Source organism: Juglans microcarpa x Juglans regia, chromosome 6D (assembly GCF_004785595.1).
Source record: "Juglans microcarpa x Juglans regia isolate MS1-56 chromosome 6D, Jm3101_v1.0, whole genome shotgun sequence".
Lineage (NCBI taxonomy): Eukaryota > Viridiplantae > Streptophyta > Magnoliopsida > Fagales > Juglandaceae > Juglans > Juglans microcarpa x Juglans regia.
In genome coordinates this window covers 717,295-789,383 of record NC_054604.1, presented here as the reverse complement: position 1 = coordinate 789,383, position 72,089 = coordinate 717,295, and the positions used below count along the sequence as shown (strand labels likewise).

At 33.3% G+C, this 72,089-nt stretch overlaps 5 protein-coding genes across 8 annotated transcripts; 2 read left to right on the top strand and 3 right to left on the bottom strand.

The window, feature by feature from the left end:
- Positions 1 to 6,724: 6,724 nt before the first annotated feature.
- Positions 6,725 to 11,518, bottom strand: LOC121235257 (F-box/LRR-repeat protein At5g63520-like). Its single transcript, XM_041131585.1, has 10 exons — positions 11,217 to 11,518; positions 10,723 to 10,830; positions 10,523 to 10,615; positions 10,301 to 10,444; positions 8,739 to 8,840; positions 8,598 to 8,637; positions 8,236 to 8,391; positions 7,919 to 8,103; positions 7,623 to 7,741; positions 6,725 to 7,476 (listed from the first exon to the last, which is right to left on the bottom strand). Exons 1-10 carry the CDS (start codon positions 11,448 to 11,450, stop codon positions 7,020 to 7,022), a joined length of 1,638 nt encoding a protein of 545 aa, XP_040987519.1. The 5' UTR covers positions 11,451 to 11,518; the 3' UTR covers positions 6,725 to 7,019.
- Positions 11,519 to 14,056: 2,538 nt separating this feature from the next.
- LOC121236014 (squamosa promoter-binding-like protein 13A) lies at positions 14,057 to 18,118 on the bottom strand. 3 transcript variants are annotated; one of them, XM_041132502.1, is made up of 4 exons: positions 17,575 to 18,118; positions 16,563 to 17,060; positions 15,568 to 15,701; positions 14,057 to 14,961 (listed from the first exon to the last, which is right to left on the bottom strand). In XM_041132502.1, the coding sequence occupies exons 2-4, from the start codon at positions 16,979 to 16,981 to the stop codon at positions 14,339 to 14,341; spliced, it is 1,176 nt and encodes a 391-aa protein (XP_040988436.1). In that variant the 5' UTR covers positions 16,982 to 17,060; positions 17,575 to 18,118; the 3' UTR covers positions 14,057 to 14,338. The 3 variants fall into 3 exon arrangements, with proteins under 3 accessions (XP_040988436.1, XP_040988435.1, XP_040988437.1); XM_041132501.1 differs by having other exon boundaries at positions 16,563 to 17,087; positions 17,575 to 18,117; XM_041132503.1 differs by lacking the exon at positions 17,575 to 18,118 and having other exon boundaries at positions 16,563 to 17,542.
- Positions 18,119 to 28,095: 9,977 nt separating this feature from the next.
- LOC121234521 (14.7 kDa ribonuclease H-like protein) lies at positions 28,096 to 30,672 on the top strand. The gene is made up of 3 exons (XM_041130477.1): positions 28,096 to 28,178; positions 28,677 to 28,946; positions 30,570 to 30,672. Exons 1-3 carry the CDS (start codon positions 28,096 to 28,098, stop codon positions 30,670 to 30,672), a joined length of 456 nt encoding a protein of 151 aa, XP_040986411.1.
- A 3,341-nt stretch (positions 30,673 to 34,013) lies between these two features.
- LOC121268814 (probable WRKY transcription factor 43) lies at positions 34,014 to 35,964 on the bottom strand. Its single transcript, XM_041173080.1, has 2 exons — positions 35,522 to 35,964; positions 34,014 to 34,389 (listed from the first exon to the last, which is right to left on the bottom strand). The coding sequence occupies exons 1-2, from the start codon at positions 35,797 to 35,799 to the stop codon at positions 34,209 to 34,211; spliced, it is 459 nt and encodes a 152-aa protein (XP_041029014.1). The 5' UTR covers positions 35,800 to 35,964; the 3' UTR covers positions 34,014 to 34,208.
- A 19,331-nt stretch (positions 35,965 to 55,295) lies between these two features.
- Positions 55,296 to 57,420, top strand: LOC121235088 (heavy metal-associated isoprenylated plant protein 7-like). 2 transcript variants are annotated; one of them, XM_041131320.1, is made up of 5 exons: positions 55,296 to 55,518; positions 55,615 to 55,864; positions 55,989 to 56,189; positions 56,306 to 56,395; positions 56,774 to 57,420. In XM_041131320.1, exons 1-5 carry the CDS (start codon positions 55,510 to 55,512, stop codon positions 57,220 to 57,222), a joined length of 999 nt encoding a protein of 332 aa, XP_040987254.1. In that variant the 5' UTR covers positions 55,296 to 55,509; the 3' UTR covers positions 57,223 to 57,420. The 2 variants fall into 2 exon arrangements, with proteins under 2 accessions (XP_040987254.1, XP_040987253.1); XM_041131319.1 differs by having other exon boundaries at positions 55,612 to 55,864.
- Positions 57,421 to 72,089: the final 14,669 nt, after the last annotated feature.

Sequence of the window (72,089 nt, the reverse complement as noted above, 5' to 3'; positions counted from 1 at the left end):
AAAAAAAAAAAATTTGTAGACTTTCAAATTTCAATTTTCTCAACATTACAATCTAAACCAATTAAAATTTTGATTACAAAAAATACAAGTTATACAAATAAATAAAACAAGTAACATACTAACATGCATTCAAAAATTAAAAAGAAAGTCCTATTTAGAATAAATCAGCGTGGCAGATTGTGAAGAAAAAAGGTGATAGTTGCCCTTGGCGCAGATGGTTGTGGAAGGTTTTAGTGCCAAAAGAAATGTCATTTTTCTATTGGAGCCTCCATATCCTGATATCCACATGAATCCAACTAAACACTAATCACTACAATAAACATCCACAGACCACACCTACCATCCATCATCCACACCCATTATAATAATATTTACTTACCACTACTACAATAACATGCATTCAAAAATTAAAAAGAAAGTCCTATTTTTACATGTACTCCCATCAATGCCATCATCCATATCCTGATATCCACATCATTCTAACAACAAAAGAAATCCAAAATGTTCCAAGAGCCAACCAAAATAAATGTTCCCAACAACATTTAAATGTAAAATTAGGAACTTCCAAATGCACCAAAATAAAATAAATTATAAATTTACAAATTAAAATATTCTAAATGCCCAATAAATGAACCAAAATATATTAAATGTTACAAAGTATAAACTTGCAAATGTTCCAACTTCCAACTTTTAAGTTGTGCCTGGAAAAAAAAAATGAAAATATTAGTAAGGAAAACAACCCAACTTTAATATCATATGAAAAATAAATTTAAACAAACATAAAAAGCATGTATATTACATCTTATTAGGAAGATGCAACCAGTTTTGCATAGTTCTAATATTCACAAAAAGCCTATTAGGAGGAATGTTCCCAACCAGTTTTGCATAGTTGTAAAATAAATGTTCCCAACCAGTTTAGCTTCTTTGAACTAAGGTCTCAGGAATTTAAATAAATATGGATCTATGGTATAAACAAAGTAAAAGTAGATAGCAGAGTTGTCTTTGAAAAGTAAACAGAATTCAGCATGAAGCATTTAGTATTTTGGATAGTAACTCAAACCTCAAAGGCTCAATATGTCAAATTGTCAATCATCTTCACGAAGTAAGTTGGCCATACCAATGATTAATTCTACATTAAGATATTAAAGTATATGAGGTTAGTATCACAAAATGTCAAAATCAACATATATAACAACTTAAAAAAATCTCTAAATACATTACCTGAGTCTAACTTATAACTCTCCGTATCATCAATGGCATCCGTATAATTTTGACTTATATTAGTATTAGTTATTAATATATCAAGTACATTAGTGTATTACTAATATTTCGTATACGGTGCCTTATTTTTAATATTAGTTTTACTAATACTTATATTAGTATTAGTTATTATTAATACTATATATTATACTAAATTACTAATAGTGATATTAATACTATATATAGTTATAGTGATTTAGTATAACTATATTAGTATAAATTATAGTGATTTAGTATATACGATAAGTTATAACTATAGTCTATATTAGTATTAGTATTAGTTATAGTGATTACCATAATTATATATTAGTATTTGCTATAGTGATTTTAATTTAGTATAACTATATAATAGTATTAATATAAATATTATACTAACTATATCACTGATAGTATTAGTATACTAATGTCTAATACTAGTATATCACTATAGTTAATAGTATCATGTAGTAATATAACTATATTAGTATTAGTTATAGTGATTTAAATTTTAGTATAACTATATTAGTATAAGTTATAGTGATTTAGTATAGTTATAATACTATAAGTTATAACTATCGTCTATATTAGTATTAGTATTAGTATTAGTTATAGTGATTAGCATAATTATATATTAGTATTTGCTATAGTGAGTTTAATTTAGTATAACTATATAATAGTATTAGTATAAATATTATACTAACTATATCACTGATAGTATTAGTATACTAATATTATTATTTTTTAATATTATTATTATTTTGAAGTTTGAAAAAATTAAATTATTTATTAAATTTTATATAAAAATTTAAAAATATTATGATATTAAAATAAAATGAGATAAAATACTTTTATTATTCAGACCAAAATTTTCGGTTAATAGATTTCTAGGCTATCAGATCATAGAGACGTGACCGATTCCATCCACCTGTCTTCTTTTGTTTGTTACTCCAATCAATCGAAATGAAAAATGATAATTGTGTCGAAAGTACAGTTATGTACGTACGATCGAGCTTCTTGGTTGGTGTACCGAATTCTCGTCGCTTTGAATGGTAGGCTATTGATTTTCATGACCCCTTTCCTAACAGTACCATTCACTAGGAGAGAGGAGAAGTCAGATAAATGCAAGGAAGACTGGTCGTAACCATGATGATCAATATTATTACATTTCCAGTAGTACTTCAACAAATTATGGGAAGTTGAATTTAGGAAATGGGGCAATGGATTAAGGAAGAAGGACTATTTATATGGTGAATGTTAATGAAAATGGCAATGAAGTTGAGTTTTATTTTTCCCACATGATATAAAGCAGCGGTACTGTGTAACCAAGGGGCCGGAAAAACTATCATTTGCCTTTCAATAGTACTACAAGAATACATGATCATGTTGATCCAAGCGTACTAATTAACATGAGGAACAGATAGTACTAAATCTTAAAAGGGTTAAAACCCATGCATGTAAATCGATCGGCCAGTTCCTTGGGGATCACTAACTGCCGATAGATCGAAGGTAAATGATCTAGTTGGTTCTTTGGCAGTCCGTCGATCACTTGGCATGAAATTAATTATCTCAAGGGGCAAAACGTATGGCCGGCCCAGATTCTACTGATAAATTATATTATGGGGTCAAACCTAATTTCGTTTTCAAAGTCGATCGAAGTATATATTCATTTTCTTAATCAAACCATTAGCTATATGGTGGAGAGGATGGGACAAGAAATTACGTATGTATGTGCTAATGGGCAAACAGACTTTTCTTCGTGTCTTTAGTGGAGAGAATGGAAAAACCATTAGGAATCCTTCCCACCCAGAAAAGTCTTGCAATATTAACAGTACTATTAATATATTAAATTAATTGCTCCATTTTAGGTCATGTTGGTTTCTTGTCAAACTCCTTTTACGACTTAATGATCATATGATGTTAAACCCTTTTCAACAACCCTAGCTTTGGGTATGGCATGCACCACCAACAAGCTAGAATGATTATTAATTTATTGAATTTTATTTGGACCAAAAAATATGTAATTAATGCAGTTGAGACTTGAGAGGCAAGGTGGAAATAGCTAGCTAGCCCATTGATATATGTTATTTTTGTTAGTATTGATACTAATTATTAAGGTTAATTATATAATTAATGTCATGCAAGGGACCACTCCACCACAATATGATGTGGAGGATCCTATCATCCCACCATGTAAGCATCATTTCATGTGTAAAACAACTGTGGAATATATATATATATATATGGGACAGTTCATGCCTTCACGGATTGGTATAGTACTACTTGATCAGGCTCTAATCACTATTCCGGTACGTACATTTTGTAACCAAGACGAATATGCCATACATACATACTTATATATATGTGTATGCATGTATCATGTGTACATGTATTTGCATTTTAATTTGGACTTATTTTAGACAGTACGTCAACTAATGTACGTACGTAGTTCAATAAAGTCAAGGACATGATATATGATAGTGATAATTACATGAATTACTATTGATCAAGCCGCCCATGATCATATGATCATGATAATAAATTAATTATAATTATGCATGAAAAAGGAATATGATAGAAAGATTTAAAACCCATTTTAGAAGGACTCTTGGAAATGAAATTATAAGATAAACATTAATATTAGTGAGGAACCTTCCTTGTGCACGCGTTTGACATTGTCATGCATGATCAACCACCATGCCTTGTGGAACACCTAACCCGGACATTTTTTTATGTCGATTAAATTTCTTCTAATTGAAGCAAGGATTTTGACATCTCAACCATCCAAATTTTGTTGCTAATCCCTTCTCTATTTCTTCCACTTTCTTGATCTTCTTTCTCTTACTTAGGTTTCCTCCTCCCCCAAGGTACCACTGCGACCTAGGAGGTCATGTTTCTTCTTCCCTTTTTCCCTACAAATTTGCTGTCATGGCTATGTAATAGGCATCAATTTTGGTGGGGGTGTATCCACGTAAGTAGGTAGATTGGCAGCTCTTGATCATCTGGCAAATTTGAACATGAACAAGCTCGGTTTATCGGAAGCGTGATTGAGATCATGATCGAACATGTTGATTGTTTCATCGTTCATCATCAGCCATCTTCACGTAAGGGTAAGAAAAAGGAGCAAACTCATGGGATGTTGGAACGGCTCAATCAAATCAAATCGCCCAAGGGATTTGGGTCCTTTAATCTGATTGAGCCGTGCCAATATCATAAGTTTATGCTCCGGTCTTTAATATCCTTGGGACAAACCTAGCTCATATTTACATTGATTTTTATTTTATGGATCATATATATATATATATATATACAACTTTAGTGCAGGATTGTTGATTTTTTCGATAACTCTCCGATGGTATCATGTTTAGAATGCAATTCAGAGGAAACTGGGTCGATCTACTGGCCTCTAGCTAGAACGGGTCCCATGAGTTTATGAGATCTTCAGTGTCATTATATATATAGTTTAGCATGATCTGCAGGAAATATATATATATATATATATATATATATATATATATATATATATAACACGTTTTCAGAACTTAAGACTTCTGAAAGTAGGGCATGCAAATGATTTACTGATAAAGGAAACTAGTGCAATGATGGTCCTTTTGTCTCCCCCATTCCCCAAGTTTTTGCATGTACGTACGAAAAAGAATTCCATGCATATAGATCAAAAGTTTACTTTGTTGACACAGAAGAATTGGAAAATAGTGTATTTGCCTCTAAAAAATTCACTCTTACTTGAAGACATTGCTTCAGATCAGAAACATCACAATCACGATAACAACTGCACGAAACACTCCACATATATGACATTGGGTTTTTTTTTTTTTTTTTTTTTTTTCCCATTTTGTACATGAGAAACCTGAAACTATGATCCTAATTTCTTTTCTTACGTACCCTAGTATATATGGTTTACTATGCTTCTTATTGTCTTTCCACTCTGTTTGGTTGCATATATGAGAAAAAGAGATCAGTAAGTGGCTCATCCTGTCATGGAAGATGATGATACTGCTTTGGGACCGTAAAACTTAATAGGTGGGGGTGGTTGAGATTCAGTACTTCAGTTCATTAGACAGTGTAGTACCATGCATATATGGTGTCAAGAAAGTAATCTAGCTAGCTTCTTTCCGACAATAAATATCTGTATGTTGGAAGTTTTAGATCAACCCTGATCAAAACTGAGTATCCAAGAGCTGAGTCCTTTTTGTCGTACCGTGTGTGCAATGTGCATTCCAATATAGATTATTTTTGGAAAGTCCGCTTTAGTTTCTTTATACGCACTAACCATTGAATTTCTGTGTATCAAAAGCAAGGAGTTTTATGCGTATCTTATTTCTGTGTGTATGCATCTTCACTTTGTTCAGCTGCAGCGTCTCCGGATAAAACTAAGTCTAGGAATATATATGTTTCTTCTTATAATAATATTGATTCTTGAAATTAGTTTTGTAAGTGGCCGTTTTGGCACTTGGTTTTGGGTTTTATTGAGGTTCTTACGTGACTCTCAAGATGATGTTTGAGTTTATTACAACTGCATGCAGTACTAGTTCTTCGATAAAGTGTGCTTTTTTAATCTGTCCAGTAATGAACTGATGATCTCTAAGAACATCAAGAATTAAAACTACTTCTAATCTTGCTAATTGTTTTAGTTTATGCTTCAACAAGAGTAGTGGAAGAATTCTTCCTCAAAATTCAACATATGATTGGAAGAACTCAGCTAGCTCCGGTGCCGGCCTTCATGTTCAAATACTTGCTGTATAATTTCACTGGCCTGTATTCTACATCACTGCACTAATTAGTTCTTATTGGCTAAAGAATGAAAAGATTATCTGAGCCACAATAAAGGAAACTGATGGAAAAGAATATATATATATATATCAAATAAGAGTTTGAATAGCGAATGCTCAAGGACCAGAGACAGCTATGAGCTAGCGAACCAAATTGCTGCACTATTTCGTAATATTTCTCACTTGTTACAGCGAACCTTCAAATTTCCGTAAACCAACCTGTATGTTGTGCCCGCTTTATAGAGTTCTGTTACGTATGAGCACTATTACGTATTTTTTACACGCTCTACTTATTAGTCAAAATAGTTATTTTATATGAAAAAAATGACATAACCATTTATATTAGTAGAATGTGTAAAGAAATATACAAAAATGACTGTATATATTATTTTTGTTTCAGAAATAACGGATTGTTTCGAAATATCCTCCTTTCCATGAGATGGGAAAAGCCAAAAAATATCCATTAGTGCAGCTGATCGTAGACCTTTCGATGCCCGTCTTAAAAAAGGGGCTGTTTTCAAGAATAATTCGACGAAAACAATTTGTTTTTGAGAAAACGAAAATATTTCTAAAATGGATTTTAGAACTATTTTTGTGTTTTTGAAATTTAAAAGCACAATAAAGTGAAAATAAAATAAAATAAAATAAAATAACGGGTTCCAAGATATCAATTCTCTCAAATGTGGGCAGGAGTTGAATGGTTAGTGAAGTCCATGTTCAACAATTTTATTTTTTTGGTAAGTCAGTCCACGTTTCAACAATTGACATGTCAATAGAGAATAGTGAGTCCAGAGAAATGTGAAAGAAACTGAACAATCAACTGTAAAAAGGAAAACAAATACATCTCCCATAATACACCTACCAAACAGCTGAAGGCCCCAGGGGCAGTGTTCACCTGTGGTCTAGAATCTAGAGCGTCCGCCTCTTGCAAGTGAAACAGAATATTAATTTTTGGGCAAAAAAAACAGTGCTATTGTTGCCCCCATACGGATATTAATGCTCCAGACGAGCTGTGGTATATGACATCACAAGATAAACAGTACTATAGACATGGAGACTGCAGTGTACCGAGCCTTCTTTGTTGCCTTCTCCAATCAAGCTTGAAAAGTCACGTCCAATTTCCCCTCCGCAATATATTCCTGCCAATGGAACCCCCGGAAAGTTCTCCGTGAATGGAGTGCTATCAACGCTGGGGCGTCCGAAGAAAGATTCACCACGACCAGAACATGAGAAAATAAACCCTCCAAAAACTTCCCTATTTGCAATATTAACACCAACAGCCCTGGGGCGGCGGCCATTGCTGGAATTTGCATCTACCTTCAGACGTTTGAGGTTTGAAGAGGCATCGCTGCATGTGGACAATGCAGTAGTGGGATCTGAATGGTAGAACTGAAAGTAATCACCAGTTCTGATGTTAATACCATTGACATAAAGGTACTCTTCGTCTGCGCTGTTGACAAACAAACAAACAAAAAAAAAACCCTTCTTTGTTATTATGAAACAAAAGGACTGCAACAAAGAACTAGTTAACTTTAACTAAAATAAGAATGATGTAGCAGCACAAGAAAATTCACTTGAGTTGTTCCGAACAGTTACCCTATAACTCCATGGAATGCCAAGGATGTTATTGACCTTGGTTTCTCAGACCCAACACAGCATTTTCTTCGTTTTGTAACCCCAATGTACAGATCAGGACTCTCAATACGATTTTCCAACTGTAACATATTCATTTTAAATTTCACTTCATAAGAACCAACAGCATAGAAAGGGGCTAGAGAAATAGATACAAGGCATGTTTCTACATTCATTCTATGTGACATGGTAGAATCAAATCTATAGGAAGCAGCATTAAGATTTAACCACAAATTCACTTTTAGAAAGCAACAGTCTACCTCATCATTGATATTATCTAGAATTCTTTGGCCATCAAGAACCTCACGGTGTCCTTCCCTAAGTTCCCTTCTAGCAGTAAGCCAAGTAGTACGATCAGAGCAGTTCTCTTTAACAGAAGCTGCCTTGTGTATGGGACCTACTGCTGATACACCACTTGACAATGCAATATGGAATTGAATATTACCTATAATTCACACCAAACCGAAAAAAGAAAAAATGATAAGAAAATGAAAATCCTTAAAAGTCAAGCAAAAAGGAAGTTAGAATTTTAGTGCGAATCACGAATAATTAGGTAAAGCAACACATCAATAAATACCAACGGACTCGTCTCTATCCATCGCAAATACTAGAGCTACAGCATCTGATAAGTATTTTGTACTCCCACAGACATTTCTAGATTCATTCCCACTTTTGTATAGAAAGCGGCCTCTCTCATCACCCACAATGACGGTTTCCACTGGCAGAGCATAATCTGCAATATGTGATTCATAAGCGACTTAAACCAATCAAGCACAAGCTAGCTATATATTAGCTTATCACAAGGCACTGCCTGTAATAAATAAAACTTCCAAGGACCAGAGGAAGCCTTCTGTGCCTACGTTTTTTCAGAAACCAAACAGTGACTTTATTTCTCTTTTTTGCTCATAGGAGGTAAAAAAAATAGACATCAATACTCACCCAAAGCATCAATAACGGGTTTCATGTCAGCAAGCCCTTCCTACAACATCACCCACACCACACGTTAGATTTGCAACAAAGGATGAACTCCTCCAGAGACAATAGAAGAGCGAGCAAGCAAGTAAAAGAGCACTAACTTACTCCAAACATTATAATCCCAACTGGGGATGTGGAACCTGAAACAGAAGCTGTGTAATCCTTAATATCCATCACAAACTTGTCAACCATTGCCACTCGTGGTTCCTGACATCAGTGAAAAAGTTCTTAAAGTCAACGTCCTTAAATAATTCAAACAGCTCAAGAACTCATTACAAATAAAACACTTTACTAAAAACTAAGAAAAGACCAAAAGTACATTACAAGCCAATACTTCTTAAAGTAATCTGAAACACATGCCTGTTCACTTTCTCAATTTGATCCCAAAGATGAACATATTCTCATTGTCTTACACAACATTGCCACATCATCTGTTATGGAACCTCACTAAGACAAGGCCCTTTAAACTGCTCCTAGGGAGTATGATGCAGGACAACACAATATTGAGAAGAAACTTGAGAGTGAGAAGAAGCCAAGAAGGAGCAAGAGAGAAGAGAGAAAAGAAGCAAGAAAACTACGGGGGAGAAAGAAAAAATCCAGAGGAAGAAATCAATATGCCATCAAAATATGCTAATTCATCAAAGTTTCTAACAGTACTAGAAAATTATGTTTAAATGTACCAGAACCTAACCCCAACCCAAGTGACACCCATTAAAATAAGACAACAGCCCAAAATAACAGTCTGAAAAGTAAAATAAATAAATTGCAAACTGATATATAAAGTCCAATCAAAATCCAGTTCCTTTGCGAAGAGTGGGGCCATCCTCTGATGTCGACTCCAAACATATGCGCAATTTGTGTCTAATGCTCCCGTCAAAGTAAAACCCAAATACGTGACCCCACCCGCCAAAACCGTGTTATCAAGTTGTAATAGCCCAATCGTACATTATGAAATGGAATAACTTGTGTAGAATGTGTAAACTATAGACAGTCATAGATGCTAAGTCCCACGTTGACTACTAACTAGGTGTAACTAAACTTTACAAGTGATTCTAGGAAGCTTAAAAATTGACTAGACCTTTACAATTTATAGTGCAGATATGGCTAATGCTTTCACTGAGTTGTTACATATGGTATTAGAACCACGTAGTAAGGCCATCCATGCAATACTGGAGCACTGTGTGACATGACCTTGACAAGAGCATCAAGGATTTAAGAGAGAATGTGTGAAATACCCTAGTTCCACATTGGGAAAAGGAATATAACTCACATAGAATGGAAACTTGTAAAGGTAGTTTTATAGATGCTAATTCTCATATTGGCTACTTACTAGGTGAAGCTGAACTGTTTAAGTGATTCTAGGAATATTCAAATTTTGACTAGCCCTCTGGAGTTGTAGCGTAGACGTGGCCTGCATTATCTCTGAGTCACTACACATGTAATTCAGGGGAAATTTTAGTGCGAAATGGAATCTAGAATGCTCGATCCTACAGCTCATCCCAAGCTTGTCCTTTGACTGATAGGCTGCACCCTAGGTACCCTTTCCACATCATTTATGATGTCCATTTGAGATACATTCATTATATCAACATAATAACAAATATTTCCACAATAAAACCCTTATTAAAGAAAAATCGGCATTGAGGTTTCAGAGAAGAATTTGTCACCTTTACCGATCGTAAAAGTGGGATAGCATCAACTTTTAATCCAGGTACACACCCAACAGTCAAAACAATGCCATTATTTTCGTCTTCCGCGGGTACATAGCCAATTTCATCATCTGAATCACCACCAATATCTCCCCACTTGACCTACATTTAAAGTTTTTCTTTTGTTTTAATCTTTAAAATGACAGTTTACAAATAAAAAAAGTAAATAAAAAAAGAAACCTCTCTAAATTCATTGGTAAGAGCATCCCTTCCAATTATTCCACTAGCCGTAGAAATAATAAAAGGCATACGCGACCCCAATTTTTTTGTTATCTGGATTATAAAAGATTAACAACACAAAGAGTTAGAGTTAGAGAAACAATAATGAGAAAGAAAATACAATAAGTGATAAAGATATTGCTGAAGCTGAGAATTCATACAAGCCGAAAAGCATCAATCAAGCTGAATCCACTGCCAATGCTTGCGATAGCAAAATGCGGCCGAATGGGCTCGGAGAGCACCTTCTCAAGAACCTCTTCTACAGCAATCTGTCATTTCCAACATAAAATTAAAAAATGCCAGGTAAATTAAAATCAAAAGAGCAATTTCCAAAATCTTCTAGTATCAAATTAGTCACAAATTAAGCTGGCACAAAAGAAAATTTAATTATCTCTAGTTGAATCACTTGTAGCTTCATGTAAATAATCTCAAACCAAATTTCCAATTCAATCACTTTCAGCTTATTTTATCCTAATATCGCCCATTTCAAGCAGATAATTTCAAAGACTCCGTTTTTATAAAACAATTTTAATTTACAAGTAAATGAATTTAAAAATCCATGAATATTAAATTTCCTATCACATAAGGAAGCAAATGGGAAGGTTTAGGAAAAAGGTTTAAAGAAAGTGCTAGAAATGAAGAATGATGACTTTACTCGGGGAGAGGGGTTGAGAGAGAGAGCAGAGGCGAGCTTAGGGCGAGAGAGGAGGATGCGATTGCAGAGGTGGTTCCAGGATTTGCTAACGCACGCCGCCGATGCGAAGGATAAGGCCGGTAGCCTGGAGAGAATGTTGTGGAGAAGGTCGTCGTTGATCGGGGTGAGCACCGTAAACGGCTTTTTGGGTTCGCTGTTGGTCTTTGGCGATGACAATGGCTTCCCCTCCTCCATTGCTTAATCGCTTTGCTTGCTTCGCGCAAACTGCTTTGGTTCTCCGAAGCACATAACGTGCGTTTCAGGGTCCGTTGGTAAATTAATTAACGTAATCCCATTCCGCCACGTGTTATTGCTGCCCAGCATCTGATCTGGAATTTTATTCCGATGATTAAAAAAAGAAAAATAATTACACAAAAATACACTCGCCCGTAGGTTAATGTAATACGTCAGTTATCAAATTATTTTTATTTTAAAATAAATTTAACGGATCTCATAAATTAACATTAATTTATAAATTTATTTTTATCTAATCATTTTATATTTGTAATAGTTTTCTTAAAAAAGAGATAGATTTTTTCATATAAATCTCATATTTTATTTATTTTTTTTAAAGAGATTACGTGATGATCGTATAATTTATAGTTATAAATATTTTTTCTTTTTAAAAAAATTCAAGTAACACATTAAATTGAAATGTAGAAGACGTCATCTTGTAAAGATTGGACTTCACTACGAAGAGGACATATTCTGATAAAAGAAGCACCTATTTTGTTAGAAAAATGATAATTACAGTTATTAATGCGTAAGTACCATATAATTATTTTATAAAGAATAAATAATTACGGCATTTATATGAAAAAAAGTTAATTTTTTAATAATAAATTTTATTCTTTTTTTAAAATGATTACATGATATTTATACATTCTACTACTACTGCATGTAGCAATACACTTTTTTAATCATCGGTACAAAATTCCTGATCAGATGCTGGGCAGCAATAACACCTAGCGGCATGGGACTGCAATAACCTTTCGTAATTTATACTGTCCATTTGTCCCACATATTTATTTAGATTTAGCCTTGATATCATTTGTAACAAAAGAAAAAACTAAACCATGTATAAACCTATATTCCAAGTTAACTAATTAAAATAATGATATTCTCATGTATTTTATGAATAGTAATAAAAAAATAATAAAAAAATAATAATAGAATATTAAATAGTAATAAATAATATTAAAAAATAAGTAAAAAATAATAATAAAATAATAAATAGTAGTCATATATTTAAACACAAACCCATATTTTTTTAGAGAAAAAAAAAATCTATAACGTGTGGTTTTTCTACATATTTATTTGATCTCTTCAATCTTTCTATCGTGTTTTTCTCTTCTATACAACCAAAACTTTAAAGGTAAATGAGGATTTTTTAAATTGAACATAGAAATTATAATTTGAGATTTATGATGTTTAGATATATATATATATATATATATATATATGTGTGTGCACGTTCACATGAAATTGATAAATACATTGATAATATTTTAATTGCATTTACATTTATAATGTCTTTTTTAATTAATTAAAGTAAATAACAAAAAATGTTGAAAATAATATAATAAAATAAAATATTTACTTTGTAAGTACGAAAATAGTAACCAGCTCACAAGTTATAACTTTTTGAACCACAGATTAATGTTTGTGGTGGTTTTTGTTGCATGCGACTTTTGTGAGCAAAATGAAGTCGTTGGGAATTTGCTCAGCTTATTTGAATGAAGAGAGACCACTAGTACTTGATCCCGTAAAGGCATCCACGAAATCATTTGAATACCTCGTACGTCTGACTCTTAGCATGCAGTACATGAAGAATATATATATATATATATATATATATATTAATCACAGCTTATTCATTCTCTTTTCTTTTAAAAATTCTGTCTGCTCAAAAGAAAAATGAGCTCTCTTTTCCTCTCTTTTCCACGTACATTCCTGAGGGAGAAAACCAAGCTGCCACAATGTCGTTTCATGGTTTTGGATTCTCTTAACTGATTCTCTTTTTATGCTTTCTTTGACTCAAGATCAGATTGTGCTTCCACCCACAGTAAAATGGTATCAAGTCATCCTCACCTATATATATTTCAACTTGTGCCTTTTTCTTTGTACGTAAAGAGACCAGAACTTTGGCCTCGTTTGTTGTCACAGATGAAATAAGATAAATTAAAATTAAAGTTAAAAATTGAATAAAATATTATCAAAATATATTTTTTTAATATTATCTTTTATTTTAATATTTAAAAAAAGTTGAATTGTTTATTTTATTTTATATAAAAAATTTTAAAAAATTATAATAATTCGATGAAATGAGTTATGAAAACAAACGATGAAATATAAAAAGTATAAAGAGTCAGAGACATAGCTAACCACATTATATATTTAGATAATGATAAAAATGAGTTCACAAAGATAGACTTTTAAGTTTTTTCTTTGACTTTTGGGAGTTCATGAATATATCTTTAAAATATTTAAAACATTCTAAAATAATATATATTTTTTAAACAATTATACATTATTTTTAAGTATCTTTAATGTCTGTCCTTCGATTTGGGTTCAGAAAAACTACACGCTTGAATGTGATATTGACACTGTCGTCTGTATACCATCATGAAGTGCTAGATCAAAATGGTTCAAAGTGCTTAATTTAGAGCATCAAGGCTCGGGACGGACAGCATGCTAAGAATACAAATTTTTCCATGACGAAGCACTGTTTTGAAGTCATGATATTTGCAGATTTGAATTTGACATCAAAGTTAAACGGGAATGGGGAGCTATAAAGTACAAAAAAGAGCAGAATTTTATCGAATGTTTCTGTCATGGGCGACCAAACACTGGAAAAAAGAAAAGAAAGGAAAGGAAACTTGAATATTCCTTACAACCATTACAGAATCAAGCGCAGAACCATAGAGTCAGTCTAAAAAACATGAGGATAGTATAATGAAGTCCACTGATCAAGGAGATTAATAAACAAACATCTTACCTCAGAAAGGAAAGAAATCCAATCCATCGTCAACAAAAGAATCCAGAAACATAATGCAGCTAGGTAAATTCCAAGTGGCATTTTTTTACTCCCACTGAAAGGGAAATGTTTGAGGGGTTTCGTTTGCTGGTGATTCCTCAGACGCCATATGAAACATTCCCTGGCAATGGATGTTACTGTTACTGCCACTGGAAATCAGAACTGATTCCATAGGCTCTAAGTTGTTACCATGTAAGCTTGAGTCTAAGGGCTGCACCAGGGAGACTGAATTGGGATGCACCATGTGGCTCAAAGCAAGGCCAGATGACTGTGACTGAGGCGATGACAGAAGAGAGAGAGCACAATCTGAGTCACGGACTCCAGTTGTTAACCTGTCACCATACATTTTGCTCCTAGCTCCACCATTTTCTGATAAAGCAATGGTCCTCAGAAGTGGCTGGCAGACAGGAGCTTCAAGAGATGATTGGTTGTTGAGTATGGTGCTGCCGCCCTGCAAGAATGACAGTTGCTTCCCTCCCATATAATTGGTGCTGCTAGTACTTGGGGAGGATCCAAGAAATAGTTTTTCTTTATCCAGTAACTGTAACTGTTGCTGCTGGTTATGAAGCCTAGCATCTGCAGCAGTATTGAGAACTCCAGCCCAGGCAGGGCTCACCATGGTAGTGGAGGGATATACGTGTGAACTGGAGAATGACATCAACTGGGTGCCTGAAAAGAACAGAAGATATATTTACTGAAAGAAGTTCACATTGCTATGAGCATCTAACAGTCTTTTGGTGCATCTTATCAACAATAAGGCTTCTAATAAGCCATAATATGATACTGTGGGCAAGCGGTCCAAATCAGTTTGGGGATTAGAACTACCTAGGAAACATGAAGCAACTTTGATGAGAATGAACCTATAAACACAAGGTTTACATAGAGACTAAACATCCATGTAAATTCCTGTTGATGTTGAATTGAATAACTTCAAGAAAAAAACTGTTCATGTTGGATTGAATAACTTCAAGAATGTCAGTTTTTTCCAAAAGCAGATTTCAACTCAGAAGTATTAAAAAAGTGCTATAAGCGATGAAAGAAAACAATAACATTGATTGAAGTAGGCATCTAAAATGACTCTAATGGCCACCAGATCACCTTACCATCAAACAGAGAAGATAATTAAGCACTTACCGAATGTATGTTCAATATAAAGAGTTCTAGACGAAATAATTACACATAAAAGCCTGATCATGTATTTATGCGCATGCATACAGACATATATTCCTACTTCAGAGCTGACATCGAATTAGATCAGGTAATGTCAAAGCCAACCTTGGTAATTGGACAAGAAGTTCCCAGATCGAGATAGGGGTTCAGGTTGAGGCTTTCTTCGCCTCCGATTGTGTCCATCGAGACGTTTTCTGCAGCTTTTCTTTCCTTCATCAAATTCCTCCAGTGAATGGAACCTATGAAAAGAGTGATGGACTGTTGAGGAACTAGGCTTATGGTGCATTAGAGAAGGATTCATGCATAAGAACTCCAACTATTATAGAGACATCAATTAAATCTAAAATTCAAATCGATCATATTTACATGAGAAGAACTTTGGGAGGAAGAGTCCAGGATAGTGATCAGCAAAGATTTCACAAAAATATTTATGAGGAAGTTTTCTGGTTCCTCGCTAATTTTAAGCTTCCCTTGTCGTCCCCTCCACTTTTGAGCATATAAAACTAGACTATAATAATTTATATCAGAGGAAGATCTTTCTATGGTAAACCATCTAAAGGCATGAATGGTTAAAGGGCGTTAAAGAAAAGTACAGCTTCCATATAATAAAAAGGCTTCAAGGACGTGTCAGAGTGCTCCTAGCTATCTCATCCAAGAAAGATAGAAAATAAAAAATAAAAAATGAGCTCCTCTGTGCTTCACTCTTTCTTATGATATTAATATGCATTTCTTTAACTAAGCGTTTCCCCTAAGCTACTTTTTATCAAGCTATTATAAGCAGAAAGGACGCTTCTGTCAATTCTTGTTGATTAAGATTACACCCCTAAACAAAAGTAACACCACAAATCCCTCATGGCAAGAGATTGCCAAGAGGTGAAATAAGTTCAGAAGCTTTTTTTTGTCCTTTCATGAAGAAGGATTTGAAGTACCTGCTCGTGATTCTTAGATTAGTTCATATGCTTTTTTAAAGCCAATCACTCAAAATAATAGACAAGGACAAAAAAGAAGCTACCAGTGTACCACAACATGATGGATATACAATTGAGAAAAAGTACAACTCGAGAGCTAAAGGACTACAAATACCATCATTCATGTAATACCTGCTGCACTGCTGGCAGAACCTTTGCTTCTGGCCACAAATGGTTACTTGGGGAGTCTTGGAATGGGGCTCACACACCTTGTGGCGCCTATGGTAATCCCTACAATTACTAAGGTCTGAAGTGCAGCCATCAACAAGGCATGACACTGGGTGATTACTACCATTGTTAGTTGCTCTGGCCCTCTTTGATGATCCGGAAGGTGATGATGACATTTTTGAGACGCCAGGCTCCTTCCATTTATTCACTGGCTCATTGGCTGAATTACCCAACTGACCGAGCTTCAAATCAACTGAAAAATCTCCTTCATTGGTCCTTTGATATCCAAAACTACTTGAACCACCTACTGTTTCTGTGTTGGGAAAGGCTTCTTGTTCTAATTCTGTGAAATCCCAAGAAGGTGCTTTCAAGTGCCAGTCCATACAAACAATCACTTCTAGATCTCTTCTACCTGTCCACGCACCTGATCTCCCCCAATCTTTTAAGCTTCTCTTTCCAGTACTATGAAATGGAGTGATCAGTACCGGCCTTAAAGAGAAATTAGTTCATAACAGCATCAAATCAAAACAGGACCAAGTAGTCAAGAATTAAGAATTATGTGAGAATAAGCACTGCTTTAGAAACTCAAACAAGTAAAAAAATTACGATAAAAAACCAATTCACATACATCTTTATTGGGTAGCTTCAAAAAAATTGCCAAATATCAAACAACGCAACAGTAGAAAGTAGAAAACATATAACTTATAAATAAAGCGGCAAAGCTTGAAGTGCAGAACAGGAATCTTTGAAATACAGGAGGAGTTTTTGTTGGAACAAAAGGCAAAGATGGTATAATATAAGAAACTATCTCAGAAAGCCTAAGTTTTTTACTTAAAAAATCTTGAAAAAGAAAATCTTGGTAAGAAGGGAAATAGCAGAGACTTCCAAGGACATTGGAAGGCTACTGACTGAAAATAAACAAGTAATATTAACAAATAAAGAAACGAGAGAAAGAGGTGAGAGAGTGAGTACTTACAGACAATTACAGCAAAGGAAGAACGGTTTGGTCTTTCCAGCCACTCATTCGCTGACAAGGATTGCATTACAAATTTACAGGCCAATAAAGTAGGCAGTAAAAGCTTTAGGTCGTGTAGGTAAGGCAGAAAGAATCACTGAGCTCTGTACCTGTTGGGTTTGTTTTGTTGAGGGAGAAAGATAAGAGGAAGTGAGAGAGAGAGAGAGAGAGAGAGAGAGAGAGCTCCAGCTCCAATGAAGGCAGAAAAAGGAGATGGATTTGTTGGGTTCTCAAAATTCTTAACTTCACCTGATCAGTGTTTCTATTATTTTATTTTTTTTTGTTTTTAAATCTCATGAGTCATTTTTTTCCATTTTCCATTTTCCATTTTTAGGGTTTGTGTTAGATGAATGTATGGGTTGAGAAAGAAGTCCAATAGGGACAGCCTAGTTTGTAGCTTTCAACTTTTGTGAACAAAGAAAAAGAAAGTACAAGGACGGATGCTGAGGACAAGGCATGTGGCATTGTGTTTCACATTTCATGGCATGTCTTTCTTTTAGGTTTCTTTTGCTCTTCTTCTTCTTCTTCTGCTAGCTTTATTTTTGCAATATCCCACGCTCCTTTCAGAAGAGAGTGGGGGAAAGAAGAAGAAAACAACTTCAAATTTTGAATGGGAATCTTTAATTTACTTGCCTCAGACTTTTGCTGGAGACCATGCCCACCCTTAATCATTATCTCTGTAGGAGAGCCGGCCCCCCATAATGTACGCTGATTATCTTCCTGTTGCTTTCTTTCATGACTAATTGACTATTTATATATTATTTATAGCTGCTTGCGCTTGGGGCATTATTACTTACCAAATTTCTTAAAACAATAATAATACTAACCTTTAAAATGTGATGCACCAATTAATTAACGCTTGCATGTATAAATTTCTTGGAATAAAAATTAATATAAACTTATGACTATTAATTATATCATTAATATGTTACTATTCTAAAGGTTGTAACAAACGTCGAAACCATGGTTTTTTTCTTTCTTTCTTATTTTAAATGAAGTTCACATTTCTGACATCAAAAGATACGTAACTCATTATTGCTTCTCTTATAAGGTTGGAAAATTTTAGATTTTGTTTCTTTTTACAATTCATCTCATTTTATTATTATAATTTTTTTAAAATTTTTATATAAAATAAAATAAATAATTTAATTTTTTTAAATTTTAAAATAAAAATAATATATTTTAATAATATTTTATTTAATTTTTAATTTTAATTTTAACTTATATCGTCTCATCTGTAAAAATAATCAGACGAAAAAACTTTTAATTTAGTTTGTTGAAACATTTGTCGGTTTAAGTAGTACTTCTCTTTTCAAATTCTGTGGGTGGCCTGGATAAGAAGGAACTAACTTTACGTACCGAGAGTCACTTCCTTTGAAAATTTCCTGAGAAGTTGCCTCCAAGTCTGTCCATGTGAATAAAGAAACAACCAATATTGCATTAATTGTTTTGGAACAATGTTTTTGGTGATTATATATATAATCTTCAATTCACTTAATATTATATATATATATATATATTATTTTTTATGTTTTCTAGGTCATGTGTTTTAAAGTTTCATATCTCGGATCTTTTTCAGTAAGATTTTCATGGGGGCATAGGCAGACACATGAAAATATCATCATGTAAAATGCAAACTGTGGACCACATGTGGTTTTGTCCCTTTATTTTTTCCTAAGTTGTGGGACAGCAACATGAGGGTCCAGTCAATTAGAATGATTTCTTGTTGTCCAATATTAACTGGATGTTTGGTATCGAAGTAAATTTTTATCTTACAGTCTGACAATTTTTGTCCATTCTCTGTGTCAGAAATTATATTCAATACTTGAACCATTTATTTGGAAAAAAAAAAAATACACTTCTTTCATTTTGATTTCATCATTCTTAATTATAATTATTTATGCAAAAATGCTATTAAGAAGACCCATAAGTAAGATCCATTGTATCACAATAGGAAGGATCTTCGAGAAGCTAGAGCAAAGGTGCATAAGTGATTAGAAAGAGGGAAAATTATGTGGAGATAAAGATCAAAGGCACTGTTGTTGTCAGAAGGGGACAAAATACCATGTTCTTAATTCACAACAAAGTAACAGAAAGAAAAAAAAAAAAAAAAAAACTTAATTAAATGTGTTAAGAGATTAAGAAGGGAGGTGGCAAGTGGAGGAATGGAGGGATGTTGTAATTCTTGATTATTTCAAAACTCTCTTCAAGGCTTATGATGAGACTGGTAATATGGAGTTCTTAGAAGGGCTTGCTGGAAGACTTACTATAGATATGCAAGAAAGACTTGACCTGGTGTTTACAACAGAAGAGGTTGAAGTGGCTCTAAAAAAGATGAATCCTACAAAGGCCCTCGGGCCTGATGGTATGGTCCCTTTATTCTATAAAAAATATTGGTCTATAGTAGAAAAGATGTTTTAGATGCAATTTTACAAGCTCTTAACAGTGGTTAGTTTCCTACTAAATTAAATCACGCTTATATTACTTTGATTCCCAATAAGAAGAAGCCTAGATTTGTTTCTGATTATAGGTCAATAAGCCTTTGTAATGTTATTTACAAGTTGGTGTCCAATATACTTGCAAACAGACTCAAATGCATCTTACCAGGCTTGATTTCCCCATCACAAAGTGATTTTGTGCCTGGAAGAATGATCACTGATAATGTTCTGATTGCCTATGAGTTGATCCATTTTTTAAGGAGAAAAAGAGATGGGAAGAAAAGTTTCATGTCATTGAAGCTAGACATGAGTAAGGCATATGACAGAATAAGTGGGGCTTTCTTGAGACAATGATGATTAAGATGGGGTTTGGAGAGAAATGGTTAAGGTTGGTGATGTAGTGTGTAAAGTCAACGTCCTTTTCAATATTGGTGAATGGTGAGCCTAAGAGACCTTTATATCCAACTCGAGGGCTGAGACAAGGGGATCCTATCTCCCCATACCTCTTTCTCTTATGTATTGAGGGTTTGATCCCACTCCTTAATCAAGCTGAGAGACACAACTAGATTGATGGGATTCATGTTTGTAAGGGAGCACCAAAGCTAAACCACTTATTATTTGCAGATGACATTGTGCTATTTTGTAGGGCCAATTTGCAAACCAACTTGAATATTCTTCATCAACTGGAGATTTATGAAAAAGCCTCTGGACAGAAAGTAAATCAAGATAAGACCCCCATGCTGTTTAGCAAGAATGTTCCTAACAGTCAACAAGCGGAGATAATGCAATTTTGGGGAGTCCAACACTACTAGCAGTATAACAAGTACTTGGGACTTCCACCTATGATTGGTAGAGGGAAATATCAAGCATCTTCTGAACTGAAGAAAAAAGTATGGAATAAACTCCAAGGTTGGAAGGAGAAGCTGTTATCTCAAGGGGGTAAGGAAATTCTTATTAAGGCAGTGGCACTTTCTATCCCAACTTACACAATGAGCTGTTTTAAACTTCTTGTTTCATTATGTTCTGAGTTGGAAAGCATGATGGCTAAATTTTGGTGGAGTCAAAATAAGCAAGAGAATAAGATAAGGTGGGTGAGTTAGAAAATATGCGTGAATCTAAATCTAATGGAGGGATGGGTTTTAAAAACTTACAGATTTTCAACTTGCCTCTCTTAGCAAAGCAAGGATGGAGAATTTTAAAATATGAGACTACACTGCTACACAACTTTTTTAAGGCTAGGCATTTCCCAAATACTAGCTTCAGTGATTCTACATTAGGTGTAGCACCTTCTTATGCTTGGAGAGACATATGGGAGGCTAAGAACAGTCTATTGCAAGGGTGCAAATGGAAAGTGGAGGATGAGAAATCAATCAATATTTTGACAGATTTTTGGCCGTCAAATCATAGATTGATGCTAGCTCTAGCTATTATAACTACAACACAGATGAATTCAACAGTAACAACTCTGATTGATGAAAATACAAAATAGTGGGATATTGAGAAAGTTAGAAGAATCTTACCACCTAGAGAGGCAGCTGAGGTGCTCAATATGATTCTGACTTCAGATAGTAGACCAAATAGTCTTGTATAGGAGCATGAAAAGAGTGGAGCTTTTAGTGTGAAGAATGCATATCGTTTTTTTTCCATCCCTTGGCCATGTTAGGTAAACTGGTGATGCTTCAAATGCTAAAGAGCAGAGGAAAGTATGGAAGAAAATATGGAAGATGAATGTACCAAATAGAGTGAAAGTGTTGGCTTGGAGGGTGTGCAAAAATGGACTCCCAACACTTCAGAATTTAAGGAACTGAAAGGTACTCGAGGAGCAAAGTGTCAATGGTGTAAAGAGGAGGAGGAGGATATAAACCATGCACTTGTTTATTGTCCCTTTATCAAGGATTGCTGGTAAAACCATTTCAGTTTATTAAAAGAAACTGATGTCATGATAGATTTTGTTCAAATTACATTAACTGTACTGAGTAGAGGAAATATTGGGGAGATAGAGAAGTTGTTTCTGATGGCTTGGGGTATGTGGTATAGGAGAAACCAGAAACTTTATGAAAATAATGTTCTTTCACCTAAGCAGGTTGTTGATCATGCATTATCATTATATCAGGAGCATAAAATTGCTGCAGAAGAACAAAAAAAAGGGATGAAAGCTCATTGTTGTTGGTGCCACAACCTGCAGGGGTTCTGAAATTGAATATAGATGGAACTCTTTTCCATGATCAATGCAGATCAGGTGTGGAGATGGTTTTAAGAGATGAATATAGGAAGGTTATTTTCTCTGCTAGCAAACTAGAACATGAAATGCAAGATCCTATGGAAATTGAACTTATTGCTATTCTGCGAGGTTTACAGATGTGCATTCCCTTGGGTATAGCTGAGCTACAAGTAGAGAGAGACTCATTTCTTATAATGCAGGGATTGAGCAGAGATGGCACCTCAATGTCCCTATGGGGAAATCTGGCTTATGAGATCAAGAACATGATGCAAATGCTTCCTAAGTGTACTTTCCAACACAGAGGGTGTATGGCTAATGAAGCAACCCATAATTTGGCAAGATTTGAATGAAATCTAGAAGATTTGATAATTTGGTGGGATTCTTTTCCTGATTTTATTTGAAAAAGTATTTGGTTTGATCTATGATGTAATTGCTTTGATGATGAATAAAACAGTTTCCTTGTTATTAAAGAAAAAACCACATGTGATGCACACCTTCCACATTAGTGGGTTGACATGTTGATTTTATCCTGAACCAAAGAATCACTCATGAGAGGAAGGAAAGAATAGACCAATGAAGAAGAATCACGGGAGGGAAATCACTGACTAGCGAACTCACCCACGGGGGGATGGAAATCACGCAAAGAAGAATCACTCGTCGACAGAAGAATCACCCAGTCCTGGGACACGACAAATCACACAAAGAAGAATCACTCGTTGACGAAAGAATCACCTAGCATATTTCTCGTATTTTTTCTGTGATTTTTCTTCCATTGATGATGAGATCATATTTGTGAGTTTGTTCCTCAGTGATGAGAACCCAACTTTGTTGATCTGTGATAAGATCACGAATGGCTTTTCAAATTGCTAGAACATCTTATATGATACTGCCTTAACATTCAAATAGTGTGTACAAGATTATCAATTATTTCTTAGTTTTATGTTTCAGACTACCAAACAGAGCAGTTTGGCAATGGCCTAGTGATTGCTTAACCGATTTCGAATTGTTGTTTCAAGATTCAGCTCATTAACATTTACAATGTTATTCTTAGCAATGTGTTTACCCACTTTTCAAAAGCATATGACACATTTCATAGAGAATTATTTCTTGATTGTGGCATGAATATTTTTTCAAACAAATAAAATTGAGGAGGTTTATGCGACCAACCTCCTGTTGCAGTAAGCCTCCATAACGTGGATGGTTTTGAGCTTTAATCTCTATGCTTTTTATTTAAAAAAATTGATAAGCATTGAGGTTGGTAATTTATAGTTTGAGACATCATTTTGAGAAAAGGTCCCTTTGGTATTTAGCATTGTTGGATGTCACTAAAAGAGTTATTAAATGGAAAACTAACACGTAAGAGAAAGCCTCAAGTGTTCATGTAGTCCATGAACATGCAAAATTTATAAGATGCAATTTAATTTGATGAGTCTGTTCAATGCATTGACATTGGTTGGTTGAAGTGGAGTGGAGCACAATTAGAATCTTGTTGAAGGAAGAAATCTTTTAGGTTAGTGTTTGGCATGTCTGAGTCATCATTTGTGAGGAAGAAAAATAGTTTAGAAGTCGTTAAAATTGAATGTTTCATTTGGTATTGTTATAAGGCCATCTTGTTGTGTCATTTAGAATCTAGATTGTTAATTATTTTATGATATATATGCAAAGGTTTGGTGGTTGTTAATTATGGCATCTTCACAGTCATATGCTATAATCGATGGGCTTTGGCTAAACCTACCCCTATGTTAGTGCGGTTTGAGAGCACTACTCCAAACAACACATACCAAAAAAAAAAAAAATCTAGGGCAACAGTTCTTTGCTTGTCTGAAATATAACATGGTAATTACACAATTTAATATATAATAAAATTTTTATGATGATATATAATTATATATAATACAACTTACACAAGGTTTTGATTGTTATACTAAATTGTTACTTTTAGGGGCTTTCGACATGCAAGTTTTTTAGGTGTGCACGTATTGGGGACTATTCATTATAATCAGATTGCTCATTTTCAGCCACTTTAGAGCAGATGGTGGGCCCAATCAAAAATGCCTTCCTCTATGATCATTCTCATCACTGTAGAAAGCACTAATGGAGAATATTACGATTATATTGTATTAATAGTGTACTTTTATATTACTTTTGAAAAATTCCACTCTTAAATTTTGTGAATGAGATGTTGTGTAATACAAGACTGTGTTTTACCTTCTACTTTGTAAATGAGATGTTGAATGCAATTTTGTAAAAGATCCACTTTTGGAGACTTTGTAATATTGTGGTAATTTAGGCGCTGCTCATGTGAACACCATCAAGGTTTTTTTTTCCTGTTCATTTGAGGCACTTTGTCATGTAGCACATAATAGGAACATAAAACAACCATATTCAAACCTTGCGCTTTCAAGTCCAATACATTTAAACACGATTATGCAATTGTTCATAATTGCTCTTATACTTTCCATCAAAGCTAAACAATTGGCAACAATCAAAACTAAATAAAATGTTGTATAAAGCTAAACAATATTCTCATGGCGGCCAGTGGAGCCATCAAAGCCAAATAATTGTCTCTATTTCATCCCATGCTAAACAACCGGCCCATCAAAGCCAAAAAAATCTTTATATTATATCCTCATTCTAAACAAAACTAAACAATTGGCAGCCATCAAAACTAAACAAAATGTTGTAAAAAGCTAAACAATAGTCTCATGACAGCCATAAAAATAACAAAAAAAGAAAAAAGAAAACGCATTAGACTCCAGTGTGTATTAGACTCCAGTGGGTGTTATACATTCTTCCTGCAGTTATGAAAGAAAATAATTATTAGTAAGGAAACTATCATAGAGATGAAGGAAAAAAATTATTAATAAGGAAACTATAAACAAAGTCATCACCTTCATAGAGTTTGAACAATCTGTCAATGATATTTTTGACGAGTCATTATAACCCTACGCCTTATCTTCCTCTTTGCCCATTGAACTATTTGACAAAAAAACAGCATACACAACTATCATCATTTATTATATAATACATGAAAATCTGTTGTAACACCCCGTATTTTTTAGTGTATTTTTTAATGAAGAAATTATTTTTATTGATTCAAAATTTATTCTCTTATTTTAAAAAATTATTTTTGAAGTGCTTTCTTTAAATTAATTATTGTTATGTGTTTAAATTTCTTCTCGAATTAAATTAACTTGTTGTTGCGTTTAATTATTTATTTTTATTTTAATCACTACGTTTGAATTATTTTATTTCACTTACTGGTTTTAAAATCATTTTCGTTGGATCATTTTTTTTGTGACCCAAGATGTGAGGATTGGACCTCATTTCTTTCCCTAATTTTTTCTCTTTCCTCTTTTCTTTTTTTCTTTTTCTTCTTTTCTTTCTTTTCTTTTTTTTTTTCTTTCTTTTCTTCTGCCCTGGTTTCTTTCCCTCGCGCCGCAACCCCCCTCCCTCTCTCTCTCTCTCCGTCCGATCCTCCTTCTCACCCCAGCGCCACCGTGTGTCGGCGGTGGTCAACACCGCCCGGCTCCCCAGCTTCCCCAGCCGCCGGCGATGCCACCCCTCCATTTCCAACCCCAGCCGCGCCTCCGTTAGCCACCACGAGCCCTTTGAAGCCGCGGCATTCCTTGCGCCGCTGCGCCGCCGTCGCGCCACCTCCGGCCACCATCTCTTCACCACATCATCCTCGACCTCCTAGCAACCCAATAGACCTAACCCCACCTTCGATCTTTCACCGGTGAAGCCACACCATCAATATTTCCGTTTTGGGTATTTTAGACTTCGACCGCCCTCTGCGCCGCCACCCACGACCAACCACCACCACCACTACCTTCACCGACATCCCTAAGCCCTACCCTATCAATCTCGGGTCTTCGTTTACACCCGTTCAAAAGTGGATTTTTGAGACCCACGGCCACAGTGCTTTTGGCACTGTTTTGTTGCTGCGTTGCCACTTCTAGCACCTCTGTGATCTTTCAAAAATTATATTATAGCATTGTAAGTATTTTTTCCCAAAGAACTTTTGAGTTTTAAATGTATTTCTGCGCTAATTCATATTTACTGTGAATTTATTAGTTGTACCGGACTGAGTCCAATGAGTAAGGTGATCGGTTGGTTTGGATGATGGAGTTGTTTGTGTGAGATTGGTTTATGCTAGGAAATTTGTTGGCTGTTTCGGGTTTAAATATTGGTGTTTTGAGTTTGACGTTGTTCATGGTGAATATTGGTGATTTTAGGAAGTGATGATATATTTTTGGATTATTGGTTTAATGTTTTGGAAATGTTTAGAAGGGTTTGTTGGGGCCTTTTAACATATAGAAGTGTTGAGATATATTTTTTTTTCCTATTGTGGAGTTGGGAACGGAGAGAGAGTAGTGTGTCATGTTGTCTTGGTTAAATTGTTGACGATTGCTTGGGAGTATGGGCTGCTGAAATAAGTGTGAGTTAGTGATAACCGGAGTTGACATTGGTTATGATGCTTGTATTGGACAATACTGAGATTGGTATAGAATATTTTGGGTCAAAGTGTGGGCTGTCCAGATTGTTATTTGGTTGTTTGAGTTGGATTAAACTTGTTGAATTATGGTCTCGAAATTGGGTCTTAAGTTGTCTAAGACCAATTTTGTGTTGTTGGACTTTAATATTTAGTTTATATTATTTTATGAATAGGTGACGAGACGGATAGAGACCGTATTCAAGTCGTAGATGTTGCGCTGCAGGAGTCAGGTAAGCGGGGTTCCTATGCTAGGCCTTACACGAATTATTTGAGACTGAGGTTGATTTTCTGAAAACTTTGCATATTTTTGTGGTGAAATGAGAACTTGGAAAAAAACAAAAACCAACATCGGTCATTTATTTGCATACTCATGAAATCTGTATGAAAAAGAGGAAAATATGTCCTGACATGCATTGTGTAGACATGAGCTAAATTCTGTCATGTGATTTCTGAAATCTGAAAAATGAGCGATATTGAGAATATGAAAAGTTGTGCATTTATTTGACAAGATATTCTGGCTTTTGTGTTCAGTGTGTGTAAACTGTCTGATTCTGTTTTGATATTCTGTATTATTTTGATATAACATCTGAAAACCTTTGGCATGGTGTACTGGTTTTCGTATTTGACTCTGTCTCTGCTTTGCTCTGCTCTGCTCTGTTATGCTCTGCTCTGCTCTGTTATGCTCTGCTCTGTTTGGGTTGGTACCAACTTCTCTGTCTCTGAGTACACCCACTTTGAAAACAAAGTGGTTTTATTGTGGTCTTTCCTGTGTGCACACTCGGGACTCCGAGAAGAATAAAGGAAAGATTTCACCTCTGTCTCTGCCTGGTTTGGCCACCGGGGTTAGCACAACCCTACCACGGGGGTGAAACATGGTCTCTGCTCTGTTTGATGCTCTGTTTGGATCTGATGATGATACTCAGTTTATGTTATGCTAAAGTATTATGGGTTTTACTTGTCTTAAAACCGTCGTTCTGTTACTTTTGAAAGTATGTTCTGTTCTGCATGATAACTCTGGAAAATATTTTGTTCTGCATGCTATACTTTGTAAATGCTCATGTTTGCACGCTAGCATATGACTTCTGCTTACTGAGTTGTTGATAACTCACCCCCTATCTTCATAATATTTTTCAGATGATGTGGAAAGTCCAACTGAAGACCTGGATTAGATTGGTGAGCATGTTTAAGCTGGGAGAGGATGTTAGAAGAAGGAATTCTGATGTCCTTTAGTTTTAATGTCTTTTAGATTTAATTTTATCTTGGGCTTGGGGCGTTACATCTGTGGCTCGCCAAATTAGGGTTTGTGGAATATGTTATAGTTAGCAATGGAAGGTAAGGAGTTGATGGAGCAAGAGACTGCACTTAGTGATTGCGAAATAAAGGTTTGGGGCTCTGATGCACATAGAAGGTTTGCACATATATTCATGTATATATATAGATATAATCTTTCTATGCTAATGTTTTGGTTTTCTTCTCCATGATCAGGTAATGATACATTACAATGCACGTCTTAGGTTTTTCTTTTTTTAATAAAAAGAGTATCAGTTTGTTAATTACAACATTTTCAACCTAGAATGTCTAACACTATATATTTTAAATTTTCTTTTTACAAACTGATCTTCGTTAAATATGATATCATAGTGGTTAGTTGTTGCTTGCTAGCAACCAAAGTATGGCATAAGCTCTTTTGCATCAATATGTATTCATAGTTTGTATATATAGTTTCTTTGACATGTTTCTTTGCATTCTATACAAGTGATTGTAGAGACTTGTGGTGAAATATTCGTCGACCTACAACATCATAGATATTCAAAGGTGATCATCTTATTGCTGCTTTTTGGGTTATGATTGTGCCATTTTTAGATGCTCATTTTATGTCATTATTCAAATTCAAACTGTAAAACAGAAGGTCATATGAACTGTATTGGAAGAAACCAAGTGTTGGTAGAATTAAACTAAACATAGACGGAAGCAGTTTGGGGAATCCGGGAGCTTCAGGGGCAGGAGGTGTTTTATGGGCTTCTTATGGAAATATTGTTCTGGCTTTTTCGAAGAACCTTGATGCAGGTACGAATACTAGTGCAGAGTTGCGGGCAATGGTTTTTGGGTTAAGATATTGTCGAGATATGGGTTTTCAAGGCATAGACGTGGAGTCAGATTTGCAAGTGTGTGTGCGGTGGGTGCACTGACAACGATGTAATATGTGGTATTTAGAAGACTTTTGAGAGGAAATAATGGAGTTCGTTCATAGTGGGGATGTTAATGTGCAGCATATTTTTAGAGAAGGAAATGCTCTAGCAAATTATTTGGCGAAATTAGGAGCAAATGGAGTTTTATGTGAGTGGAATTCGTTACGTCAGGCACCAAGGATTTTTAGAGGGTTGTACTGTATGGATAAATTAACGTTGCCTTATTTAAGGTCTAGTTAACTGTTGTTATCTTTGGGTAAGTTAGTGTTCTTTTTTGCTTTGAAAATGATGCACACCAAGAATAGCTAGGTGCCCACGACATGCGTGCCAAAAAGTTCAAATTGGGGTCATATGCACGATTCTGATACCCGTAGCCAAAGTTATGGCCAAAATACCGAAACGTACCCAAAACTGCCTCAATCAAAGAAATATCACGATTTCCTACCCTATTTGTGTTGATCTGTCACCTCTAGGTATTTCAGCGCAGTCAACGTGCAATCTGACAACTCAGCATCATCTGACTCAGATCTTCCTACATCAAAACTATTAAATGCCATCTGCAATATCCAAGTATTGAGGTGTAATCTTTTTTTTTTTTTTATCAATTTTTCTTTCCACTGATGCTGAGATTTCCAATTCTTTTCTCCATTATTTATACTCTTACATTACATCTCACTTTTCCAAGGAGCTAGCTTTAATTATCCATCCATTTAGTATATATGAAGGTGTGGAGGGGATCATATGTTGTAAGATTTGAATCTTAGACCTAATGTCCGTTTGTGCATTATGCCCTCTGTACTACAACAGTTTTGGCATTTGTAAGTTTCATAGACATATCTTGACCTTTCATAGACATACCAAGAATAAGGACTCAAGACCTTTCTTTTATATATATATATATAAGTAAAAGTTGACTCAGGACCCTTTTATGAGGTTGAAGTATAATTAGTTTCTACTTATATAAAAATATAATTAATTTATTGAATAAGATGTGCGGGTGTATATATAATACTTGCTTTTTCCATAGCACAGTTGATGTGTACGTACTTTTGAGTGCTTACATTTCCTAATAATAATTTGTGTCATCCTTTCATCCCAAAAAGCAATTTTAGTACCTTGGCGAGTGCTTCCAAGGAAAGTGCATGGAGAAGCTTTATTTTTCTATGATAGGTTTGGTAAATTATAAAGTAGTAGATTCTAACTTTAATGAAAGAAAAAAGAAAAAAAAGAACAAGAACTGTGTTGCATATGAAGACCATATCAATTCAGCTGCTATACCATGTCTTCCCAACAATATTACAAACTAGCATATCTATGAATGGGAAGTTAGAGGTTGCTTTTGGCATTTTCCAGTGAAAAAACTACTCACACTATCCCATGATGTGTTATATATTAAGTGATTTGAGATTATTTATTATATTCAACTTGTGAACCAATTATTTGATGACACGTTAAAGGATGTTGAGAGGATGGTAGTAAGAAGAATGATAAATAAAAATTTTCTTTTTCCATTTGTGCTTTTGAGATGGGGCTTACTGATCTATAAAAATGATATATAAATGGTTAAGCATGAACCAAATTATCCTTGCTCTTGTTCATGTGATTAAAAGGTTTAAGGAGGTTGAGGAGTATAATCCAGAGGATGTTTCGATCTTTGATCTTCATGGTGTTATGAAGCTGAAAAGGGAACTTTGTGAGGCAAATGTAATGTAGTAAATTTTTTTTTTTTTTTTTTTTTTTTTTTTTTGTTTTAGAATAGCGTTTTTATATTCTCTCCCTTGCTTACCTAATTACATCACAATCATTGGATGAATATCATGTTCTTGACACACTACTTGAAAGATTGGTAATCAGTGCAAGAGATTCCCTCCGATTTGTGCCATCATTGGAGGAATCCTTGGATAGGTGTCATATTGAACTATTTTTTTGTCCATATATTTTGGAAAGTTTAATACATTACTTTCGCATGGCTAAATATGTACTTCATAGGAGGTTATCAAAGAGATTTTAGATGAAGGGGAGAACCCTTCAAAAATTTCTTCTTCTTTGATGTTATGGATGAGAAAGGCATGATAATAGAAGACATTTCAAACCCTAACAGTGGAAGCTGATTGGCCTTTCTAAGGGAAGCTTTTGAAATGAAGGTTTTAACAGAACCATTCATAACGTCTTCGTAGGTAACTGTGAAATTCAGTCAAAGATATCTCAAAAAAACTGACCCCTTCTTGAGGATGATATATTAATGTTTGTAATGTGGAAGCTTAAGATCATCACACTACACTAGATTGTATGTTAGACTAATATATCTGCAATTCTGCGACTCAACTGCTTTGCTAGCGAAACTTTAAATATGATACAACTTTGCTAATGAGTCTTAACTTATGACACTTCATAGTTAGAATTATCATGTTCTTTCATGTGCCCATTTAAATCTCTCTTACGGTGCAACACTATTGTATTAATATACGAAAAAAGTAGCAAATAAAAACAAAGAAGATCGAGTCAGAGCACTCGGCCTTGATGTTTGTAGTCTTTAGATCATAATGTTGATTTTTTTTTCCCAGGGTGGATCGTAATGCACTTTAATATACAAATTTAAAATTAGAGATCAACTACATAATACCACAATGCTCAGTTAAATGTATGATCTATATATGTCCTTGTTATGATAATGCTCTTTTATGTAATTTTAGTATTCAATGTTGAATATTAGCGTGTAAATGTTAAAAAAGAAATGATTTAGATACGATAGATTACCCTTTATGATTATGAGTGGTAGGGAATCAGTAACGAGTTTTATTGCTAAAGTTAAAAATGACAAAGGAAGATAACCATTATAGCTTCTTAGACAATACTTGGCACCTTCTAAGGATGAAGATTTGGTAAGATGATTTGCCCCCAAGCTGTCAAAACAAGCTGATTTGGTAAGATGGTTGGCACCTTTCCACCAAAAGTTTTAATATTCTCATTGTGTGTCAAAACAAGCTTCATTTGCCCCCAAGTTGACTCAGGCAAAGATCGTATCACAACGATAACTTGTTGTTCATCAGTGAGATTATTGCCAATAGCCTTTAGATCACAAATCAAGATAGACATCGACCTCAAATGCTCAATCATGGTATGTTTAGAGTCCATACATATTGCTCAAACCTCAAAGTCAGAGCACGGATCCTACTAACTGATGTCCCCCATATGTGATTTTCAGCTGATTCCACATATCTCAGGCAGTTGGGCAGTTCTCAAACTCTCCAATAAAATCATTGTACATGCTGCTTAGCATGGTAAAGTGCATACACCAATATTTCTTTGCCCAAGCCTGATAGGCTTCTATATCACGACGATGTTGGGAAGTATTTCCTTCATCAGATTGTATCATCAAGTGAGACAGATTTTCAAGGACCTCTTGTTCATTAAGCAGATATTGAATTTTTCTATGCCACATGTCATAGTTGGTTCCATCTAATTTCTCTCCTTTAGTAAGGTCAGCAACTACGTTCTTAGTGGTCATCACTACATTCATTGCACAAGATTGACATTAATACACATTTAATTTTATTCTAAAATCTAACTAGACCATGAAATTCCTTCCTATATAGTGAGATCGAAAAATCTTGCTAAAAGCTAATAATCATATCTCACTATATAAGTCCAAATGTCATATCTAATTAAGTCCAAATGCCATATAAGTCCAAATGCCAAATGTCATTCATCAAATATGAAAAAAACAACAATCATTGCGCTAAACACATAGCGCATAGGCTCCACCCGAAGCCACATTGGTAATTTGGTGCATCATGTTAAGGTGATCTTAAAGTATATTGATAGATGTGAAATACATCCCGTTACATGGCCTCAACAATAAAATTACATTTTCAATATTACATTTCCAAAGAAAATCATACTACAAATTTTCTAGGGAAAATAATAAATAAATAGGGATGCCACGTCATCGATATAATTATAACTTACACCTTATCCATTCACATAAAAATACATACATACATTATACATGATCCCAACAAATTACCAATGTCAACTCTATCTATTTCTTATAAAAAAAAAAACAAATCAATCATACTAGTATGCATGATGGTTCAATGGATAGAGAATTCACAACTAATGCATATAAATATCACATAACACAGAAAAATTGGACTTGAGGAAGTATGACAAAAATAAAGGTCCCAAATCATTTTTTTTTAAAATATATTTTTGACTCTGTTTCAATAAAAAAAAATTAGCAATCAACTTTAGACACCAATACATGATTATATGTGCCAGAAGTGTAAAAAAAAAATGGCATTGGAATCATCTGCACGTGCCCACACTCACAACCAAAGCGTGTGGGATTCATTTTTGCTCTACAGGCTGTTTTGCCTCTATTTCACTTGTTGCGACAGAGAGTGTACATCACCTCCTCCACTCACTATGTTTTGAGACTTCTAAACTTAAAAGTCAATCATCTTAATGTGTATTTGTGTTGGTAAAATGATTAAAAAATGGAGCCAAGTGGATGGGTGGACAACACTCTCTCTTACCGAGAGTGGGACTAGAAAACAAAACACTGTGAGCGGAAGAGGTGATGTACACTCTCCGTCACAGCAAATGAAACAGAGGCAATGGACATAGACGAGATATAATGAGTGATGTAGTATAATGGTGACTGAATATAGTACTCTTACCTTTTGTCTTATCATCAGGTCGCATACTTCATTTTCTGTATGAGAGATAATTGATTAAGAGAACATAAGGAGATTGTTAATGAACATAGCACCCATAGTGGACAAGTGGGAGATGTTGGTAATGGGTAAATCCCATGACCAAGTGGTGTCCACATGGGTGGAGAAGTTATTTGTTAACTCTCCGCCACTATCATAACTCTAGGGAAGTTATTTAACTGCCACATATTTAGGGAAATTAATTAACTTCTAGGTGAGTAAACTCTTTAAAATAAGAGTACGTAATAACTTTCCTAAATGACGTAGAAATGCAAACAACAAAGTAATGTGGGCTGTAACACTAGCATAGATTCCATATTGTGAGAATTTCGCTCCTTGAGATAATTCGATTTAACCTTATTTACCAGGTGCAAAAGAGTTGAACTAATTTGCTTTCAATTTCTTATGGAAGATAAGTCGTGTACAAATAAGATGTTTTTCCTGCATTCTTTCATCTCATATCTCATTCTGTGCATATGATTGAACACATCAGTACACGCTGCAATGGTTTATGAAATGACAGGATATACTTCATGGGGGAGCATATGTCTGTATCTGTCTAAAGATCTGCTCGAAGCTATCGGCCGCATTATTCTCCAATGGATGTATATGCATCCCTTCATAGGTCGTTACCACAATCTCTTCATCTTTTGAAAGGCGTTGAATTTGCTTTTTAACATTGCACCCTTTATGCGTACACCTATAGTAACTTCTGCAACAGATTGAAACATGAACTACCACTTATTTTCTGTATCGTAGTATTTATTATATTTCGAAATTGAGTACTGGTACTTATGAGTCTGGACCCATTTAATTTGTTCTTCATTAGTAATATGCATAGCAGCTTTAACTTTATAATGCAGAAAAAAGACTACAAGACGTACGTGTTGACTACGTACGCTGAACACAACCATCAAATGCATGGGTCGTCTCATTACCCAATTACCGGAAGCATTCCCGTGTCACACCTACCCCCCAAGCTGTAATCCGGATTGGGTCGTAGGATCTAAAAATACCCGATCTGATGAACTATTCATCATGTCTTCAATACTCGTGGTTTTAAAACGTTATAGTTGGAAATGAATTCAATTCAAGAATGAATGGCAATAGTACGAGAGAGAAGGAATATTGGAACAAGAAATTATAGGCCAACAATGTAAAGCTCATAGAATATTGACCAACTGTTGCAGCACATCATGAATTAGGTCAGAAGAGGCCTTATAATCACGATTTCTTTCTTGGTGATTTAATGACATCCAAGCTAGTACTTCATAAACGCTAGGAAATTAAAACTATAAAAATAAGATCTAATGAGAGATCACGGTTCCCATATATATGATTGGACGAGCTGGGAAACTAGTTGAAATTATATATATTAAGAATTCAATTAAAGATTAAGCAACTTTAGACATGATCCAAGGTTGAACCACCATTTTCGAACCTAAGATACTCACCAAACCCCTTGCACAGTTGGGCTATGAGAAACCAATTAAATTAAACAGATCAACAATGGCTGGACGATAAGAAACAACCATGCATGAGTGAATGGAAAGATTCGGACTTGACACATGATGAATATATAATACAGGCACCATGCTAGAGTTGCATTGGTTAGGTTATATTGAGGCCAACTTCCAATCGGAAAACGAGCAATTCTGCTCATGATGAACTTTCTTTACTTGATGATGTTAATTTTACCATGAAGTGGGGGTATGTGTATGCTACCTTCATTACAGAGAATGGGGGGACTACTACGTACTAAGATTTCCAACATGAACAAAATTATATAAAAGCCAGAGTGAAGTAGTGAACCAAAAGATGATCACAAAAATATATATACAGACCTCGGGAATTTACTGTTCTTTACTGCCTTTTGCCCATATTTCCTCCAACGGTACCCATCATCAAGTATATCAACCTGGCTCCTTGTTTGAAACGCATACCGGTGCATTCTACTCACCTTGTCTCTTTTCTTGCCTGACTTCACCTTGCTCTCATAGCCAGAAGACCTACTACCACCCTCAAAAATGTTTTTATTAGTAGTTTCCAAAGGTTGATTATTTGTTCCAACTTTGATCCTGTCTGTGCTATTACCATGAAAATAAGCTGGAGGACCTTCCATGTTTAACTAGGAAGTAGAAAATATATGGTGATGCTGAAAATCAGCCTGCTAAAAAATAAGTTTACTGACTTTGTAAGGGATCAGAAAGGGAGGGGGCCGGGGTTTATGGTACGTAAGTGGAAAAGGGCCGAACATGTTGAAAAACAGGTGGGCGGCGGAATGGCGAACGTCCAAGTACAATGACTAGGGAGAAATTCGAGGCATAGAAAGCTAAAATACAAAGGATGTATCCATCACGCGTTGGAAAAAAGAATGTCGATCGTAAACGTCACGCTAGCAGACAGCAACAAGGAGCCTAACTCTAGTTATTTTACCACGAATATTCACACAGTCCATTTCGTAATATATTTCACAACACATATTTTAAAATGATATTATTTTTATAAAATAAAATTACTTTTATAAAATATTTTACTAAACTATCCTCCATTTTATTAAAACATGATTATATAATATATTATAAAAAGTAATGCGTGTTTATCAATTTTTCTTATCGCAAATGAGTGAGGTATTAGCTAGCTGTAGCGACTAGCGATTGAGGGAGAGGATTAGGTTAAAGTATATACACATATACAAAGATGCTGGTTTAATTAGCTGATCAAGTGGATATATAGGTTTTCTATTCAAGTCTCTGTGTGTGTGTGTGTGTGTGTGTGTGTGTGTATATATATATATATATATATATATATATAAATATATATATATATAAATATATGAAGGTTCGCGCGCATTGTTCACCTTACCTGCGATGATGTTAATGTTTCTGTCTTGGCTCATGAAAGTGGTTGCCTTTACCGCCTCCTCAAATCATGAAAGAATATAATTATTCTTTCCTTCACAAAAATCCTCGATTTAAAAAGCCGCGTTCAAACTACATTGACAATGATATTCCATGAATCTGCATGCATGCAATATCTACAAATCTTCATGACGACATTCTAATGAAATAAATTATATGTTTATAACTGTTTCTTCTTTTACGTACTTTCTATAATTTTTCTTCAGCATGTTTTGGTTCTTTTCTTTTTTTTCTTGGTCATCTTCTTTATTTTCATAATACGTATGTTTCATTCTCCAACTGAAAAGTAATTAAAGTATTATATATATCCATTCACATTAAGGGGTGATAACCGAAAGAAAGAAAGAAAAGTGTTCCACTTTGTAGAGTCGCATGGAAGGATCATGGAAGTGCATCTTAATACCAACTTATGAAGTAATTAAGCTACTTAGCCACACGTTGTCACGTACATAGCTAGTGCTAATAATCATTTTGTACCATCGATTGAGATCAACTGACTTTTGATCATATATGGTACATATATATATGCCACATGTCTGGCTTTTTACGTCTGATAAAATTGAGATAATTCTGGCGATTAATTATAACAGATGATGAACACAAAAAAAGATAAGAGATTCATCTAAAAACACAGAAAAAATGACTCTGATGTTCAATTTAAATTGTCAAAATTCAAAAATGTCGAAATCAACCCATAAGACAGGCTGCAAGAAAATATCAAAATTTTACTAAACATAACAAAAATATCTCAATAATCACGCTAAAAATAAATACGTTATTAAAGAAGTAATATGCTAAAAATCTAACCCAAATTGGGTTCAACATAACTTCCTAAAAGAGAATATAAATATTAGCATAAAAGGCAAAACATATCTAAAAATGGATATTCGAAGGGGGAAAATAGTGGATTTTGGCCTAAAAAATGATGCACATCAAGCTAAGCTGGGTGATCATGACATGCGCACTGAAAAGAGCTTTCCAAATCGGAATCATATTTATGATTATGATGCCTCGGCCCTAATCAAGATTATGGCCAAAATATCAACCTGTGCCCAAAACTGTCCCAAATCATAGAAAGATCATTGTTTCCTATCATGCTTGCGCTGATAAGCCATCCCTAGGTAGTTTAGCATCATCAACGTACAATCTGACAACTCATTATCATCTTACTTGGACTCTCGTATTGATTTTAATAGTTATAAATTGGAGGTTTAAGTTTCAAAATTTTATAGTTCAGAATATTAATTGTCAATTTCAAACTTTCAATTGCGTGCGTAGGGCCGGTACTGTAATTAAAAAAAAAAAACTGTGATAATTCATTAGTCTAAATGCAGCGTGGCCCATTTCTTGCATCAATCATCATCACCAAGGTCGAGAACCATTCAAAGACCAGCTAATTGAGAAACCGGCCATTTCTTGCATAAATGCAGCGTGGCCCGGAAACACATTTCCACCATGAACTCCCTTGTGACCCAAAAAACTGGATCTAGGTAGGAGGCTATCTTTGCAAGAGAGGGCAATCTTTGATTTCTTTGGTTAAAAGTTTATAATTGGGGGCCCATTTGAAACTTAATTGAGGTGTTTGAATGCTGCATGCTACACAGAAGTTCTGGAGAGATGCTTCAATTCAAAGGTAATTGGTCCACGTACGTACAAAAACTAGTGCGTTATTGGCTAATTAAACACCACTTTATGAACGATTTAACAAGTGGGTCCCGGCCTCAACCCTTTGGTAACATCAAGATAGAGAGTATATAAACTTCTGGCTCTCCCCGTGGCTTTAGGATTCTTTTAGGATTGGTGGGTGCACATGAGGCGAACAAATCTGCAGAGTGTTTGTTGTAATTATCAAGTACGTCCAAAGGGTACATGTGTGCATGGGCCTCCGTTGCTTTGCTTAAATATGGGATCGGTGCGGGGTACCTTCCATGTATGAGTGGACCCAGACGGGATGTACAAAAGCCATCATCACATGCATGGCCAATCAAATAATCTTACCATGATATGCTATTCTTTTCACAGACATGAGTGTCGACATTTCATTGTCTTTTTAAGTGCTATTATGGGTACGTCTTGGGAAAACGTTTTATGGGTTTGCTTTGCACTACTGCTGATCTTTGTTTATACTCCCCTGATCCTGTTCTGGTTTTGGTTTTGGGCGAATACAAGAAGTTGCCAAAAAGAAATCGGCGAGATGTATTTGAGATATATAGTCATGTTGGTGATCTACATATATATATAGAACTATAGAAGGTGTTGTCCCTTCCTTTGTATTAAAATAATATTTTGTTTAAGCAAAACAAAAACAAAAGTAGAGAATTAGTGACTAGGCAGTGTGACACTTGGCTTGGCATTGTCATGGTAGAATAATGCATGCTAGAATTATAGAAAGCTGACAACTTTTGATCTTATTCATGAAACTTTACGTACGTCTCTTGACATGATTTCTTCTTTATCCAAGTCAGAACGATGGTACGCGTACCATAATGCAATGTTCCACATGATTTCTCTTTGTTCTATTTAATCTCTTAAATTGTAAAAATCATTTAAAAGGGTTTGTAGCTTTTTTCTTTTGGTGTTGGGGGGGGGGGGGGAAGATCACAGAGAGAGAGAGAGAGAGAAAACCTAGCTGTGAGACATTAGTTGACCACTTCACATGTAGGATTTACACTTTCTCATCAGGTTGACTAAATGTGCGCTTCAAAATTAAAATTAACACTTTTTCATGATGAAAATATACAATTTTCAGTAATATGCTACGTTACCCACTTTCAAGTGGGGGCAGCCAAAAGCACTTCTAAGAAAAGCCAGTCACTCGTGAGCATACCGAGATAGAGAGAGAGAGAGAGAGCTGCAATCTGATCCAGAAATGGCTAATGTGCTCAAAATCTTGAAACTAAGTAAATAGATTGGAAAAGAAAATTTCTACGACAAATCCAAATATAAATGACAGTAACATTGATGAACTTATAAGTAGCAACTATCCAAGCAACCCAATCTTAGGATACTCAAAAGAACATTAATTAGTATTGAAGATTAATCAAATTAATCTCAAAAAATTGCAATAGTATTGTAGAACGTCTCACCTGCAACAATCAGAGCAATATCCAATATGATGATTTATAATATACTCAAAAGATCGAGCATTGAGTAGGGAAGTTGTCTATAAATAAGGAGAGAAAATTGTTTGGCTTGAAGTCCCTCAATCTCTGTGATAAGTTTCTGATCCACATTCACTCGACATGCACATCTTATGAAATCATCAAAATTAAGAATTTCTCTTGACCAAAATTAATCTTATGATGGGTCAAATTAACAAACTAACATTACAAGAAAAACAGACTTTTATAGCTATTTAATTGCGGCGAAAAGACTATTTGTAACCAAAATAGACTTATTTTAACTGTAAATAGTCATTTCGCTGGAATTAAATAACCACAAATAAGCAGTTTTCTTGTAGTGTAAAAGAGATTTCGCTAGACAGTCAAGATCATCTCGCATCAACTTAGCGACGGTTTATTAGCAAAATCTCATATTTTATAATTTTTATTTTAGTTTCAAATTAGATTCTATCCAACATTATTACAACTCATTTGAAAAATTTTGATACTGAATATACGCACACGATATACAAATAAATATATATTTTAACATTTATATAACATGGATCAAATTAAGAACTCTTCCAATATTATATATATATATATATATATATATATATTTGCTATTATATCCACAGTATATCATGAATGGTCTCTGGCCCTTCTAGTAATTTCTAGCTTACACAAAGCATATATTGAAGCCCAATCTTTCCAGTACCGCATCTGTGCAAATCATGTTGCATGGCTTTGCTAGATAGTTCTGGCAACGTGCCTTAAAATTGTGGAAGACGGCCGAAAGCTAGCTACTCGATCTTATCTTAAGCTGGATGGTGGTTTTCTAGTGGTGCTAAGAACGGCAAATCATTAACAATGGGCCATATAATTGCCACCTGTTGTAAGCCTAGTGGATGGTTTTTCCCCCTATATAAGCAAGCAAGCTACGTGTATGGGTTTGATACCATAACATGAATGACGTGGTTTAGCAAATCCCATAAAATTAATTAATTAAGAGGAATTTTGTTCCCCCGTTAGTCCTAGTATTGAAAAGTGCATGAGCAACATAATGAAACGTTAGGTCAAGACTTTTACATGCCGAAAGGTAAATGTGCATGACGTCTATGCATGATTACTTTTGCCAAATGTATATTAATTTAGTGAAAGATTAGGACACGTCATTGCCACGTGGAATCTAAAGCAACGTCCATTGAGATGATTTGTTTTCCTTTTTATTTTTTATTTTTTAATTGGAGTACTTTAATTTAGAGCTTTAGAGAATCGAAATTAAGGGGAAAAAGCAATATATGGTGATGTCTAAGATTTTCATCGTCGATGGTAGACAATGGAAAAAAGGAATTATGAACTCCCATTTCGAAGTAACGTGGGTTTATTGCAATTGAACGTTGTAGGTCCTAATTGAGAGAGATTTGTCAATTTGTCATCCTTTTCCGTGGAATGCATGCAACGTGAAGCTGTCTTCATGCTATGATAATTATTTGATCTACATATTTAATTATTAACTTCAATTTATACATCATTACCCTTGCCAAACATATATATACATATTATATATATATATATATGTGACTTTGGTATTTCTGCATAATTCATCATGTGCCATGCAAGTACTGCATGCGCGCCACTACTCATAAACTAGAAATATCGATCAAATAACTGATGAACATGATGTTTTCCATCTGACATAAGTCATGTTATAAAGTTTTGCAAGCCGGGGTACTTTTTTTTCTCATTTTTTGAGACAAAAGAGGAAATTAAAGGGCGTCTTGAAAATTGACAGTACGTAAGATACTATACTATATATATATATACACGCTAAGTATATAAGAAAATAGAGATATATAAGGCTTCTGCTACCAAAATATTGGAAGGCCAGTAGTACTGCAGGCACTGCCGATAAATCAAGAACTGCGGCTAGCTGTGAAAGACGGGGCTCGATGATTTTCTTCTCGCTCCTTAACCATAATATATTCTCTCATTTTGAAAAGCAGAAAACGTACGTACGAATATGTGAATTCTGAAGCTAGTCTTACGCACAAAGCCTGCCCCAAAAGGCTAGCTCCAACTATACATGAATTGTCGAGATCAAACTAATGCAGAAACAAAAGCAACCTTTCATTGCTGAAATTTACGCTCACATAAATACAGTACTGTACGTTCCTTTCTTATTCATATATATACAACTAATTCATCGACGAACAATTCATTTAACCTTAGTAAATACAAGAATAAACCTTGGTAATCAATCTGTTTGTCTTTTCTGCATGGAAAGGGGCATTAATGGAGGTAGCTAGCTAGCTAGTAAACTTTCCTTGTTTAAGTAAAAGTTCAAAAAAGAAATGTAAGACTTTATGGGAATTAACCATTGCGTGTGTGTCTATAATCTATATATCATGTGAGGCGAGCGCTGACGAATTTGCTCAAATCATGCCTAAAGTAATTTCATTCAATTAGCTAAAAGTTAAATTTATTAAAAATTTAGTTATTAAATCATAAAATGTGATCAATAGCAAAATTTTAAATAATTAGAATTAATTAGCCACAGTCACTTCTAAAATTATTTCTAAATTTAAAAGGAACTATTCATTTATCAAATATATTTTATATTAATTATTTATCTCTTCCTTTTAAATGACAATTGAAAAAATATAATTAGAATATGATTACTAATTAATATATAATATTATGAATAGTAAAATATGATAAAATAAAATAAATTCATAATAAAAAAAATTACAATATTTTGAAATTATTAATTACTCATTACTATATAATGAATAAATAGATAATTCAATGTGGAGACTTGATGTGAATAGTCAAAGTCAAATTTATCTTATATTATTTTATTTTCATATAATAAAAAAATTACTATTTCAATGTGGAAACTTATGTGAATGAAATAGTTAAAAGTTAAATTCATCTTACATTCATAAAAAATGTAATTTAACTTTAGCTAATCCAATGAGAATACTCTTAGCTTGCACTAGTAGTTCTTAAAAATAATAATTAGGTTCAAGCTGTAATCCATCATGATCAACAGGATCATAAGCTCTCCTCGAGAATTTTGCAAGTGTGTTATAATATTTATTAAATATTTAATGCTGTTTTAAAATATTTATGTGAGTAATAATAAATACTCAGTAGCTTAATACTGTGAGAACATTAATTAAGAACTTGAAGGAATTTTTTTTGTACGAATTTATATGATATCAGTAGCTGAATAGGTTGCCATCAACGAACCCTTGCTTCAAGCTGGTGCAACCATTGTTTCTTGGACTGACGCATACCTTACCTAATTAGCCAACCTCTGGGTGCATGGTTAGAGCTAATGATTCCATGCATGACGATTACAAGTCGAGGACATGATATTAGCCTTATATAATGATTTCTTTAATGGTAATCCCTTCAACTGGCTCTATTGCATGCGATTCTGAATTTCTGATCCCTTTTAACTAATTAATTACATCATCATTCAATTTATTCTCAAAGAAATTAAACCCATTTATATTGGTTTTATTACATAGCTAACTAAATCAAAATCCCTGTCCTAATAAACACGGGTTGTACATATAAACAGTCTACATGCATGCATAAAGACCACATGCATTTGAAAAGGCCGAATTTCCTAGCTACCACCTCACCTCTGTAAAAACCTTCTCTTTTTCCCCTCATGTAATGATTCGATAAACAATGTTAAAAGAATGAAAACTGACACTATGACAAGGATAATACAATATATATATATATAAAGGAACTTATGAGAAGGCTATTGAATGAGGAATCTTATCAGAAGTTTACCTTAAAATTCGAAGTTTTAACCATATTGGAGAAGAGAGATCGAACTTATCTTTTGATTTTTATACATTTCCTCCAATCTTTGAGCTTAACCCAGCTGGTATACAAACTTGCTCTCTTTATCGCTTACGTAACAAACACAGTGTACAATATCAGATCAAAGTCACATCAGATTGGCCACAAAACACATCACTACTTATCCTGTGAATCAGAGCCAACAATGTCCCTTCCAAATAATAGCCCTATCCCGTTCATAACCTTTCAATATGGAATTAAAGTCAACACCATATATTGGCCATCCTTTGACATTTAGGTGACCTACTTTATCATATTATGGCCTTCTATTCATGCTGTATACAAATCGCTAACTCTTGATCTGTATGCAGGAGCCACCTTATGGCTTGGGGCTCACGAAAAGAAAAATTCCATATATTAATTTACATAAAGATTGGACAAAAAAAAAGCATCCCAAGAAATTTAACCTCCGCTTAGATAGTGAGATGAGATGAGATGAAATAATTTTAGATAAAAGTTAAAATTTGAATAAAATATTGTTAGAATATTATTTTTTAAGATTATTATTATTATTTTAAAATTTAAAAATGTTGAATTGAGATTTGAAAAAGTTGAATTGTTTATTATATTTTATGTGAGAATTTAAAAAAGTTGTAATCATCACATGAGTTGAAATAATATGATTTCAAGCCAAATAGCTTGAAAAAGAAAGTCTGGAAAATAATCAAACCACATTGTTAGAATACGTATTTCCAATTGCCTCGCCATGTAAAGGATGGATTTCTTCCTATACCAGCTTCTAACAAAGAGCCATTAGGAAAATATCTAGCTTTGTAAATTTTATGCAACAAAGAATCTATCTTTTGCAGGATGCGCCACCCTTGTTTGGCTAACAAAGCCAAATTAAAACCATGTAGAGATTTAAAACCCAGACCTCCTTTCCCTTTTGAATCACACAATTTTTGCCAACTAAGCCAATGTATCTTCCTCTCATCATTTTTCTATCCCCACCAAAATTTAACCATCATTGCCTCCAACTCAGTACAGAAACCAACAGGTAACAAAAAGCAACTCATCAAATAAGTTGGAATGGACATGGCAACTGCTTTAATAAGAATTTCTCTCCTTCCTTTTGACAATAATTGCTTCTTCTAGCATTGCAATTTCTGCCATACTCATTGCTTGATATTAGAAAAAGCCTTAGATTCTGACCTTCCAACAGCAGGAGGTAATCCTAAGTACTTTTCATAATGTTGTATCCCTTGAACTCCCTATAACTACATTAACTCAGTCTTCCTTGCAAGAGAGACATTGCCTGAAAAAACCATGGTTGTTTTGTCCTTATTAATATTTTGACCCGAAGCAAGCTCATATCTCTCCAATAAGGCTTCAATCTTGCTATTTTCCCCCACATCTACTATACAGAAAATTACTAAATCATCTACGAACAATAAGTGATTTATAAAAGGAGCACCTCTACAAATTTTGATCCCATGAATATCATGGTCTAAAGCCGTAGCTTTTAATAAAAAAATGAGCCCTTCAGTACATAACAAGAACAGATAAGGGGACAATGGGTCCCCTTGTCTTAAGTCTCTACTAGGAACAATATTTCCTTTTGGTTCCCCATTCACCAGGACTGAAAAGGTAGCAGTTTTAAAACAACACATAATCAAATTGACCAAATTGTTGTCAAATCCCAAGGTACCCATAACCTTCTCTAAGAAATCCCACTCAACTATGTCGTAGGCTTTACTCATATCAAATTTAAGGGACATATAGCCTTTCTTACCCTTCCTCTTCCTTTTCAAATAGTGGATTAACTCATAAGCCATAAGCACATTATTAGTAACTAAACTACCAGGCACAAAAGCACATTGTGAATCTAAAATTATGCTAGGCAAAACTCACTTCATTCTATTAGCTATCACTTTCAAAATCAATTTATAGACCACATTGCACAGACTAATGGATCTAAAATTTACTACTTTCTCTGGGTTCTTCTTCTCTGGAATTAATGTTATAAAAGTATGATTTAAAGAAGACGGAAAAGACCCAGAATTTAAAGCATCTAAGACAACACGAGTAACCAAAGTACTAACAAGATGCCAATACTTTTGGAAAAACAATGGAGCCATACCATCAGGGTCCTGAAGCTTTGGCTGGATCCATCTGCTTCAAAGCCTCCCGAACTTCATCCTCTGTATACCTCTTAGATAAATCATCATTCATATCATTTGAGACCCTTCCTGCCAGTGCATCCAGAAAACCCATGGGAACTCTCTGATCTGTAGTTGAAAATAGCTGCTGAAAATACTCAGTAATCAAACCATCCCTCAACTCCCCTTCCTACCATTCACCCTCATCATTTTGCAATTTTCCAACCAAATTCTTCTTCCTACTATGAGAAGCCTTTGTATGAAAAACTTCAAATTATGGTCCCCCTCCTAAGCCAAAGTGCCTTAGACCTCTGCCTCCACATGATTTCATCCTACTCTAGCCACTTCTGAACATCATCCCTGATAGCCTGTTGTTCCGCCCTTCTTAAACTCATTGGGTCACTTTCTTGCAATTGCTTTAATCGAATCTTAGCTTGTCTAAGTTTCTTCTGCACATGGCCAAAGCTAGATCGATTCCACACTTGAAGCCTTTGCCCACAAGCTGAGATCTTGTTCATTAAATCATCCATAGAGTTACTGTATGTGCCCTTCCTCCAGATATCTTCCATAATGTTATCACGGCCCTTCTCTCCCAACCACGTAGCTTCAAACCTGAACAGCTTCTCCCTTCCACTTACCACAGCAGGTGCTTCTGAGTGCAAACAGATGGGTATGTGATCCGAATAGGTAGCCCCTTCATGAATTACTCTCGCTTGTGCAAAACGATTCCACCATTGTGGATTCTAAAAAAACCGATCCAGTCGTACGCTAATACTTGAGCCAGACTCCTTCCCATTACACCAGGTAAACTTGGGACCACTGAAACCAATATCCCTCAACAAACAATCATTAACAACCTTTCGAAAATCAAGCATCTGTCTTTCAGGCCTATCTCGGCCTCCCCACTTCTCATGCTGATTTAGGATTTCATTGAAATCCCCAAACACCAACCATGCCTCATCATCCCGTCTACACAAGGAACGGATTAAATCCCACGTCCTATGTCTAAAACTATGATCCGGATGCCCATAAATCCCTGTAAGAAAAAACATATCCATACTAATCCCATCCGCCATAACACATGCATCAATATGGGATTTTGAGTAATTCAGAATCATTAAATGAACATCCTTTCCCCACATCATCACGATACCGCCACTCCGACCCTCACTGCCAGACAGTTACTAAATCCAAGTTTAAACTTAATAGAATCAAAATCACGCACCTGTAACCTGGTAGTATAAATATAAAGTAACTTTAAATTAACATGTTATACACTAAGTTGCTTGGAATGTAGTTTATTATCAAGTAACGATTTTTTATGTGGTCTTTAACGTCTTTGAGAACTTTAGACTTGGAGGATGTAGTCATCGATGCATACGTGCGAGTCAGCGTACCAACATAAGAAACATGTCACACTGCCGAATCTCCGGAGCCACCGGTATGATAATCAGGAATATCAACTTTAATTTTACCCACTTTCCTTAAATTCTCTATGCAGACACCCCACGACCTCGACACTGGCTTACAACAGTTATATATACAGTAATTAAATCATATATTTTAATTAAATTATTTTATTTTATAGATATATATTACTTAAATTGAGTATAAAATGTGACATTTAATTTGATAAAATACTTTATTCTGGATCTGGGGATATTAGCTCATTATTGATGGCAGGTAAACCATACAGAGAGTCGATAATGGATGGGGATGACACACATATTGCTTTGCGTTTGGGAGGTATATCTGTTTTAAATTGTAACAAATTATTATTCAAACAAACATTACAAATATTTATAAGAATAATACTAACAAAAATATCTGTTTAAAATTCATTCACTATCAGTTTTGCTGGACCAGTCACCCTCATCCTCACTAGACACTTCTGTTGATTCATTTTCTTCCGACATTTCACCTTTAATTACTTTGGATTGAATATCTTCTCTACGCAAAGAAACCATGTCATATTAGCTTAGATCAACAAATAAATTGATGTCTGATTTATTTTCTTGATATGCTTCTTCTTTTGCTAGATTATCAACTTCTTCATATGGTTCATCTGCCTTTGGGATGTAATCATATATATTTATTGGTGCAAACTTCTTCACTACCAGCCATGGGTTCCCATACTCTAAATCATTTAAATAAAAAACTTGATTCGCTTGACAAGCGAGAACGAAAGGATCGTCCTCATACTATGTGCGAGATGTATTGACACTCATAAAATTTTCATCATTACGCACTCTCAACTTAGGATTTGAGACATTCCACCAATTACATTTAAACAGCCAGACCAGATATCCTCTCACGTACTTTAACGCTATGATATCTTTCACAACTCCGTAGGAATCAATGTTATCATCCTCATGGCTTCCTTCAACTACAACCCCACAATTTTGAGTTTTCCTGTGTCATTCTCTATCAACTGTGTGAAATCTATATCCACGCACCAAACATCCTGAGTATTGGATGACCCGTCTGGATAAACCACACGCTAGAGCATACAGTTCTAGCGAAATTTCTTCTGAATTTTCAATATATTTTGATACAACCTATATTAATAAATATTATTATAGTTATATCAATGTTAGATAAAAATTTGTGAATTTTAGTGGTATGTCGTTCGTATCATTATAAGATGTGGGTTTACAGTAATACCGTATGTTCAAACCACGAGGTAAATTCCTTTTCATGCATATTTTCTACGTCAATTAAACCATTCGTGTGAAGTAGTTATATATATTCACTGCGCATGTTCATATGAACTATTAATTTGTAACAACTAAAACTATATTATTATACATGAACTTAAATTAGATACTATTTATTTAGAGGATAATCACTAATCTCAAGTAGTGGTCAATCTCTGTACAATTATTCAAGATATACCATCGAGCTCTTTCAAATTGTCGCTCACATAAGTCATAGCACTCTTGTCCAGAAAAATACGGAAAATGACGATGAGACTCTCATTTGTCCACCTTCATAATTTCGATCTAGTCTCGTAAATCTAGTATCAACCCCATAGAAATACATTGAACAAAAGGTAAGCCACTCATTATCAATCTACGTCTCTGCAATCGAACCTTCCGAACGAGTTTTATTCCCCACTGATCGCTTAAATTTTTCTAAAAATCATACAATAGGATACATCCATCTATACTGAACTAGGTCGGCGACTAAAATCTCACGAGGTAGGTGCACAGCCAAATGAGCCATTACATCAAAGAATGAAGGCGGGTAAAAACTCTCTAGTTTGTATAATATTACTGCAATGTCAGCTTCCTTTTTAACAATCTATTAACTTTCAAGATTCTACTACAAATGTCCCTGAAAAAAGTCCTTAACTCTGTGAGTGTTGTACGAACATCTCGAGTAAGCTTTCCACGCACACCAACTTACAACAAACACTGCAGAAATACATGACAGTCGTGACTTTTAAGACTAGTTATCTTCCAATCATGTATTCGAACACATCTTGACATGTTTGAAGTATAGCCATCAGGTAATTTAATTGTCATAAACCAATCACAGAATTTCTTTCTCTCATCACTTGAAAGTGTATACCATTCTATGGGCATATAGCCTGACGACTCATTATCTTGTAAATACAACTTCAGTCTTAACTCCAACTTCTTAAATCTTTACAAGAGTTAGCTATATCTTTTGTATTCCCTTCTATTGACATTAAAATGCTTAATATATTCTCACATATATTTTTTCAATATACATAACATCTAGATTGTGGCGCAATGTCAAGCTATACCAGTATGGCAACTCGAAAAAAATACTTTTTTTGTCCAATTCAACTCCACTGCTTGTCTTTTTCTCTTTTGAACTCTTGTATCTTTCCTAAATCTATTTTCTGAAGTATCCTCCAACTGCGTGATAGTATCATTCTCAGACAACTCTGGCGGTAATGACCTGCGCTCAATCCTTCCATTAAACATCACTCTACTTGAACGACATCTATGACCATGTGGTAAATATCGACGGTATCCCATAAAACATAATTTTCTACCATTTGTCAACCACTGAAATTATGTATATTTATTGCAAACAAGAAAAGTCATTTTACCTTTTGTGCTCCACCCAGACAAGTTTTCATATGTTAAAAAATCATTTATTGTCCACATTACTACAACATGCATCTTGAATTCTTGCGACGAGACTGCGTCATATGTACTAACACCTTGAACCCACAACTCTTTCAACTCTACAATCAGTGGTTGCAGATATATATATATATATATATAATTCGTTCCCTGGTGACCTTGGCCCTAGTATCAATAGAGTCATCATAAAATACGGATCCTTTATACACTTCCAAGATGGCAAGTTATAGGGCATTAATATGACAGACCAAATACTATGAGAAGTGCTCATGTTGCCAAATAGATTAAAACTATCTGTTTCCAAACCAAGACGTATATTGTGAGATTTTTCGACAAACCATGGATACTCGACATCAAATTTCTTCCATTGTAAAGAATCTGCAGGATGCGAGAGGAAGTTTACATTTTGGACTCTTTTTTTGTGATGCCAAAACATATCTTTCGTAGTCAACTGGCACGTAAACAATCTTTGAAGTTGAGAAATTAACGGAAAATATTTTAACACTTTTGGGGTACATTACGTTTATCCAATGTCCATCTTAACTCATGACACACTAGACATAAATCAAATTCTGCATATTACTGCCAGAAGAGAACACAATCATTTTTACAAGCTAGGATGATATTATAAGCAAATTATAATCCTCGCTTCAATTGCTTTGCTTCATAAAAATCATGGAGTACTACGTTATCCTGACAGAGAGCCTCTTTAAATAATTCTAGCAACATGTCGATGGCTATGGCAGAAATACGACAAATAGACTTAATATGGAGCAACCTCACCGTGAAAGACAACTTGCTATGACCGGTGTACCCCTCGTACAACTCTCGTTGTGCATCCTCCCACAGTCTTCCAAAGTTTCAATTTCTCTCAAATAATTGTGTTGATGTTCCTTCTCCATCCCTCGTACCAAATATTCATACACTCAGACCGCCTAATATCTCAGTCATATCATTTCAATTATCATCACTATCATCAGAAACATTGACATTAATATCGTCCATGTTGATGTCGTTACCCTCCTTCATTTGATTGGAATAACTACTAAATCTAACTTTTTTAGGAAATGGTTCGTCATGTAAGACTCAAGGTGAGTATTTAGGATCGATTATATTTACAAATAAATGATCATCTACTATCACCAAATTATAAGAACTAATATTTTTGCAATTCTTATACGGACATCTTATAAATTCTCGACTATCAACACTCATGTGAGCAAACTCTATAAAAAACTTAACCCTTCGTGCATACTCCTTATAGAAAACTTAGTCGTGCCAGCTAGGAGGATGAGACATACACTTTCTCCATCTGAGGCATCTTGGTACAATTTTCAGTTGATGCAGTTGCTAATTTTCTAGATATTTATTGACTACCCACTGCATAACCTAACGTGGTGCCTAGACATCAGTCTACACCTACAAGCAATGGGGAGATTGCAGAAGAGGAGGATACTGTGATGCCTGATGAAATCAATGGTCTCGCTGATCATGAGGTTCGTGAGTTGGTTGTGAGTCTAGATACTCCTTCCTATGATGGGAGCAAGAGCATCAAGCAAGTGAACTTATATAGTTTTTCAAGATCATAAACATTATAATAGCCAACAACATCAATCCTTGACTGCACAAGACTGAGGTGAGTATGGACTAAGCAAGATTTATGTTACGGGTCGTTCGCGGGGTGCCTATCAACTTAGCGAGATATATATTCGTTAGGATTCGATTAGAGGCCACCTATATTACGATAGGTAGAGTTTTATTTTATTAAGGGTACTTAGTTACTCCTTTTGATATATATAATACTTGTACTTATCAAAACAATTTTATGACAAATATATTGTTGTTTGGAGTCATGCTCACACGATTCCTTTTAACAAAAGGAGTTAGGCCAGATGAGTTTGAGTATGTTCAGGAGTCGATTGGACCGATCAACTCCACGACTTTGTCTCGTAGTACCAGACACTCCAGATTTCGTATTCGTACACCCACTGCATAGGCGGTCAACACTCAGGAAAGTGCATAGGGCATATCTAGTGAGGCATCAGAGTGCATCACACAGTGCTACGCGTGAGAATATTATAGATATCGTACTTGCAAAGATGCACGCACAAACATCAAAAATCATTGATGCAGTTCAGGTCGCCCTCACAGAGACTAAGTCGAAGATCATGTCTCGAGTGACTGATATTAAGGCACGCATTGTTGGAGTCGAGGTGGTGCTACATGATCTGGCCCTGTAGTACTTTATATTTTTTATTTGTATTAAATATACTTTTGTGTGTGGACAATCATGACTATTTTTATTTTGTATAATTAATTTAAATATTCAAATAGTCATACATTATATTCCCACCATACATTATATTTTTGGGATGCAATTAATGTATGTCTTTTACTTTTAGTGTTTGCTAGCTTGTTTATTGTTAATGATTTTTATTTTTCATTTTACTTACCATTCACAATAATATAAAAAATGACATTATGAGTAATATTTATTTAACATAAAATAAATCACTAAAATGTTTTTACATTAATTACATAAAATTAATTTATAAGTTTGTAAATATTTTATGTTCCATTCGAACAAGGTTTAAAAAAATCTCCACTATTTTTAACTTAATTTTCTACCAAATGTTCCGTTTAAATGCATAAATTGTGTGTTCGAATGAGCTTGCAACCGTTCTGCCTATTTTTCCCACCAAATCTTTCCCTTTCGAACGGATTTGGACTTTCTCCACCAAAATAAATTACTTTTCCGCCAAGATTACCATTCGAACAAACATTTAAAGTATTTTTGACCATTCGAACGGTTTTGACGTTTTGAGACAACCTAATTCATTTTAGAAGATCTGGTTCGAATGAATTTTTAGCCACTCGAACGTTTTTATAAAGTCATCTATTTTTTGAGACAAAATTTAAGTTTCATTTCCAATAAATACTTTCATCTCTAAATAATTTCATTCCTAAAACTCAAATTTCTTATAATGGTATGGAAACCACCAAATTTGGAAACTTTGGAATCCCTTTTTGGGATGGTATCATGAGCAATCCCAAATTATGGGATTTGGAAATCAATTGTGCTAAGAGTAATGCTACATAGACTGTACACACGCACAATTAATGACCATATATGCTGAACTCAATTGGGGTTTTAGAGTGGCCAATTACCAACAACAGTACTGAAGGGTTCGAAGTTTAATATTTTAAGATTGAAAAGAAAATATCAGCGTTGCAAAATTTTAAAGAATTTTGAAACCAGCTTAAACGTAAGAGATCCTTAAAACAGGGAATAGGCCGAATACACCTCATGATCTCGCGAATTGAAGTACTTTTTTCTTTACCCTACCTTTACTTCCAAAGAACTTAAAGGTGATCATCAGTACTGGCTCCAAAAATATGTTCCCAATGGTAATATATTCAATATTTATATATTATTCTTTCTGTACGTGATGATTATATGCATTAAATTTCTCACCTAACAGCAAATCATTTCGGTTTCATTCTCTTTCAGTTTCGCCCACTCAATTGTTTTATTAAATTATGAGGCTTTGGTTTAAGTGGGTAGTTCGTTCATGCTTAGAATGCCATCATCCGACGGATATAGGTATCGGGCGTAGAATGTGTTCATAGATATTGGACATTTTTAATGAATGAAACTGATCTTAATATCCTTGTATATTGGTACGTTAATCATGATGCCGAAGGCTTTTAGATCATCAGTAGCTAGCTAGCTTTGTGATCGATCACCAAATCACATGATGTGTTTTTTTTTTCTACAAAAAATAAAAAAGAATTTACACATGTTAGTTAATCAGCCATTCATTTCGGATACGTTTAGATTATTAATTCCTCTCAACTTATCTCAATTTATTATTATAATTTTTTTAAATTCTAACATAAAATATAATAAATAATTTAAATTTTTTAAATTTTAAAATAATAATAATAATATTTTATCATCTCAATTAAACTCAACTCAATTCAATATACAAACGTAACTAAAAAATATCACTTTTAAGATTTTTTTTTTTTTAAGAAGGATTTTATGAGATGAGAGCTTTCTTAAAATTGGTCGTATACAGAGACAATACGCACGTCGGTTTGAAGAGGTTGGTTTGAAGTACGTGTCTGTTAGACATGCAATAAATGTGGCACATTACATCCTTGCCCACTATATATATTTAATACACACCATGCACGAAGAAAAGCAAAACATTGTATTTAATAGTAGCAGAGAGCAAATATATCCTGAAATAATGCTTTTACATTTATAATTCTCCTAACTTGGCAAGTTACAGCTAAGTAATAAAGATGAAATTTAATATCACTCACCAGTCACTGCGCACATATGAAATTAATGTAACTCATTATCTGTGCGCGCTGTTCAGGAGTTATTCAAGTACTGATCACATTCTACCCATAATTCAGCTTAAAATTATACAGCTCTTCACTGCCATTTTGTTCTTATAACTTCCCTGTGGGAATTAAGAACAATATAAGTTCTCACGGTTTTAAAAAAATGACAGAATAATTCATGAACGATCGTGACAACACATACATTAACCAACATCTCACGATCGATGTACAAAATTTCAGCACAATCATATATATAAAAAGTTCAGTATACACCAAAAGGTTTCCAATGAATTATAATTGGATATGAATAACTAGGTCCTATTATAAAAGAACATTATCATTCTAAATCATGTAAGTATGATTAGAAAAAAGAATATTATGTATTAATTATTATTCACTTCACATTTATAACTTTTTTATAAGGTGTAGAGATTTTTTAATAAACTGTAGAGTGTAAAATAGTAAATAGTAACTAATAAAAAAAATTTCGATCAAAAAAATAATGACAATTTAACTGGAAGAATAATACTGGTTTTAGTTAAATATTATAGGGCAAATTGGTAATCATATGTTGGACTAAAGACATTTTCATTCATATTTCAACATTTTTAACTTTAAAGTAAAAATTAGAAGGTAGATCCATTGATCCAATCAATGAAATTCAAAACAGTAGTAACATTTTTATTTTTGTCAAATTCAAATCCAAATCTAAATCTCCGCCGGTATAAACTTAGGATAATGATACTCTTCTAACCGGTTTACTCTTTCTTACTATTCAAGTTATATTTTAAATTTTTTATGTTTTTATCATTTTCTTTTTAAGTATTTTTTTAACATATTTAATCATTAAAAAAATTAAAACAAATATAATTTTATTAATAGTCACTTTTTTAATCATTAAATAAAATAAAAAATATAAAAAAATAAAATATAAAAAGATGAGTAAAGTAGTTATAAATAGGAAATACTCTTATCATTTTCCATAAACTTATACGCATTCCCAAAAATGCCCCCACAAAAGGACAGAAAAAGCATGTAACCTCCGATCAGCTCCATTTGTCTGGAGCATGTCCCTCCCGCAGTTGCACGTGCCCCTTATAAAAGGCCACGTCATTTATCGATAATGAAGATGGTGGAGAAGCTTCAGATCTGATGGTCCAGAACCCACACTCCCTCGAAGAGCTATTAGAAAGGTTCTAGTATTTACAGCGAGAGAACTTAAACCTACACAGAGTCCCCAAAAAAAAAAAAAAAAGAAAAAAAAAAAAAAAGATATACACCAGAGGAAGAAGCACTTTCAGAGCTTTACCTATCTCTCCACAACCCAAGAGGCTAGTCGTAGTAATCTAATGGGAGAGGTCTTGAAGAACCCATATTCTTAACCTTGTTACGTTTTTCCTTGTTTCTTTGTTTGTTTCTCAAGGTTCTGATATTCGGTTGTATTTGTTTAGGAGGAAAAGAAACCGGAGGAGAAGAAAATGGAGGAGAAAAAGCCAGAGGAGGATCAGAAGAAAGAACCGGAGAAACAGTCCGAGAAGCCGGCGGAGGAAAAGAAAGAAGAAAAGAAAGCGAAGGAAGGGAAGGAATCCAAGGAAGGAAAAGACCAATCTGAGCCACCAGCTCCTCAGGAAATCGTGCTCAGAGTCTACATGCATTGCGAAGGTTGTGCACGCAAGGTTCGACGCTGTCTCAAGGGCTTCGAAGGTTAGGGGGTTGTTTGTTTCTTTTATCCACTCTGAGACACAACATTCTTTATTTGTTCGTTTGTTTTCCCAGTCTTTTGGCTGACTGGGATGTGTCTTCTCGTGTATGTGTGTGCTTGGGTCAGGGGTCGAGGATGTGATAGCCGATTGCAAGACTTCGAAGGTGGTGGTGAAGGGTGACAAAGCTGATCCACTGAAGGTTCTGGAGAGAGTTCAGAGGAAGAGCCACAAGCAGGTCGATCTTATCTCTCCGATCCCCAAACCAAAGGCCGAGGAAGAGAAGAAGCCTCAGGAGAAAGAGCCTCCCAAGCCTGAAGAGAAGAAAGAAGAGGTTTTTCTTTTATTTTTTCCGAGGAAACAAAATTTTCTGTAGATTTTCGAATTTTTCATCCTTTGCTGATTCATTTGAGGTCTCTGGGTTCATTATGTAATTGTTTGGTACAGCCTCAGATTGTCACAGTGGTGCTGAAGGTTCACATGCATTGCGATGCCTGTGCAGAAGAAATCAAAAAACGCATACTGAAAATGAAAGGTATGAAACTATTTTTCATCTTTACGGCTCATGCAATTTGGCTTTTAGCCTTTTACTTGGTGAGTATCTGTAAATGATTCCGTTGGCAGCCAACGGTTTTGGCGATATTATTAATTTTTGTTAACTTTTGAATCTCTTAAAAGAAAAGAATTTAATCTCTCATTAAACACCTCAGGCTTTTCTTCAATATATTGTTGAAATACTTCTGAGAATCCATTCTTTCTGGTCCAACCAAAGCTCTTACAATTTTCATTAATTATTATATAGTTTAAGATCCCTGAATCACAGCTTTAAATGCGCCTTAATTAGATTCTCTTTGAATCTGTACTACATCAGCTTGTGATGATTAAAAATGTTTACTTTTTTGTTTTGGGTTAGGAGTGGAGTCGGCTGAGCCAGATCTGAAGAGCTCACAAGTGACAGTGAAGGGAGCGATTGACCCAGAAAAGCTGGTGGAGTACGTGTACAAGAGAACCGGGAAACACGCGGTTATAATGAAACAAGAGCCGGAAAAGAAAAACAAAGAGGAAGCTAAGGATGGCAAGAAGGAAGAGAAAAAAGGTGAGGAAGGAGGAGGTGGTGGTGACAAGGGGGCGGCAAAAGGCGGCGAGGAAGAGAAGAAAGAAAAGAAAGACGGAAACGAGGATCAGGCAAAGCCAGAGGCAGGCGGAGCTGGAGCACCAGCAGCAGAGGAGGAGATCAACAGGGTGGTGGAGCTTCAGAGTAACGCCTACTACTATTACCCACAAAGGTATGCTATGGAAATGTATGCCTACCCACCTCAGATCTTCAGTGATGAGAACCCAAATGCCTGTTCTATCATGTAAAAGAAAAGGAGGAAAAAGTGAGCAATGGTGATCATGAAGATGTCATTGGGAATGGTGAAAATTGTTGATATGGGTAAAAAATGGGTGGAGTCGGTGAATGGTAGATTTGGTCGGTGCTAAGCTGCTCTACATGTGCCCCTATGTAGTTCTTGCTATAAAATATTAAGATCTGCAGATTGATCTGTAGAATTTTGCCGAGGCTTTGTACTTCCTTTCTCTTTAGTTGTTTTATATATATATATAATATATATATATATATACACAGAAGGTACAAATAATTGGACAGTGGAATAATGACATTTCAATTGGAAACCTTGTATTTTAGGCTTTATTTATACCTTTCATTTGTGGGGTTTTTTTATCTACCTTCAAAAAAATGGAAAATCTATTTTAAAGAAGGTCTACTTTTTCACTGTTTCGAACGAGTGGCCGATCGAGTGGGTTGGGTTCATAAAGTCTCCCTAATGAAATGAACGGGGGCATTGACCCTCAAGTACTTTCCTTGTTAATTTCACTCTTCCATTAATTGGTTGTGAATTAGTGCCCACCAACAAATGGGAAATAAAAATTAAATAAAAAATAATATTAAATGACAGAAAGTGAGATCTATAGTAAAATTGAGATTTTCTATCTATATATATATATATATAGTTAGGGTTGTAGTCGGTTAAATTGGTATGTATCAGTTTTGTACTTTTTTAAACCGATTAAGCTTCAATCACCCTTCTAAATCAGTTCGTCCGATTTTCTCGATTTTCAGTTCAATATTTTGATTTGTAAAAAATATATAATAAAGTGTTATTTATTATAATAAAATGTTATTAATAATTTAATATATATATTTTATGTTTAAAACATATAATCAATTAAATTTTTATTTTTAAGATTAAACTTTTATTTTATAAATTATAATAACATTATCTTATATATAATTATATTAATAATATATAATCAAACAAATTAGAAATATTTATATTTAAGATTAACATTATATGAAATTATTTCATATATAATATATAATTATATATATTATATATAAAAATTTAATATATAATTATATATTATATATAAAATTTATATATATAAAATATTTTGTATAATATATCAAATTAATTTATATATATATATATTTTTTCCAACCGATTTGGTCCGGTTCTGGAAATTACGGAACTGAAACCGGATCGAGTCTGGTCGGTTTTCATAATATAAGAACCGGTTCCAGACCGAACTGGTTCAAAACAAGACCAACCGGTCCGGTCCGATTTTTCAATTTCTCAGTTTAAAGTTACACCCCTATATATAGATCTCTTTGTACAAATTAGTTTACTCAGTTTTTATTTTTGAGAAATGATATTGAATGATATTTATAATTTTAGGGTGTTAAATTTCATGTACTCTACTTTTTTTTTAAAAAAAAAAATAGATATATACTATCTAAAATTTAAACATGAAATTACTTTCGTAAGATTTTACTTTCTTTTATATTTGACGTAGGACTATGGTAGGTATTTTGGATTTGAATTTATATACAATTCATAATAAAATAATATTTTTTAAATATTTAAGAACATCAAATTAAAATAAAAGTCAAATTGTTACAATATGTGATGTAACGGAGATAAGATTTGGTCCCCGTTTGTTTTCAATGTAAAGACTCCTAGTTAGGAGATTGTGAAAATGATTTTTTATTTTTTGATCTCTTCTAATATTCATACACTCAATTTTTAAATTACTAAACTCATCTTAACTAAAAATTTATTTACACATGAAACTCACGATTTTTTTCAACTTTCTATAAATATATTTAAACTGATCTTAACATTCAAACATATTTAAACTCATATTAGGTAGGCTTCACAAAACTCACTCTACTATCTCAATTCATTACTATTTATAGAAGATTTAATTCAGCTCAACATTCAAATTTACGCTGAGTGTCAAATTTCCGCATATGCAATAATTAAACACAATTTTGGCATCTGAGATTATATATAATTGTTTGTGGGGGATCAAGTTATGATGTTGATGACATCATTAATAAATCTTTTAGCAAACAAATAAAAAATAGAATAATGATGTCTACACAACACAATTCATAATTATGTTTATAAATAAAGATATTTTTTTAAATTGAAGTTATTTTTTTAAATAATTTTATAAAAAAAATTATTTATTTAAAATATAATCATATAAAGAGTTGTGAAAAGTGTTATGTAAATCATTTTTGGTAAAAATAAAGGTTGTGGGTCTTGCAATTTCTATTTTCTAAAACCATGCCTATTGCAATTTTATTTTATTTCTTTTTTGTCTTGACCGACTGGATTTACACAAAACAACAGCATGCCTTTCATCTTGCATGGAACAGAGCTATTGTTTGGGGGCGGGGTGTAATTATTAATCACGAGAGTGCATATTGGAATGTACTAATTACTGCTCAGAAATAATAAATAATAAATAATATATAAATAAAAAAACTGTATATATATATATATATATATATATATGCAGTATGCAGTCAACTACAGGGTGTTAGAGAGACTATTGTAAAGGTATATAATTAAAGTGTTGGGTCGATCATTTGAGGGTTAAAAGTGGATTAGCAGAGATGTTTACTTTAATTTGTCTTTACTCTGATTCCAAGCTGCTGACTGATTTTTGTGGTAAAAGTGGATTATTTTATGAGTGGGATTAAGAAGATGACCAAATAATACAAGAGTGAAGAGAGATTCAATATTATTAATTACAATGAATATATATATATATATATATGGCCATGACATTAGCACATGCTTTGCCTCTTAAATGGTGTTAGCGTACTATGCATGGGGATATTGAAACTATAGCTAGCAATCTAACATGCAATATGTCGAGAGTTGTGCCAACAAACTTCATCATCGCTGGCTACGTACGATGAATTAGATTATAGGAATGAAGCTAGGCAGCTCGTGACTCAACCTTTCCAAAAGTTTGATGTCCCCGGCCTTGTTCGTTGTTGCTGCTCCAGATTCGCCCTCACCCCACATGCTAATTTCATTCGTCCAGCTAGCTAGCTAGCTTGATATATCATAATATATATATATATATATATATATATATATATATTATGCTAGCATGATAGGAATCATACATGAGACGTCCTAGCTTTTTTATTTTTTATTTTTTGGTCTAATTAATTAACAAGAGAAGACGAACTTTCTTCCAATGATTTCGCGTAATTAGAATTTAGAACACCTCATCTTTACTATCTAATACCTTTTTTTTTTTTTTTCTTTCCGACATACTAGGTAATACTTTAGTCGTTTGGATAGTAAAAATATTTGAGAAGTGTTAAGAATATTTATGAATAGTAATTAAAAAGTTATAAAAAATAATAATAAAATAATAAATAGTAAGTAAAAAATAATTAATAGTATAAAGTTGGTGAAAAATAATAATAAATTAAAAAATAATAATAAGAATACTTAAAATACTCTTAATACCCAAACACAACTAGCTGGAATTGTCTCTGTCAAAAGTCCAATGCTAATTAATAAAAAATCTCTTTTTGACATTTCCTTGAAGAGTCTTTCCACAGTCAAACACAAGATCAGTTGGGACGTAAACGCTTTTCTCCCGGCTCTCTCCAACGTCTTATTTTTCTTTGTTTTTGAAAAATGTTATAGATATAAAAGAATTATATAAAAATAATATCATAAATTGGCATGACTTTATAAGATCCGTTAGATTTACTTTATAATAAAAATAATTTTACAATCTATCGAATTATATTAATTTACGTCAATTTATACATTTATTTTTGTATAATTCATTTATAGTTAAACTATTTTCTTTTTTCCATTGACATTCCTAGTCTACATTACGCGCGTGTGTTTATATATATATATATATATATATATATATATATATTGACATAACACATTTAATCGTAATAAAACTTTTGTTTCTCATCATATGGTTATAACAAAATCATGTCCGTAAGCAAATAATTAATTCTTATAAGAAGTGAAACGGTCCATGCATGCAAGCTAATTATTTCTTTTTTCTTTTTACACCCCTAAAATCTCTGGAAAGATTTGGTCCCCTGTATATCTTATCTGCATATCTATCGACATTATTGAATACACCATGTCTAAGGTCTCATTTGGAACTTAAATAATTTCAGTCTAATTTTAATCTGAGTCTAACATCTAAATACTTAACTCTCAAGTCACAAAATTTATCTCAACTCAAAATTTTTTTACACGTAAGACCCACAACACTTTTCAACTAAACACTTCTTTACATACGAGACTCATAACTTTTTTCAACTTTCCATAAGAGTATTTTCAATGGATTAGCCAAAGCTAAATGACATTTTTTTATGAATGTAAGAAATTTGACTTTTGACTATTCTATTCACATAAATTTTCACATTAAAATAGTTATTTTTTCATTATATAACAATAAAATAATATAAGATAAATTTATTTAGACCCCACAGCACTTATTCCATCATCTTAACTCACTACTATTCATAAAGAACTCAACTCATTTCAACTCAACTCAACTTAATATCCAAATGGAGCCTAGTCGCAATTTCTCAGCCTTAGCTAGCTTCTTAATTTCCTAATCCAGATCTAAGTTATTGTTAAAAAGTATTATTTTGGTTGCAAATATATTATCTCAACTTTTTACTATATATATAGTTAATTTGAACCAAAACAAAACAATTTCATGGGAATATTGTATATGCATGCATTTCCCACCAACCCCAAGTGAGCAACGCTACATGACAAGTGAAGCTTCCTAGAAACCATATCGTGACTAATTAATTAAGACGCCAGAAAATTGGACAAGGGAAAAGTTTAGGCTGGTTTGAATGTTGAATTGAATTGAATTGAATTGAAATGATAAAATATTGTTAGAATATTATTTTTTAATATTATTATTATTTTAAAATTTAAAAAAGTTAAATTATTTATTATATTTTGTATTGAAATTTAAAAAAATTATAATAATGAGTTAAGATGAATTTAAAAATCAAACGAAACCTGATTAACTTAGGCTACGTCTACTGATCCTTCTCTCAACCCCCCATAAAATATTACAACGCACATAACTAATTTGTATGTGATTATTTATTAACTATTACACAACTTATGGTCCATATATAATGACTAGCTAATTACATGACTTTAGATGTCGAATTAAGTTAAGTTGAATTGAATTAAGATGATAAAATATTGTTAGAATATTATTTTTTAATATTATTATTATTTTGAGATTTGAAAAAGTTGAATTGTTTATTATATTTTGTATTAAAATTTTAAAAAGTTATAAAGATGAATTGAGATGAGTTGAAATAGGTTAAGGAACCAAACAAAACCTTGCGACATGACCCTATATAACCGATTGATACATGGCGCCATTCATAATGATATATCATCATAATATGTTAAAATAATGAAGATTTATATAATTCTATGTTAAAAAATGATTATATTGGCGAGAATTTATCGACTAATATGTGCAAAATATGTTCATTTACATTACAAAATCTGTATACAAGAGATCCTTTTTTTTAGCAACTAAAGTCACTTTAATCATTGCGAAAAGAGGGTTTACCATCAAGTATCAACCGAGAACAAGAGGACTATGAGTGGGGGAGGAAGTTGGTCTGACTGCACATAATTTGGGCCTCATGTCACAAAGAGGGACGATGAGTAGTGAGTCAGAAATGGTGGGTTGCCATTGGTGGGATGTTTAATTAGCTGCACATATATAGCTCGCATTTTGATGACCAACTTTATCGTATTATCGATCTTCCCCTCTTATTACGTACGTAACGGTGACGATGTTGACGATGAAAATAAAGGCGGCAACACGGTACGGCTTAATTTGTCTGTAGTGTCAACCCTTCCTGCCCTAGTTTTATTTCCGGGGGCGGCTACTATGCCGCCCCATTTTGACCGCTGGCACACCGCCAGCGTAAATTTTTTTTTTTTTTTTTCATATTTTTTTAACATATTTAAATATATTTAAAAAATAAAAAAAAAAAATTTTGATTAACGGTCAAATAAAAATATCAAATTAAAAAAATAAAATAGACTTTCTCTTTATTTCCACTCCCATGCACTGTGGAGGGCTGCTTTAGCAGCGTATAAATAAAGGATAATGCTTTTGAATGATAGAGGACTGATGGTTGACCCAATTTTGTTTTTGTTTTTTTTTTTTTTAATTTTTTCTTAGTGATTGAGTATGTAAATATTATTGAGTTTATGTATTTTTTTGTAAAAAAAAAAAAAAATAAGATGTTAAAAAAATACTAAAAGAAAAGCAAAAAAAAAAAAAAAAAAAGAATCTAAAATGCACTTATCCATTGAATTATCTATAGGGACATCGGTCCCTGTAGCATCATTCTAAATTATATACTACAATTTGCATTCACTCATTCATTTACTCAATGCGATTAGATTTCTTGTGTAATAATATAAATTGTTTTAATAAAAACACTTTAATTAAAGCGTGTTTTATAACTACCAGCCTCGAATCACTCCAAATGACTATAAAGAGAGGAGGGCGATGGTCAGATGTGTCTGTGACACCTTTGATATCAAAGTCAAAAGATATTAAATGTTGAAGAGAAGAAAGTAAGAGTAGAAAGTGAGTGAGTTCAGAGTGATTAATTTCCTTTTTCTCTTGTTCCATTTTATTTATACTCCAGTTCCCTTAGGGGTTTTGACTCCTTTGATGCAGTAATGATCACCCTTTGCTCCGAATGGCATGGTGTCGTATTTAATGTGGTCGTCCCAATTAGTGACAAGAACTCGACCCAAGTGCCACCCATTCAATGTTGCATTGAATGTGGTTGATCATATCGAGAATAGGATCCTGACTAGTTTTTCCCTCATTAATGCGCCACATTTGGGAGGACGCCATGTACGCTTTCCATCCTAGGTTGGTATGGCTTTCCCCTTTTACTCCCTTACCCGTAAAATCAATAAAATATAGGTTGTAACTCATATTCTTTAGACGAGTTTATGAAATCACAACTTATCTAAAAAAATTTGGCCGATGGGATAGGTGATTTCATAAAGTATCAGAGCAGAGATCCTAAACTCGAATTTTGACTATACACTCTACTTTTGGCTCAACACTCTACCTCATTTAATTAAATATAGTTTTTATTGTGTTTATTCATTGGGTGGAAGTTTGGCCACCATGAAGGGGTATTAAGAATACAATATAAATAATTAAATATATCTTTTTAATTAGTTTAAACTTTTGAGACAAGTGATAATTTCATAGAACTAAGGAAGGAACTGCCAAATGCAATTTACATTAATCTAACAAATGGATTGATTGGTTGTAGCTCCAAATCACAATCAATATACAAATATTGTGATCAACTAATATAGTGCATTTCATATGAGAATTCTACTATTACTGTAGGTTCCATGTTCTCGATTCAAGAAAAGTATTAACAGTGTAATAGCTATAGAGTTAGAAAAACCGAAAGTTGACAGTAAAGTTGAGTAAAAATTCAAAAATTTAAATCTGAATCCAACTTTGTTTTGAAAAAATGGAGTGGGAGTCGGATCCTTTTTTGTTTAACATTTCAATCAGAGTCAGGGGTTTCTAGGACGGTAAATGAACTAGTTTGTTTGATAGCCCAATCGGTTAAATTCGAATCAAACTCGACTCGTAAAAAAAAAAAATGCTCCTGTGAAAGCAGATACCTGCTCGATTAGTATAAGCTTCATTAAGGCTTGTTCGTTTATGTCTGAGTCGACTCGTTAGCTCTACTCGATTAAAACTCATTCATATATTAATATATATATATATATATATATATACACACACATACACTTATGTATATATACATATATATGTATTAGCTAATAATATAAGCATAACACTTTTATAATTAAATATTATATAATATATAACCTAATTACTTATGTCTATGTACTGAATATACTTCATAGTTATATTTTATAATTTGTCCAATAATTTTTGTTTTTGTTTTTTTTTTTCATTTATTTTTTAACACTTTCAAATATTTTAAAAAAATAAAAAATATTTACAATATTATTAAAAATACTTCTTTAATCACTAAATAAAAAAAAAAAAATCCGCTATCGGGAGCCCATGTGTGGCTTTAGCATTTCTGTTTCATAATTTATTCGTTCCAGCAATCTAAAGCTACATTTGAATGTTGAACTGAATTGAGTTGAGATGATAAAATATTATTAGAATATTATTTTTTAATATTATTATTATTTTGGGATTTGAAAAGTTAAATTGTTTATTATATTTTGTGTTAAAATTTGAAAAAATTGTAATAATGAATTGAGATGAATTAAGAAGAGTTGAAGATCCAAACGTACTATAATTGAAACTTTGCTAAAAACTATAATTAAAGCTTACCGCTAATCAAATCAGATCGAACTAACAATAATAGTAATAATAATAATAAAACTATTATCTCATCTTATTTTGTTCTTTTATTTTGATCATTTATATATTTAATTTTTTTTACTTATTAATGAAGAAAGTGATTATTAGTATATTTTTTTATTTTTTAAAAATATTTAAATATGTTTAAAAAATATAAAGAAAAAAAATAAGAAGAGAAATTTAAGTTACGTTTGGATGTTGAAGTGAGTTGAATTGAATTGAGTCGAGATGATAAAATATTATTAAAATATTATTTTTTAATATTATTATTATTTTAAAATTTGAAAAAATTGAATTGTTTATTATATTTTATATTAAAATTTAAAAAAATTATAATAATAAATTAAAATGAATTGAGATGAATTAAGTAACCAAACGAAGCTTTAAACTAATAAGGAAGCCCAGCAGTCAAAGTTACAACTATCCAAATTAATAATCGGGGATACAACGTCATAAGCACATCAGCAATACGACGTGGCATGACATATACCCATCAAATGGCGTGTCTTAATCTGATGTGGCCTGACTTGATTCCACGTATTGAAGAAAGAAAAAAAATTTTATTCATTACTTTTACATAACACGTATCATATATATATATATATATATATATATATTTATTATTTATCAAACGTGTGATAGATAGATAATAAATAAAAGAATTGAAATTTTTTAAGAAAAATAAAAAAAATTAATTAATTTATTTTAAAATATAAAAAAATATGATATATGATGCGTAAAAATAAAGAATAGCAAAACTGATCAAAGAAAAGAAAATGCTCTACTTTTTCTGACATCGAAAAGAAGTATTCTTTTCTTAGTAGATTCTTTTTTGATAAATTAATTTTGTAAGATTTTAATCTATTAGAATTACGTATAATATTAAGTTTTTATTAAGGATGTCAAATCGTGTTAACGGGTCGTGTTCGTATCGTGTTAAGATATGTATATTATACTATATAAGTCAATCCTAACCCGACCTGTTAAGTTTATCGTGTTAAAATCTCAAACTCTAACACGACCCGTTAACATAACGGATTGTGTCGTGTCAATCATTTTACGTAAATCGGTTGAACAGACCCAAAATTAACTTGTTTGATTTAGTTAAGTTTAACATAATTTTATATAAATTTTAAAATCTCAATATCTATAAAAAAAATATAAAACTAACTACAAATCTAAAATTACAATCTAAATAATAAAAATATTAAAATTAACATTTCAATAATTTTATTTTTAGGTATAAGAGTATAATTGTAACTTTAACTTTCTTAACGGGTCATAACGGGTTGACCCGTTATCAACCTGTTAAGTAATCGTGTCTTAACGGGTCAACTCATTTTGACCCGAACCCGTTAAGACTAAACCCTAACCCGCTTTTATCGTATCGTGTTCGTATTAGATTAACGGATCGTATCACGTATTGCCATCTCTAATTTTTTTTCGTAATTATACAGGTTTTTTTACGTAAATTTCTTCGGGTTCGCGATGGTTTTCAAACAGCGGGACCCACAAGAAGGGGCTCCATCACAACTGCTTAGAAATATATAAAAGCAAGCAAAGGCTGGCAAACAAGTAGTGAAAGGTGGCGGTGGTGTATAGGTGGGTTGAAGATGAGTGCAATACGTGTTGCACAGATAGCAACCCTAAACAAGTAGATGTCACCAGTTCAAAGGAAGTTTCAGAGATCCAATGGTAAAAGGGTTGAGTCAGGAGGTGGAGGAGGCGGAGGATAAGGAGGAGGGTTTCCCACTTTGATTTGCGGCTACCTCTCTGTGTCAGATTGTTTTGGTAAAGACCAAACAATATGGGCACAATCGCTGAGGACAAGGTTGTGCTATGGTCATCACCGAGTGTTGCACTAATTGGTAACTGTGTCTTGTCTGGAAAGCCAACCTACGTCTACGATTCATGTGGACCTTTTTTTTTTATTATTATTTTAAAGAGAGGGAAGTACGTAGAGGAGCGTACAAATAAAGTTATTGAGCTCTGTGTGTGTCTGTTTGACAAGATATTACAATGGATACAACAACTCTATCTGTCTATGTATACCCACTGTTATTCAGTCAGCATTAACCACAGGGTTCAGTGAACAATATGAATCTGATCGATAATGTACGTGTAATTATAGATGCTTATGGCCTATCATGATGGGTTGGGTTCATATGCTGCACCATCCAAAAATGATTAACATCCCATTATTACACAATTTACGGGACAAATCCGGTGGCCAACTACTCTTTTTCTATGTATATCACTTAGAGAAATGACTCAAAAAATGTTTCGAATGGGATTTTTTTTTTAGCTGAATGACTAAAAAAATAATATTGTAAATTTTTTATTTTTTTTAAATATTTATGATGATTAAAAAAATATATGAAAAAAAAAAATTACACTATTCAAGACACTTTTTGGGTCTCGAATTTAAGACCCGTAGCAGTACTCTATCACTTATCCTGCAACTGACCTTAGAATTTACGTTAATATAATCCTTCTAATCTTTTTAAATTATCACATAAAAGATAAATAAATAATATAATTTTTTAAAATCTCAAAATAAAAATAATATAAACAAATATTTTAACAATATTTTATTCAACTTTTAACTTTTATATCAATTTATTTTTTCTCAATTCACTATCCAAATTTCACCTTAGTGTTAATAATATGTTAATTTATTATATCACCTTCAATCTCACTAATAGCCTACACATCTCGATCTCGTTGGTGGATGTCAAGACAGCACCTCCTTCAAGTAGATTTGGGGTCGTGGTCTCTATTAAGATATAAAATAAAATTTATTTATTTTTATAAGTTTAAATTTTTGAGATAATTAGTGATTTCACATGGTATCAGAGTATAGAACTTAAGTTCGAATCCTAACTCTACACTCTACCGATTTAAATAAAAATTTTACGTGTTGAACTCATTCATTGAAAGAGAGTTTAACTCATACGTGAGAAAGAATATTAAGATATAAAACAAAATTTACATTTTTCTCATTAGCTTAGTCTTTTAGAACAAGTAGTGATTTCACAATTTACTAATCTCTTTCCATTAACTTAGGCTTAAGTTTCATGATTTTCAGCCTATAAAAAATAGACACATAGAGAAATAATTTTTTTGTAAATTTTTCTTAATTCGTGGAAGAATGCTTACAATTCATGATTACACATTAAGGACAAATCCTAATTTTATTTTCAATACTTTGTATTTTTTTTCAGCTATGTATTATCTATGCATGGTGATTAAGATATATATATATATACGGCTTCATCCATTAATGAAATTAAAATCTACGATCCTACGTTTCTTTCTTTTTTAATTTATTTCTCTAAAGAGATGGCTCCTCCGTGGTGAGTTAGAATCAACCATGCACTTCATTCTCATCTTTGTTGCTATAAAGAGAAGACATACCAATATTTGAATTATATATAAGCCAATCAATGCTATAATTGTCATACAGATACCACGTCTGATCACTTGGTGTTTGTAATTTTGGCATATGATCCTTTTAGATCAACGGATCATATGTATTACTTTTCCAAAGAGAATGAATTGGTAAAAAATAAAATAAAATAAAATAAAATAAAAGAAAAAGGAAAGAAAAGAAAATGGAATTAACAATATTGGAATAATATTATTAAAGTATATATTTATGCTCATCTTATTGCTATATGTAAGAAATAATAATAAAGAAATACTGATCGATCACCTCGAACTTGTTTTGTAGTTGCACTAGGCCGTCATGTATCTCATAGTGGGGGAACATATATAGGAATTAGTAAAAATAATAGTAGAATCGATTAAAGAATAATGGATGTAAGTTTTAATTAAGCACTTGATAATTAATTAAATATTCATTATTGGAATTAGTATAAAAGGAAGGATGGAAGAGGCCGGAGGCCATTATTGAGATGTAATTCTCAAATAATTTATTATTGGTCAAATGTCTTCTCAAAGTGGGGATGGATGGATGAGAATGCCATGGAGGATATACGGGTAATCATGATGATGTGACAGTCAAGTTATAAATATTATAGCTTGCTTGTGATGCATTTGTGAGAGTACTGTTCATTGCACTCATTGATCAAGGACTTTTGATCGAGGGAACACATTCACGTCAAATTCCTCTCAATTTTCGTCGACGAATCTAGAAATGTGGTGGACGATCGAGAAACCCCCGCACAACGCACATATGTATGTATGTATATGCACTGTGAGTGGCGACATAATGTTGGACATTCGACCTTCATAATGGTCATATATATCCTTTATATCTTAAGAATGGTTATAAGTGAATGGATAGTAATGAATAGTTTGACATTTTTCTTTTAAGTGAATGAATAGTAATTAATGTTTGACATTTTTTTTCTCTATTTTTTCCATTTATATCCCTATCTTGTTTGGTCTTATTACATTTTTGTCCCTCTTGAAAAATTTGATTTTTCTTATTTTTTTTGTTTTGTCGGTCTGTGTCAGTACATCAGTCATATTGTGTCGTTTGTTTTTACAACTATTCTCATCTCATCTAAACTTATTAATCATTACAATTTTTCTTAATTTTTACATAAAATAAAATAAACAACTTAATTTTTTTCAAGTTACAAAATAAAAATAATATTAAAAAAATATATTCTAATAATAGTTTATTAAACTTTCAACTTTTATCGTAACTTATCTACAAAAGCAAACGAGGCAATGGGTCATTTGTGTTTTTGTTCATCCGTGTGAGTAATTGATGTTTTGTGTGTTATGTCTTTTTTACCCATGTGTTATGTTCTTTGTGTCTATTTAAGTGGGAGTTCATTTGTCTTTTGGTGTAAATGGGTCTAATGTGGCAAAAACATTTTAAACACATATATATTGCTTAAAATGATGGTAGTCCTGAAATTTCATATATATATATATATATGTATATATATATCTCTTCATTAATAATATTATATCATGACTCTAAATATAATATTGATGTCCTAACTTCAAAGCACATATATATTGTTCTTTTTGGAGAAAATTAAATAAATTCCAAAATGTCATGCCTATTTAAGCTATTTTTAGCTATCACGGCTATTGTCTAGCTAGTTGCTTTTCTACTTCGATGCATTAAATTACTTACTAATCGGTTTTAAGTAAAAAATCATATCATTTTTTTATCTTTGTGGACATTACTCATTTTGAAAAAGAATTTCTCCCAGCTAGGCGAACGTGCCTAGCACGTTGTTTCACTGTTAGTATATATATATATATATTCACCATCTATTTTCTCATCATTCTCTCATCATTTTATAATGTACTATTAAATGATAGGAGACTATTTATTATATTTTATCCAATCATCTAATACAACATCATTAGATGATGAGTAAGATTACTCATATATATATATATAATATAATATATATATACACACACATATTAGTTCATCCGTTCATTAGCGTTTCCTCGTTCTACTAAATTACGATTAAAATGTAAGAAATACATAGATCATCTCATATTTTATCATGTTTATATACTAATAAAAGTATATATCAACGGTGAAATAAATTAAAGATAGACAAGATTTGTAAGATAAATAGTAGCATTACTCTTAAAATCTTACGATAGAGATAAATTGCGGTAATCCTAAAAGGTTTTGAAGCTACAAAATCTACCAAGTGATAATACATGTTAATTGAAGAAATTTATTAGTCCAACTTATCTCATAAAATCGGTTCTATTAGAAAGAATTGCTCATTTTTTATAAACATCCTAAAACCTTGTCTACATGCAATGTGAAATTATTCATCAACACTCTCCCTTATGTATAAGCCAGTATTTTTTCTGGTTCTTGTCATGGGGTAAGTAGTGTGAGCTCTTATTCTTCCTATAGCAGACTCTAATACCGTGAAGAAATTCATGGAACTAATTCATCTCATAAAACCGGTTCTACAATAGAAGACTGCTCATTCCTTATAAACATGCCAAAGACCTTATCCATAGGCAAAGTGGAATTATTCCTCAACATCCTCCCTCACGTGCAGATCAATATTTTTTTTGATCTTTGTCACGAGATAAGTAGTATGGGTCCCAATTCGTCCTGTAACAAGCTCTGATATTATGAAGAAATTTATAGGCCTAACTCATATAATAAAACCGGTTCTACAAGATATGATTGCTCATTCCTTATAAACATGTCCAAGACCTTGTCCACAAGTAATGTGATATTATCCTCAATACCTTCTATCACGTGCATGCCTGTGTTTTTTCTAGTTATTGTCACAGGATAAGTAGTGTAGATCTCTATTCGTTCTGCAGCAGATTTTGATACTATGAAGAAATTTATGAGTCGAATTTATTTTATAAAACCGATTCTATAAGAGATCTTATCTATAAATAATGTAAAATTAGTCTTCAACATTAATTACTAAGTTCCCAATTATAAGGCT

Coding starts and splice junctions, on each gene's coding strand:
- LOC121234521 (XM_041130477.1), top strand. CDS start 28,096: ATGGAAGGTAAGGAGTTGATGGAGCAAGAGACTGCACTTAGTGATTGC. Junction 28,179..28,676: donor GGCTCTGATGCACATAGAAG/GTTTGCACATAT, acceptor ACTGTAAAACAG/AAGGTCATATGAACTGTATT. Junction 28,947..30,569: donor GATTTGCAAGTGTGTGTGCG/GTGGGTGCACTG, acceptor TGTGATTAAAAG/GTTTAAGGAGGTTGAGGAGT.
- LOC121235088 (XM_041131319.1), top strand. Junction 56,190..56,305: donor CAAGCCTGAAGAGAAGAAAG/AAGAGGTTTTTC, acceptor ATTGTTTGGTAC/AGCCTCAGATTGTCACAGTG. Junction 56,396..56,773: donor ACGCATACTGAAAATGAAAG/GTATGAAACTAT, acceptor GTTTTGGGTTAG/GAGTGGAGTCGGCTGAGCCA.
- LOC121268814 (XM_041173080.1), bottom strand. CDS start 35,799: ATGGAAGGTCCTCCAGCTTATTTTCATGGTAATAGCACAGACAGGATC. Junction 34,390..35,521: donor AAGAACAGTAAATTCCCGAG/GTCTGTATATAT, acceptor AATCTGTTGCAG/AAGTTACTATAGGTGTACGC.
- LOC121235257 (XM_041131585.1), bottom strand. CDS start 11,450: ATGGAGGAGGGGAAGCCATTGTCATCGCCAAAGACCAACAGCGAACCC. Junction 10,616..10,722: donor TGATTGATGCTTTTCGGCTT/GTATGAATTCTC, acceptor TTTATAATCCAG/ATAACAAAAAAATTGGGGTC. Junction 8,392..8,597: donor ACCCGTTATTGATGCTTTGG/GTGAGTATTGAT, acceptor CACATATTGCAG/ATTATGCTCTGCCAGTGGAA.
- LOC121236014 (XM_041132502.1), bottom strand. CDS start 16,981: ATGGACTGGCACTTGAAAGCACCTTCTTGGGATTTCACAGAATTAGAA. Junction 15,702..16,562: donor TTCTGCCAGCAGTGCAGCAG/GTATTACATGAA, acceptor CTCTTTTCATAG/GTTCCATTCACTGGAGGAAT. Junction 14,962..15,567: donor CTTCTTGTCCAATTACCAAG/GTTGGCTTTGAC, acceptor TGTTCTTTTCAG/GCACCCAGTTGATGTCATTC.